Raw genomic sequence first — 71,842 nt, forward strand, 5'->3', positions numbered from 1 at the left:
ATTTCACCCAAATTTTGTTTTTATACGATTTTCGTTTCGCCCAGAGTAGTTTAGACCAATTTAAAATTAAGTTGGCAATTGTTTTGGATTAAATACACTTTTGGTTTATTATATTTGGACCCCGAAGAAGTCTCTGAGTGTTTTTCACTCATGTGAAAAAAAATTTATTATGACGTAAATTTGATTTTTTAATGATAAGTGTTTATAAATGCTGTGGATTAAATTTTAAATTTGTAAAATTTATTACTATTGTAAAAAAAAATTTTGGAAAACAAAAAGTATAGCCTCCTCGAGGTGTTTTCTGGATAACGCTAAATGATACTCAAATATTATAATTATTGCCAACTTAATTTTAAATTGGTCTAAACTATTCTGGTGAAACGGGTCCCGCTCTTTTTTAGTAGCTGCATTGAGGAGGCCCTCCGAAATAAAAAACACAAATATTTAAAATGTTACGATTTATATTTATTTTTATGAGAAATTGATAAAACTGATTTCTTTATACAATTTAAATACAAGTATTTAAATTTTGTTAAAGTACTTCTAAAATGTATTCTTATGAATACTTTAAAAAATTGTATTTCGAATACCATAAAAATACTTCAAAATGTATTTATATACTATTATTCAAATACTTAACAAGACTGACTATAGTGTACCGGGTTGAATATTATGATTGCAATATTAAGTATCAAAATAATAGTAGGATACATATTAGTACATTACATGAAAATCTATTGTTACTAAAATTCTTGGATAACAATGACAATGAAATAACCATTTATTTTAAAAATCACCCACCTTAACACAAAACTAAATTTGTTATAACTAGAATTTCTCCAAAGTCGTGTTTTCGTCCTCGGGTACATCGAATTTCACGGGCTGCTAGTAATTTATAAATTTGTAGGTACTTAAACTATTCGTAGGTAAAACTGTAAAAGTCAATATATAAATACAATTTATGGGAAGCAGTGGCGTAGCTAGCATTTTTTTTAAAGTTGTGGGGGGGATGTAATAAAATAAAATAAATCTACAACCGTTGAACCGTGGTAAAATAATAAAATAATTGAATGATAATGATTATTATTATCATCAATGCAGTCGATAACTTGAATAAGGCATAACAGAATACATTTTACCACGAACAAATGATTGTATTCCTATATTATAAACTTTATATTTTTGATAAAAATATGGCTGAGGGGGGTCTAACACCCAACCACCTCCTGACTACGCAATTGGTGACATATGTGGTGTACTGCTGTGTTTCTACGAAATACTAATAAATAAGAGTCTTATGAGGACTTGAATATATCTATTCAACTTTAAATTAAATATTCCACATTAAAATAAATAATTTTTTATTAGTTTTCAGAAATCAGACATAAGTATATTTTCAGTTTTTTTTTAATAACAGATTGGTTACCACCAGTGGCGTCATTTGAGCCGCGCAGAGTATACATTTGCGTATTTAAAATCCAATATTGTAGTAATTTGGCCCACTTTATAAATTGATTGGCCTGAATAATTGATAGTGGTTTGCGCTTAAAGTGACCTGCTCTATACGCCAAGCGTATTTAAAAAAAAAATTGAAATGACGCCACTGGTTACCACCTAATAATAATTTTAAATTTGATTAATAAAAATTACTTTTTATTAAAAAAAAAAAGGTGACATTGTACTAAAAACTATAACCATACAGAAGTGGTGTAGAGGGGGGCGTGGGAGGCTTTACCGCCACGGCTCTGTATTTTTTAGATGTACATTATACAATTATTAGTAGTACGAATTTTTATGAAAAATAGGGCCTGAGTTGAGAGTTTATCTGTTTGATAAGTAATATTATATTGCCGAAGAAGAAGCTTATTTTGACTTATACGTATTGGGTAACACGTAATATTAATACATGAAATTTAAAAATATTAAAAATAAATCACTTTAGTTACGCTGTTGTTATTTGGTAAAATCATTCATTAATCTCGATCTCGAAATTGCAATGAAATCTAGTTTCGAAAATTAGAAATTACTAAATTGATTAAAAAAATATCCCATGTGAAATAAAGTGTATTTACGAAGCATAACCTGTATTATACTTATAAATTAAATTGTATATCGTCATAAAACTCAAAAATTAATTTTCTATAGTAATTTATTTATTTATTCTTTTAGTATAGTTTACGCTTATAGAATCACGAGGTTAGAGAACCTTAATATTCATAATGATTTATATTGATCCATTTAATGTATGACACTCATTATTTTCGAAAAAACTAATGTTTTTGGAAAAACAAATATTAAAAATAATTTAATTTAATTATTTTAATTCAATATTATATACCTAATAGTAACAACATAGGTAATTTTATTATTATATAAATAAATTTAATAATACGTTAAATGACGAGTTTATAGGTTATTTAAATATTTTAATTATAGTTTAATATGCTAAGATGAGCAATAATATTAAAAGTGTATAAAGTATAACGAGAATTTGCTTAATAATAAAAAGAAAGACAATTATTTGATTTTTTTTTAAATTTATGTTTTTGTTTTCGATACAGTTCTTGGCTTATTTACAGCTTCTTTTTTTTCTTATATCAATAACGGTAAAATATTTAGTCATGGTGTTTTTCAAGTTTTTAATTGACTTTTTCGGATTAAATCATTTTATTTGTATTGCTTATTTTTCTTCAATTATAGTCTATAGATATATAAGAAAATTATCTACTTTCACTATTTTAATAGATACACGTAGATCGTTAATAGTGCATATAATATTCTGCTTTCTGCAATATGGTTTTGTATTCCAATTATATTTTTAGCGCCTAGGATATTACAGATATTTTACACGAGATTGTAATTCATAATACTATAATAGGGTTTAGTAGGCATACCTTATACTTTACCCTGCTGAAGTGCTGACAAGTTTAATATAAAAAGTACATCAATAACGTACAAATTTTCAAAAGGAAAGAGGTAGGTAAAGTATTTTAATTCAAAGCATACTTGATACTACTACCAGTACTACCCATGACAAATTATATCTAATTTGTCATGCTACTACCTATAGCGGTCATTATTTTAATGATAATATTACAAATATACAATAATTTCAACTTTGTCTATTGTTTTCGGATTACGAACATAACAAACGATCTGCGGTAAACGGTGGGTACGAGATTGCTATGGAGTGCCGACGTACGTACCGTGGCAAAAAGCGCGTGGACACTGAGCGGCGAGCGCCGGCAAGCTGTCAGCAGCTGATGAGTGCGGTGACACGAGCTAAGTGTTCAGGCAGAGACGTCCCGGTACTGATGTATACCGGAGGGCCGACCGTTTACCGCCAACAAGCCATGACGACGCGGACGCTTGACGGGCTACAGGCAGCGCCCGCCAATTTCATTGCTCGTCAAGCCGACGGCGGTGGTGGACCGTTCGCGCGTCATATGACGGTCGTCACTCCACGGTCGGTCGGTTTTTGTTGGTGGTGGTGGGGGGGGGGACTGGGATGTCGACGCTAAACGCGCGCGCGCACTCAGTACTCACACGAGTCGCGCACACACGCGCTCGTCCGATCAGATCAATATTTTCTGCAAACATCCCAGCTGTGGTCCTGCTGGCGGCGCGCCGTGTATTGCTGCTGTTGGCTGGTCGTCGTCGTCTTCGTCGCCGCGTCGCGGTCGTCATCGTCGTCGTTGCGTCGTTCTGGAGACGAAAATCGAAAACGACGGGGGAGAGACGCACGAGAGTAAAAACTGAAATTCCTTCCCTGCCTACCCTACCGCCATACAGACGGGACTGTACAATAATAAATACAAATAAAAAAAAAAAAAATACGCTACGATAAAATTTCCAAATATAACGTCATTCTGCCGTGGTCAGCGGTTTTTTCTCGCGGACCGACCGGAGAAAATTCGTACGATATTTTCTTTATATCGCCGTAAGTAGCGGAAGAAAGTCGAGAGAATTATATTACCGAAACCGACCCTCTTGTTGTCACCACCTCCTATACTCGACGACCACCTCCACCTATTCGTTCACATCGCCACAATCGCCGGGAAAAATTATAACAATACGAATAGAGACGAGGTACCTACGCGACCTCTCCCGTCCGCGCATCATCGTCGTATCATCATCGCACGCACCCCAACCCCCCCAGCCACTAGCATCACGTATTTGTATCACCCTCCGAGTGTGCGTGTGTCTGTCACATCGCGCGCGCAGAAACTAGAAAGACTCCGCCGCCGCAAGTACATAATGTGATATACATGTAACGCGCCGTAATTTACACAATAGTGGAGACAAGTGGTGTGTGTGCGCCGCCGTCGTTGTCGCCACAGCCGCCGCCGCGTTTTGTCGTTTTATAATAATTTTTCTCTTCTCTCGCGCTATCCGCCTCTGTTAAAATCGTAATCATTATTGTTGTTACAATATCGTCACCACCGTTATTATAAATATTATTACTATTATTATTATTATTATTATTATTATTATTACATTGTTAATTTTTTTTACTATTACTGCTATAATTACTGTTTGTACCTATTATTTTTATTATTACTATTATTATTATTTAAAATTCTCATTTTTACACATCGTAAACCATGATCTCCGTATTATTATTAACGCCCTGTGTTCGCATCGTCCTCACCGTTTTAGCAGTGTGTATAAGTATCGCGGTTCAACTGCCACTGTCCTTAAGTCAGACGCCTTCGGTTTCGTATCACCACGATTCTGGTAAGTCTTCTCTGCTACTCCTCACCTATCTGACAACATATACCTAGGTCTTATACCTAGTGCATAAATTTCCTTATTAACTACCTACTTATTAAGAAAAACAGCACAAGAACCCACTTGGAAATGTTGTGTTTGCAACTGTTGACCTTTCTAATTTCAATGTTTACCTATTCAGAACATAGAATTTTATTTCATCTCCCATTTTCGTTTATTGATCATTTGTTTGACATTTCACACTTTGACCTAATAGTCAGTCAGTCAATAGTGTTGATAGGTGACATTTCAATTCCGTTATCATAATTCAATTTTTCTTTAACAAATAAATTAATTTGTTTGCCTGTATACAAGAAGTTTTAACTTATTCCTACAATAAAACAGATTTAATAAAATAGAAAATCTATTCTAAAATTTCTTGCATTAATTATGAAATATAAATTGAAAATAACAACAACATTTTAACTCATACAATTATTTTAAATTGATTAGGTAATTTACAATGTAAAAATCAAAATTAAGTTTTAAATCTTACATCTAAAAAATGTAGACTTAATATCTACTTAATTTTAATTTATTATAGTTTATATCCAACCTCAAAATGCTCCATATGGATCTTATGTTGTCGAAGACCTTTCTCAGCATTCAAATAAAGTAAGTCTATTTTGTTATCAATTTAAAATTATAGTATTTATTAAAATATTTATTAAAATCTTTTTAGGAACAAGTATCCCATGATCGATCAAATCCTCCTCAGTAAGTAAATAAATATTTAAGGAGTTTCTTATTCTTCATAAAAATTGTTATGTTTGTTTAGAAAAAAATAATTGATACATATCTGTGTAATGAATTGATAATGAGTAATATATTTTTAAATTTTTTATCCCGCTATTAGGTTGACCTATATTTTTGGGAAATTTACATAATGTTTGGAGGTTTGAAATCATTTTATTAAATGTGATTCAATCAAGAGAGTATAAATGTTTATTTGCATAGTAATGTGTGTCAATCTATAAATATATAATTTAAAAATCAAAATAATTAAATTGTACTTTTATTTTTTACTTGTTTTTAATAACTGAATTACGGAAATTGATTATTTACTTAAAATATTTATGTATATAGATTATATCAATCAATTTATAATTATGCAATTATAATAAATTATATTTTAACTATAAGTTTAACTAAAATTTAAGGTAACATTGACAAAGAGGTTTATTTTGATTATCATGGAATTATTTCAACAAATATAGGTTTTTTAATTTCCTATAAAAGTAAAAAAAAATATTTTTCATATTAATTAATAAACTATAAAAGTTCTTTTATCGAGTATAATATTGTTTAACTGAATTCATAATTAGAATATATTTTTTTTAGTGTTGTAATATACTTTAGTATTTACGATAAATTATTTTATTATTTTTAGAAATTCAGCTAAAGATCCTGATATGATACTCATAAACATCAATACAGGTCCTCATCCACCTGGAATTGATGAACTTCAACCTGATACAGCTATTGGGTAAGTTATTGTATACTAAAATTATAGATAAATATAATTTTATAATGTACAACTAAATCGAGTAGAACTGTAGATTTAATTAACAGTGTTAATTAACCCATTGGCTAATGCTGGGTTGTACGAAAAATTGATTTTAAAAATGTTCAATGGTTCAATAAAATGTAATGGACCAATTATGGACTACTTAATTATGTTCAAGGAACGATAAGCTCACTATTGATTCGTGAAATGTTTAGTGATTGTTCATGCAACCCAGAATATGTATTTTTAACTTTGTTATTGATGTCTGTTGATTATTCTTACTGATAAATTTTTTAAATATATATTGTTCAAAATCAATTATTTAATTCCAAAAAACTAATTTAATGTAATTTAAAATCATAAATCAAAATTAATTTTAAAATAATAATTAAAGAAATTATTAGTTATTTTCTTCTTGTATATTTGGTTGAAAATGGTTTGATTTGATTTTGTTATAGCCCAGATGAAATGTATTACTTTGCTCCTAAAAATCCACAGAATAATAAAAGTTCAATTGTGGGTCAGCGTTTAGATGTTACAATTTTTGAGGATTTCCTTAACACTGCTCCGGTATAAAATTTTAATCTATAGAGTTGTTTTTAGCATATAATTCTTACCTAATTTGCTTACTAACTAAATTATTTAATATTTTTAGGAAAAACATAGAAATCGTTTAGACTTTTACAAAGTTCCTTATTTAAATAATCTCGTATTACCTCTGAGAGCAACATTTTCAGCAGCTATCTCAATATTTAATCCATACTCGGAAATTTTACAAGTTTGTTTAACATCTAACATCAAAATAATCAAATTTAATTGCTCTCCAGTATTTATAGAAATTATAATTTTAGGTTGTAAAAGTATTCGGTGGTGGACCCGGGTTTCATTTAAGTCTACCATCTGGCCAAATGGAAGATCAAAGAAATGTTTGGGATATTATGCCATACCAAACAAAACCTTTAATTCGATTTACATTTGCAGAACGGTCTAAGAAAAATCACTCCACAAAAATTGGGTACGTACAAATATTGTTTTAATTGTTAAAAAAAAATGTATTTATATAAAGGTTATTTTTTTTTATTGCAAACAGGTTGTTTTTGAGTAATCATGAATACATAAATGTACCTATAAATATTGTGATGGTATCAAAACCAGGTCTTTATAGTTCAGAACATATTATCGATTTCGGAGTTGCCAGTAGAAATGGTTTAGTTACATCAAAAGCACTAAACTTGTGTAATTCAGCAAAGTCTAGTATTATTGTTCAGGTATGTTATAGAGAATAAAAAATTATTTTTTAAGATGTTTATCATTCATTATATTTAAAAAAATATTTCTTTTAAGAATGTTACATCTGATTCTCACTTTGTGACTGTGGATTTTCCTCATGAAGTAGAAGTACCTCCACAGTCATGTACAGCAGGCCAAGTTGCTCATATTAGTTATCACTGTAAGGGCTGTGAATTATTTTTGACACCTTTATTGACTGTTTTCTTCCTAATCAACCGATTTATTAAATATATTTTTTTAGGGGATTATGTTGGTTATTCATATGGCGAAACACATTATGGACAGTTAACAGTAAAGAGTAACAAAGGCAACGAGTTGAATATACCGTATCATGGAAGAACATTGGAAGGTGATTTGGTGTATGAAGAACAATCGTTGCATTTTGTGATGTCGAAAGCAATTCGTTCAACAAGTATCATCAAAACTTTTTCATTGCTGAATAATTTTTCATCCACCCCGGTTGCTATTTCTCAAATAGGAATACCAAAAAATGCCACACAGTATTTTAAGGTAAATATTCTTATAAATTATAATTTTTATTTTGTATTAATTTCCATTTATTTATTAATTAATTTTTTAATATTTGTATAATATATACAATTATTCGTATGATTTTAATTAAATATTATTGGCCACTTATATGTTTTATGGTTTTTGTTTCATTTTTTAGATAAGAGATTTTAACCCTGTAGTTTTAAAACCTGGCCAGAATAAAACATTATTTCGCGTTGGATATGTAAACCCAAACAATTCCAAAATGGATATTATATCATACTTGGAATTTAAAACCAATGCTTCAGATTTTACAATTCCATTAATGGTGTATGACGGACAACTCTCACAGGTATATAAAACTTTGTGTTCAAAGTAATAATATGATATTACTTATTAAATGTGTTAATGCAATTAAAAATATTATTACTTTATAAATTAGGTTTTACCAGCTACTAACATCATCACATTACCACCAATAAGAATTAGTTCACCTCGTCATACTTATATTGTGGTTGCTAATGAAAATCCAGTTGCTATAATGGTTAAAGATTGGGGTACAACTTACACTCCACATGTATCATTAAATTTGGTTGAAATAGGAAAATTTAACTCTTCGATGCGTCGTAATAGTGCAGACAGTTGGTCTCGACCAATGATACGTGATGATCAAATACCAGCTGTAAGTGTTTCTTTGTTAATTTGATTTATCTTTTTATTTGCTTTGATAATGTTTTATTAAACAAAGATTAAAATTCAAAGTATTAATATGTTAAAATATGTATATTTGTAGCCTGTGGCTTTACCAGTTAAACATTATGCTATATTTCAATTGTTGGTATCTACACCAAATCCTGATCAAAATTTAACCGTTAAAATATGGATTCAAACTCAACATCAGCATTATAGTATACCATTGAAAGTATCTGTGTTTGATAAGAATTTACAAGTAATAGCTGAACCATTAGCATTTGAAAACTGTCATCCAGTAAGTGTGAAGTTATTAAATTATACATATAATAAATATTACTTAGGTAATATAATATTTACAATTGATCCTAATATAATATTTATAAATTTAAGGGTGCTGTATGTACTGCTGAAGTAAATGTTATGTCTTGGCTGGATAGAACATTAGCACTGACCTCAGTGACAAGTGAATTTGTTAGTGAAAATGTTCGATTTGTCCCCACAAGACCATCTCTTATTCAACCTCAAATGGTATCTTTAGTTGGACATATAGAATGGATTCCTGCCCACCATAAAAATTCTTCGGGTTGGATAGGTTTGTTCAGTAAAGCGGGTATGTGATATATTTTAGTATAAAATAAAAATGTTTTAATTCAATAAAATTGATATATATCTATATTTACACATGTAGAAAGAGCAATGTGGTTGTCAAGCTTTCATTTAACAAATTCTTCGGAAACGAGTTATATGGATTTTTCATGGTTTTATCGCCGAATGGGAAAATATTATGCTGAAGAAGACAATCGCACTCTAAGGCATCAGTTTACTTTAGAGACTGGTTTGTATTTTAAAGATAAATTATTATTTTTTAAATTAAGATGATTGAAGAAAGCTATTAGTTTATTTTCTTTCTGGGGTATTCAAATACTCCTAAATTTATATTATCCTTTTTGTTTTGATTTTAAAAATATCTTAATTTTATATTTTTAAATTGTTTTATAATAAAATAAAGTATGATAATTTTGTTCAGGTGGTGCTGAATCTTGTCAGTTTAGTGTGCATCTTCATTTAAAATGGCCAAAATTCATACAAGAACCTGGTGAAAATCGACAGCAAACTACATTCGAATTGCCAACCATGGAGGTGAAAGGAAAACCGTACTATCAAAAAATTTTGGTGAAAAATACATTTCATACACAAAATATAACATTGCATTTAGCTATGTATCCCCATCCATACTGGTGTAATATCACAGAATTCATAGATCTATTTGAACACGAGTATGAACATACACCAATTATTAAAACCGTCAACAATGAAATAATATTTTTGTGTTGTATTTAGGGTTAATTCTTTGTTAATATCAAGAGATGATTGGGAATTAGTGTTGAATAATTCTAGTCCTTATCGAAGGAAAGTGTTAAATGTCAAGAATTCTGTTTATGTTCCACATAAGAAAACTATGATATTCGTTCTGCCGCCACAAAAGGAACTTGAAGTGTTAGTAAGGTTTCAGCCAAAAAAACCTGGTGTCAGTACATCTATACTCTTCATCAGGTAATATTATAACACACATAAGAATTAATATTTTTTATTTTAAATAATTTATAAGTATTTTTTTGAATTTTGAATATTTTATTTTTCAGAAATGATGTATCTATTCTAGAAAGTATATTACTAAAAGGAATGGGAGCCTATCCTGTACTATCATTTGGTTCTAAGAGAAAACTACCTCCATTAATTTTTGATTTGGAATCTAGTCCTATGATTGATCTCATGTGTAGTAAAAGTGAGCGATTCAATACTTTTTATTTGTTTCCTTAAAAGTAAGAATTAAAATATAAAATATTTTTGTTTTAGATAAAACTTTATTGCCATCAGAGACCAGAATATTTTTAATAAAGAATCCTGGCAAACATACAGTTAGGATTACATCTATGACTATAAACAGTGTACTTTGCAGCGGCTATGGCTTTAGAATTTTAGACTGTAGAAAATTTTCTCTTTTACCTAATCAATCCAGAGAAGTATGTTTGCTTGCTTGCATTTTAATGTTTTTCAAAAGTAATAGAACAATTTTTTTTAGGTATCTGTAGAATTCACTGCTGATTTCACTCTAAGATCGGTTATTCGCCAGTTAGAAATAAATACTGAGGAAACAATTGGATCAGAAACTACTAGTCGTATTTTCATCTACCAGTTGTGGGGTATTGTACCTCCAGAATGGGAATTATGCCAAGAAAAATATACGTGGCAAGAGTTCCGTCGAGGTGATAGCTGGATTCGACCAGAATGGGAATCTTCAATAGGTCAAATTATGCTCCTGGCTGCTGGAATTCTCATGGTAGTTGCTTGGATTGTATCAATTGCTGCTGTACATACCATTGATAAGGATTTTTTATCAAAGAACCTTGGTCCTCCGTGTGTTGGAGCTCATGGAAAACGATCGTTTCAGTCTGTTCTAGCACAATCAGGAAATGCTAAAAAAAGTGAATTCAAGTATGTGATACGCAAACACCTCATTAGTACTACAGGTGATATGACTAGTGGTAATATTTCATTGAAAAATTAACAGGAATTCCAAGCACAAAGAAGGCAATGATGAAAAACGTAATGAGGTAATACCTGATCCTACATCTTTGGGTATATCACAAAGTGAGAACAGTTATGTCAAGCCTTCAGACTCTACACCCATTTGGAGTTTTATGTTGCGGAATACAGAACCAGAACCAGAACAAGTAAATTGTTTTTTTCCTTTTTATTTTGACTTTAATGATGATAAACTAAACTTTTTAGAAATTAGAAAAAGATCGAAGTAGATCTCATTTACTTGATAATCATCCTAAAGAAAAAACAAAGAGACGTTATTTAAGTCAAACGGTGATACCAGAAACTGATTCTAGTCAAAAGTACAATGTGTCTTCATGGCAAATCGCAAGAAATAGGTATGGTTTAATATAATTTATTTTTGTGTTTTATAAAACAATCATTCATACTTTTATTTTTTTTTTGATCTATGATTTAATTATTTACATTTTATTAACTTATACATTATATTGAAAATAATTAACTCAAAATATTATTTACAACTATCTTTATAAAACTAGATATTTAATGGGGAAAAATATGTTCCCTTTGAACTTTTAGAGATTGACATAAAAAATTTAACTAATATAATAAACAGTTATAATACCATGATATAATTATATAATTTGTATAGTTTTATTTATAATATTTTTGTAGATATTAGAAAACCATAAAAATTAAACTAACTTATTAGTGATAAACTAATTAAAATCATTACTTAATGCTAACTTCTTGTTAATTTTGTTATAGATCTCCTGGGCTTGTAATAGATTCTCAATTGAACAAAAATTCTAAAGCTGAAGAGGGAAAGTTTGAAATAGAAAACCGTAGACGTGCTGAAAAATTATTAAAAAAACAGTATGGTTTAAAACCAGTTGACAGTTGGAGAAAGCACAAGAAAGCACTTAATGCAGCCAAGTATTACGAAGAACTTCCAGTGACAGAGAAAATTAGTCCAAGTCCTGAACCAAAAGTCCTAGTAGAAACCAAACCAGATCCTAAAATCATAAAAACTGTGAAAAGCAATAAAAAAGTTTCTACTATCAGTCTTCCAGTAATAAAGCCGATTAATAGCCTGGAATCTCCAATAACAGTGTTGAATTCTCCATCACTCGAAGTGGTTAAGAAGCCTATTGCTTCTGTTGCACCATATCAAATTGTTCTTCCAAAACAGCCAATCGTAACAATCGTGCAGCCTGAACGTGTAATCGAAAAGTGTAATGTTCCTAAATCAAAACCAATACAAGCTATACAAAATAAAATTGAAAAAGAACCAGCAACAATACGGTCAGCAATATCAAAAAAATCAATTATTGACGATGATGGGCTATTGGCAGAATATAAGTGTATGAAGAAGAAAAATAAGACCGAGAGAAAAGCTTCGTTACCTCATTCTACACCACCAGTAGCATCTCCAGTTTCACCATCTATTGTTGTAAAACCAAAGGTTCAAAATGCTGAAAAATTAAATATGTCAGATATGATAAAACCAAAAGTTCAAACGGTTGAAAGATTTATTTCATCTGAAGTTACAAAATCAAAAGTCCAAACTATAGAAAGATTCAATGGGTCAGAAGTAGTAAAATCAAATGTTCAAAATATGGAAAGATTTAATTTGCCAGAAGTAATAAAACCAAAGGTACAATCTTCAGAAAAGTTAAGTTCACCAGAAGTAACAAAACCAAAAGTTAAAACTATAGAAACTTGTAATTCATCAGAAGTGATAAAATCAAAGGGTCAAAATGTTGAACATTCTAATTCATTTGAAGTGATAAAACCAAAAGTTCAATCTGTAGAGAGGTGCATTTCACCAGAAGTGACAAAGATAAAGGTACAAACTGTGGAAAGTTTCAATTCTCCAGAAGCAATAAAACCAAAAGTGCAAACAGTGGAAAAATTCACCTCTCCAGAATTAATCAAATCAAAAATTCAAACAGCGGAAAGTTGTAACTCTCCAGATGTGTTGAAACACAATGCCAACGAAATTGTTATTCCAGCCATCGCAGAAAAAGAAAATGAAGAATTTGTATCACTTTATAAGCCCCAGACAGATCAACAGCTAGACATCAAGAAGAAAATTACTGTATTGAAAAGAGGCTCTGATGAAAAACGTGTTGATCTTTCACCAACAATAACTAATAAACATGGTAATATTTTATTTAATACATTGGAACCTTGATTATCCAGGGTATTGGAGGGAAGGGGTCACACAGATAAATGAAAACCACGGTTAATCAAGACTTTTTATAATAATGAAATTTTGAAAATTTTTATTTAATTATTATTAGAAATATATACAATGTTATACATCCATAATATTGTATGTATTCAACAAGTTATCGGGGTTTAAAATATGATGTACAATATTGCTGATCTTCATATTGTTATCGTCATAAATGTCATTAATACGTTTGTCAATATTGTGCATTATGTAATATAAAATGTTCGATTATAACTACATTTATATGTACAGTCCATAATTATTTTTAAATTTTCAGTAGAGTGAGCATGGTTAATCGCGAACACAGATAATCGAGGTTCTATTGTATTTTAATTAAGGGCTTAATACAGTTATAAAATTGCTTTTGGTGTCAATATGTGTTAATTTCTTTTGTATTATTAGTTTGTATTTTAGGACCTGTGGGTTCAGGAAGAGATCGCAAAAATGAAGAAAAAGTAACTAAGCCTGATTCTGATTTAGTTTTATTTGAAACTTTAAAAAAAGAGTCAGGTTTGTTTAAAAGCATAAATTTCAATGACATATGTTAGAATATGTTTATTTTTTTTTAGAACCAAATCTTTCAATAATTGATACCATGGCAGCTACAAGTACATCAAGTTATGACAGTTCTACTGAAATAATACCATTTTCAAGCAATGACCCTGGATATAATTTATGGACATCATACATTTGGGGGCCAGTCTATGGGCAATCTACAAATAATTCTAGTCTACAGAAATAAACTCGTGAGTATTAAATAATATTATTATTGTGACAATGATATATTATAAGTGAAATATTGTCTAGTTTATACTTATTTTTGTTTTAGATACGTATACTAAAGGCCACTGCCGTGTAGTTATGCAAGTCCTTTTTGAAGCCCTTAAAATGTAGACTTTCTTTTGGACAATTGTAAGTTTCTTTTATTTATAGGCAATAATGGACTTGTTTTTGATAGACATATGTTTTTTGTGGACATTTTTGATCTTTCGAATCTAACTAATGAGCACGATTTTTTAGATTTCTTGATGTTTTGTTTCTACTTTGTTGTTGATTTTCTCCCTTCTTTTAATATCTGTCTTAATTCAGTAAAATAAAGACACAAAACATTTTGAAAATATAAAATAATAGTTTATTCTTTTTTATCCATTATTTAATGTACAGAAATCCGTATAAATTTTTATGCAGTAAAAAAAATAAAATTATAATCAACAATAAATATTAAATATAGATGAGTCAATATAATTCTCACTCTTATTAATATAAAAGTAAATGAAAATAAAATAAGTTTAACTTTTTATTAAGTCAATATTAATTTAACACATTATTTTCTGACAAACTAAAAAAATTAAAACAGTCTTTAAAATGTAATAAAATAAAATATGGATCAAGTGTAGTTACCATACAATTCCTTTTGGTTTGAATTTATGAAATTCAAATTAAAAATTATGGCTCAATTAGAATTTCTTATAAGGACTGAGAATTCATAGTTGCCAAATTTAATCATAGTGATCTTGTCTGTAAACAGACTGATAATATAAGTTATGTTATTTAGTGACTTCTTAACACTGTTGGTACAAGCTTGAAGTTCGTTAGATAATCCACATAACTTAATCAAAGAGTAACTGTAAATATAATTGAGCAATATTGTGGTACATCATAAACATGAGTAGTATTTGGTTAAATTATATTCTATTCGCTAAAGAACCTAGGTGCCAACTTGTTTTAGTTAAGCAGCAGTTAGACAATACTCATCTGTCCCTCACCAAATCAATCATCTATACAACTATTGTAACCTTCCAAACATGAATAGAGTAAATAAATCAAAAATTTTAAATATTTATAGTTAATAAATTATATTTAAGTTTTTTTTTGATAATTAATTCTAATTGTTACGGGATTAAACAAACTTTTTTTTAAATCCGTTTTTAATTCTAGTGTCTTTCTTTTTCATATCCTTTTTTGGCCCATAAATTATTTGTTGAACAATCATATTTTACGAATAATGAGAATAACAAAAGAGGACCCATCATTTCTATTGAGGGACTAAGCTAGTCCATTTTTGAGATAATCAATATATTAATGTTTTTAATAATTTATATTGCTACGTTCATTGTTCTTTAACTTATGATTAGTATCTAAATTTGTATTGGGCCCATACTTTTTCATAATAAAAAATAAATAAAACTTAGGTAATAATAATAATTGAAACCCCTTGATGAATGGTAAACTACACTTCTGATAAAATAATTAGTACAATTTATATAAATACTGTTTTAAAATTAAAACTAATCTTTTTCCACATATTCTTCTTTCATGTCCCTTCCTTTAGTTTCTATTGGTAATAATAAACTCGCTAAAGCGGCCAGTAAAGCTGCTGTAATGTAAATGATTATGGAAATATTAAATGATGATTTGAGCAATACCTAAAATATTTAAAAAAAAATGTAATCATTATATTATATTCAATGACATACTTGAACATCTAGGTAAATATATTATATTCTGGTTGTCAGACATACCTGAGCAACGTATGGTGTAACCATAGCACCTAGACGGGCCATAGCACTACAAGTTCCGACCCCTATGGATCTTAATGGCGTTGGATAAACCTATAACAAAAATTATGTAAAAATAAATAATTAAAAACTAAATAACTTAACAATATTATCATATAATAATTTCTGAAAATCACCTCTGGAGTATATACATAAATGGCCTGGAACACTCCTGCAATTATACCTCTTGCCAAAAACAATGTGAACGTCAACAATACACGACTAAGAAAAAAAGTGAATTGAAGTAAAAAAAATAATTGTTTTATGATTAAAATTTTTAATTAAGTCATTATTATTACTTTTTTGCATATTGAAATAGTAAAAATAAAGTAATAGCAAATAATGTAAATTGAAAAACCAATGTAATCTTTCGACCAAACCTATCAATCACAAAAATGGTGGCGAATATCCCTGTAACAATGTGTATTTTTTTATGTTAAATGAAAGTTAATATGTGAACTAGAATACTGGTATTACCAGGAAATTCTGCAAGTGTTGTCCACAGGAGATCTATGTAGTCTCGAGTTGTCAAATAATGAGATTCAGCAGTACAAGATTGCACAGTCTTAAAAATTCCACTATTTACATTTGATGAACATGTCCTATTATTGTTACTGCTCTCAAACAGTCCTGTAGACATCAACACAATGCCATAGTAACAAAATGCACACACCAACCTAAAATTAATTTATTTGAGTATTAAGATAATATGTATAAATTTGTATGTGGTTTGAATGAATCACCAAATAAACCAGAGTAAAACAGATGAGACTCTGAGTTGCGGCAATAGAAGATCAGTGAAACGACCACGTTTTTCTTCTAGAACCACATCATCAACGACCAATCTACCCAAGAGCATTGGTTTTCCATTATCATGTGCAACTTTTTTTAATGTGTCAATCGCCTTATCTGTTTGACCATTAGTCACTAGATACTTGGCTGATTCTGGTAACCACTATAAATTATAAATTGTAAGTACAAATATGTGTTTGAAAGTATTGACTATTACAATTAGTTTTATACATAAAATATAATATGTTATACATTTTAATCAATAAGCAATATTCGTCAATTATTTCAACTTTGCAAATATGAATAATAAAAATTACCATCAATGAAATATGGGATTTTCCTTGTAGTTAAGACAGATTATTTGAATGGTGTTTTTTAGTTATGTTTTGAAATGTTTGGTACATGTGAAATAATATTAAAAATATAAAAATTAAATTGCAGCTATTTAAAAATAATTAAACAGCTTATTACTGATTATTGTATTAAATATTCATATTTGTTAAACTTTAATTTGAATTAATGATTTATACACAAAGATCTAACTATTTTAAATTGAATAAGTATATTAGATTTTTGTGATATGAATAATATAATTTGTAGTATAAAACATGCAACAAGCGTTTATTGGGTGTTTTATTACCGGACACACACATGCGAAACCAAGCAATGGTGCTGTGGACAATACTAAAAGCCATTTCCAGCCTAATGTGGGCATCACTATTAGGGCTAAAAGAACTTCGAAGCATGCTCCGAGCGCCCAAAAACACTAAATAAAAATTGAAACAAAAATATTCATTATTAATAAGGTATTTATAATAATCATGAGGCGATCTGAGTTAAGTTTTTATTATGGTGTGTTGAGAATACATAATTTATAATATATAATAAAAGCATAAATAATGTGTAACAACCGTGAAAAATTTGGTGGCCTCGTATCGCCTCAATTTATAATGTATATGTGTAATAATATATTGTATTGACTACAAACACATCTATTTCAATATTACTAATGCTTAAACTTACATCAAGTAATACTACACATTTGGCTCGCTGTTTACAAGGTAAAAATTCTGCATATAACGTAACACTAGCAAATACACAATACATCACAAACAAAATATGTCAAAATAATATTACTAAATGAAACAGTAAATGTTATAAAATATTATTATTTTAACATACGACTGTGGAGAACAACCAATGGCAAATCCAACTAATCCTCGCAAGATCAATAACCATATATAGTTAGGTGACATTGAACTAAGAATGCCAAAGTAAAATAATAACACTGAACAGAGAGTCAAAGCCTGTAAAATATAAAAATGTATTATAAGTTTCATTAAAATATGGAACAAACAATAAACGTTGTTCATTGATTGTTGATTATAAATCAAAAGAGACTAAGTGACATTCATAGTATTTCTAATTTAGTTAAATTTAATTTACATACAATTTTAACCTTCCAATTGTAAAAATGTTAAACTCATTATGAACATTAAATATTTAAAAAATATTAGCCATTATTGAGTAGATCCAAGGGTTGATCTCAGGGTTTTGGGTTTGGAAAAAAAATAATTAAAAGTCAACTGATCCAAGAATCACAGTTTATTAAGGTCTATATTGTCATTTAATCTCTCTGACTAAAAACTGTAACTAGTAAGTAATCAACAAGCATACTGTTTTTCGGCCAAACTTATCACTGAAAGATCCCCAAAATGGTAAACTTAACATCATGCCCATAAAAACAACCTAAAAATAATTAAAAATTAATAATTAAGTATAAAAACAGAAAATGAAAGAATGTAGGAACATAATATAACTACAAGATTAATAATGCAAAAATTGAACACTAGGATGAACTCACAGTTGTTGCTAGTGCTTGTTGAAAAAGTGTTATTTGCCATTCGTATTGTAAAGTCGGTGATAAAATGCTCAATATGGTTGTTTCCATACTATCAGCCATCCAACAAAGTCCAGTGAACAGCGATAGTTTTACTTGGAATCTGCCAAATCCAAAAGCATCTACGGCTTGAGCAACAGTGTACGTTTCTAGCCAAGGGTAGACATAAAAAAATTTAAAAACTGTTTATGACCCATATATTTCAGTAAATCAACTTTGAATATAACTAGATGACATTTTTCAATTTTTGTCGGCGGATGAACTCTTAGGCTCATCACTTATGAGAACACCGCAACACAGTACTTACCATCGGGCACAACAGTCACGTTGCTCATTTCAAAGTCTTGCGCCTGTTTCTTGGCAGTGAAGACATTGCTGACCCTACGGTCAGATTCGTTCAGATTTTGGTAACCCGACGAGGAGGATTCCATTGTTTCGTTGGCGAGTCGAAAATTTAAACCGAAAACGAAGTGTCACATCACGCCGCTAATGAAAGTTGATGATTAATGGGAAATAAAAATTAAAAACCAGCACAAAGATTCAATGATAGATATTAATATATTATTTAAATGGTTTGAAATGTTTGAATTCAAAATTAATCGTTAGGATAAGGAATACTAGGCTTGTGCCATGTAAGCAGTCGCCAATCAGCGTCGGTCTAAAATATTAGTTATTATTTAATTTTCATGTTAATTTTAATATTTATTATTATTTATTACCGTGTCCATATTGCTATCATTTATTTGTTATCGACGCGGCGTGTTTATCGTATTTATCATGCGTTTATTCTACGTTTCTTCCACGGCTTTCTTATCCGAGAGTTAACGATATCGACGTTAATTCCTCCAAGAGTCCGGTGAGCCCGATAAGCAGGGCGACCGCAGCTGTTTGGGAAACTGATTGCAGAGATTTCTTTTCAAAGCCGAAAGATTGACTCCGCAGACCCTTACCGACCTCGTTTCCCAACGAATAATTTACTTCTTATATCTGTCTTTTCGCCCTCTCAGAAATCACACATCAAAAGTGAGTATCATTTTTGAAACCGATTTTCAGTTTTGTACCACACGTGACGCCTCTTTGTTCGACGGGGACATCGCAGCCAAAGGTCAACACAAGTAACCACTATCATTGACGACAGATTCTTACTTTGTTTCAGGATGTTGTTTGCTGGTATAAGAGAAACCCTGTCCAAGTTTGTGCAGTCTCCTTTCGGTGTGGTTAGAGCCGAAGAAGAACTAGTTGATCCAGCAAAGGTTTTGAGGGTAAGTTCAATGATACTATTACTATGCTACGATGACATTGAAAATATTAATGTACTATGCATTTTTAGGAAAAATGTGAACAAGAAAAAGAAGCCCAAGAAAGATTTGCCAAATTGCAAGAATGTAATACTCGAGTAAACTCTAGGAAAGCAACAGCTGAAACCTGCGTTGAAGAGTTTTGGGATTTTCTGGAAGTCGTCGATAAATGCATCGCAAAAGACCTGTTCGATCATCTCAAGTGAATAAAGTGTAAAATATGGTGTTGCAGTTTGACAGCCATTTAGCCTTAGGTATTTTATGTGTGGTATAATCCATTCTGTAAACAAAGATATGATATTGCTATTATTTCTTGTTTTTTTTTCGATTTTCCAATAAAATTTGAGTTGATTTAAAATTAGTTTTGCTTTACTGATATGCATTGAAGATGTATACATTGGTTGAACTATTTAAACATGTTCATTAGTCACTTGTGTTAGGAATTTATGATATATTATAATATCATAATAATATATATAATTATATATTTATAGTATACACGACGTGATACTAATATTATTATCAAACATGTGTTATGCTGTTATTGGTATTATTAGTAATTGATTCAATAAAATAAAAAATTTAAATTGATTTTTAGAAAGTTATAAAAACATATTATTTAACTATTATTTTGTTTTCCATTTATATGTTCTGTTATTTATATTAATTAAATAAAAATAAAATAACCATATTAAAGTTATAACAATTAATTCAGTAGTTAAAAATAGTTTTTAGATTATAAGTGTAGTTTAAAAATTACACATTTTTTGTTTTTTTATCTCGCAAACTTGGATCATTTTTTACAGATTTTTGAATAAATAATAATAATGACATTAATAATCAACATTTTATTTAACTTATTTTAATTTTTTTTTTACTTAAAATTTATTAAATTGATGATATCCAAATATTGTTTTTCAAAGCTACAAATGCATGTTGTCACTTGAATATAAGTATAAAATGTTATTGCTGTATTGACACTTTTTTATTTTTGGTATGGGACCACCTATGACAGTTTACAAATCACCGGATGGGAGATACTAGTCTATATTATTATTATTATTATTATGAGTGTCGTGTATTTGTATTTAATATTTATTGTGATTTATGGATGAATTAAATTAATTTAATTGCAGTTGAAAAGTAGGTCTAATCCACTTGGAAAGCGATGTATACAAATAGTTTATGTTAACCTATGGGTATTACTTTTTAAGCAAGTATGTATGATTTATAATAAATATTTTTAGACCACCTTTTTATTTTCAAAATTTAAATTCTTAAAATTAAATAATAAAAAATAATATTGGATAATTTTATCTGAATTTTTAATACATAATATTATTTATTGTGTTTTTAGATTTTATATTATTGCTGCATAGTTCTTAATTTATGGAAATAATGAAATTTTTTTTTATATTTACTTATTTAAATGGAAAGTTTTGTTTTAAAAATACTATTAATTATTCTTACTATCTATTATTATCATTAATTTTTTAGTTTTTTTATAAATAATTTTATCAAATGAATGGAGAAAAAATTGTTTAAATAAAGAACAAAATATTCATGATGAAAATGATTTAAAAAAATCTAAACCAAAATCATTAATAGATTTAAAAAAATTGGTTAAATTAAAAAAAAAATTATTATTCAAACCAGATTATACTTATTTCAAAATCTTGTTACTTTCTATAGTCAATACTTTTTCATCATCTTTATAATATTCTTTTTGAGGTACCTATTAAATTTTTAGTTTTATGGCAAAGAGAAAAAAAATACTCGTTCTATTGTTTTTGAACACTCATGTTGGATAGTTTAATAACTTAATATGTCACTTAAATTGATATTGTCCTTTATATTTTCCATTAATGTTGTTTTATCAAATTGATCAAATACTTATGTTCTTACATTAAAAGGTAAATATTGACGTATATTGTTTAAATCAACCTTGAACCTATAATTAAGTTAACATATTAGGTAAGTATACAATAGAAAATAAGTTAACATAAATATTATTATTATTTTAATGAAATAATTTATGGTGAATTATTTTTTTCAATATTAGGTCTGTTATAAAGGTCTGAAATTGGTTTAAACCTAAGCTGTAAGACTTTCATGCGTCGAGGGAATCGTTTTCTACAGCACTCGAATATCCGATCTATTCAATTTTTTTCTTCTTTAAAGTTAAATACAATGTATGACCTACATATTGTTTTCCTATCTAAATTTTGTAGTTTCTATTAATATGTGAATCTCAAGCAGAATTAAAATATTTTAAAATAATATACGCTTAAAATAAATACCAGGTATTTATTATGAATAAATAAACTCAGTGTTAAATTTGTTGATTGAAAACAATAATAAAAAAACTACGTCGTAAAACTTTTTATTCTTTTCAAAAGCGTGAGCCTAAAGATCGACGGATGATTATATTTAACAGACAACAATACCTATTACTTGGTTTAATTATGTCCAGGGCCGTTCAGAGGGTGGGGGCAACTGGACCATTTTGCCCCAGGTCCCGAGTTTGGAATATTTTTAGGTGGCCCCATCACAGTCATAATTATAAAAAAACCATGTCAGGATTTAAGATTAATCGGCGCTACCCATACAATTCATTCGAACCTATATTGTTTCCAAAACCTTATTTTTTATGAAATAGCAATATATAATATTACAGTTTTATTACGTCTCGGTAGACAGTCTGTTGTAATTATATGCAAGTACATAGATAAAAACATGAAATTTTCAGTTATTCTAAATGGTAGGTGCCTAATAATTATAATGAAATATTATTGACTATTATTGTCGTAGTATCTGAGTTGTAAATGCAAAGAAATAAGAATAGGTAATATAATAATTATAAATCAAATCATGAATTATATTTTCGTATGAATTCATTACAGCGCGGCACACCTGACGGGTTATTTATATAAAATAATCAGTGCTTGGAAAATTCCTTTAAAAAAGGAACTAGTTCACGTTCACGTTTCTCTTGTTAAAAAGGAACTAAATCCTTTACCGTGTCTGCCTTGAAGAAAGAAACTAGTTCCTTTTCTCGTTCCTTTTTAATGTGATGTAAAATAAAATAAAATATTATGAACTTTTATTTAAAAATAAATGAACGAAGAAAGGAACAAAAAAAATCGTTCATGTTCCTCTAAAAAGAAAACGAAATTCCAATAAGTTCCTTAACACGAAAAAGGAACTTCGTTGCCGATAAGTTCCTAAAAATGGAACGAAATCAAAGGAACGGATTCCAAGCATTGAAAATAATTTTATAATAATATATTAGTTTTTAAAGTAGTATAAGACTCAGTAGGGTGCCATGCATATAAGGGGCTTTGCTTACACCACTGATGACTCTACTCCACGCCACAGCGTTTAACTAGTATCTTAGTACCTATACCAGATACTTGCGTATAGGACATAGAATAATACTATAATAATTAACTAATACTTCAAATAATTTTATCAATCCATAAATTAATTAATTAAAATTAGGGCCCGGGAGTTCATATGCATTTGCATGCTTTTATTTAATGAACTAAAACTTAATAAAACTGATAATTATATTTGTATTTCTAAGTTCTTATTTTTAGATTAAAATCTATTTTAAGTAGATTTGGCATTATATAGTTAAGAAGTTATTTCAAATGTATAAATAATAGTGTGTGTCGTTGCACATGCCAACTGAAATTACAAATTCGCAGTTTTAGCGTTATAACGTCAACTAAATGTAATATCAGAGTGGTTATCAAGTGGATATACTTATAATTAATATTGTAGTATATTAATAAGAAAATTATTTATTATCGGATTTTGGGTGTGATAAGTAGTGGCCCTGAAAAGGGCCGTTTTAGAGATGAATAATAAACGAAGAAAAGAAAGAATTATGCACGTTCTCCGCGGATGCGTCGAGCCAATTGGATATCCTTTGGCATGATTGTGACGCGTTTGGCGTGAATTGCGCACAAGTTGGTGTCTTCGAAGAGACCGACCAAATAGGCCTCGCTTGCTTCCTGCAACGCCATGACGGCGGAGCTCTGGAAACGCAAATCGGTCTTGAAGTCCTGGGCGATTTCACGCACCAGACGTTGGAACGGCAATTTGCGGATCAACAGTTCGGTACTCTTTTGGTAACGACGGATTTCACGGAGAGCGACGGTTCCCGGACGGTAACGATGGGGTTTCTTCACTCCTCCGGTGGCGGGTGCGCTCTTACGGGCGGCTTTGGTGGCCAACTGCTTCCTGGGCGCCTTTCCTCCGGTAGATTTACGTGCCGTTTGCTTGGTACGAGCCATTGTTGAATTTGGATGTGTACGATTAGACGGACTGAAAAATACTGATGGTTATCCGAAACGAAACACACTAGTATTTATATAGAAAACGGATTTGTTTCTGCCGCTCTCATTGGTCGACGCATAGTCGATAATCGGTGAGTGGGAGAAATCAAATGGAACATTTCGATTGGCCGTGTGTGCAGCCATGAAACGGATAAATATACTGAATATAGTTGACGACTAATCAGTAAACGTTCAGCGTTCGAAGCAGCAGCTCTTCAAGTAACCAGCTAGGAACTACATAAAATCCATCATGACCGGACGCGGTAAAGGAGGTAAAGGTCTTGGAAAAGGAGGAGCCAAACGTCATCGTAAAGTACTCCGCGATAACATCCAGGGAATCACCAAGCCCGCCATCCGTCGGTTGGCTCGTCGTGGTGGAGTGAAACGTATCTCCGGTTTGATTTACGAAGAGACCCGCGGCGTGTTGAAAGTGTTCCTGGAAAACGTAATCCGTGATGCAGTCACCTACACCGAGCACGCCAAGAGGAAGACCGTTACAGCCATGGACGTCGTCTATGCCCTGAAACGTCAAGGACGCACCTTGTACGGTTTCGGCGGTTAATGTGCACGCTGTATATACCCTACGATGTAATAACATTTATTAAAAAGGCCCTTTTCAGGGCCACCAATTTGTTATAAATTATATGATACAACTAATATAGTTTAACAAGGATAAATCAGTCCGATTTGCTATTTGCTATCTTATTCGTAACCACCATAAAAATCATATTTATGTTCTGTCAATGATTAGAGAAGATTGTAGAAAAAGTAGTATATATGGTTAAATATATTTTGAAGTCTCAATAACAACAAATATAACATTTTGCATCTTCAAAGTACTGAAAACCATATTTATTATTTTTTTTTACGTTAGGTTTTACTGAATTATATTTTGTTCTCAAACACTGTTAGTCAGTGTATGTACAGTAGTAATGACATTTAATGAAACATTAATGTAAAGTACCTAGTTTTTCAATATTTATAATTGCACGATCGGTTACTTATTTCTGTAGATTGATTAATTGGTACGCAAAAAATTAATGAGTAGGTTTGGTTGGTTACCTCTAACAGCGCCGGACGGTGAAGATATTGATCTATCGAATTTTAGGATTTCTTACGTTTAATAACGGCTACAGCAATTTGTACCGTATAATAATTCAATTCAATTATCATGACAAAACAGAATATATAAAAATATTCATCACATATACAATCACAATAGTCATACATTGTAAACGGGCAGTGAACGCCTACTGTAAAATACTAAATAAATCGTACAATAAATTAAATGTGCCAAATGTTGAAAATTACATGGTCAAATAAAGAAATTTAAACTAATAAGTATACTTAGGATTGTTTTATTTTATAATGCGATATGCTTATAACTATGGTGGCTACACACGATCAGTTTTTACTGACAGTTGAAACTGTTCAGTAAAAACTGTCAGTTAAAACTGACGTCCTTTGTGTACACACACGTTCATTTTTAACTGAAAATAAACATAATTTTTTCATTTGCTTGTGTTGTGTAGTTGTGATTACAAGATGTCATCTGATGATGATGTTTTAGCCGTGTTTTCACTATTATCAGTACCAGATCCAGATTTTTGTGAAGCTTTTACTTTGCCAAGTTCTTTTTTGAATGTGCAACGAATAGTATTAATTTTATTTTTAACCGTATCTATAGTTGCAAAGGGGTCCACTTCTTTAAATTTTTCTAGAAGAATCTTATAAGCTGCTAATTTTAAATCCCGATCATGGTACTCTTTACTTTTATTCCGCCATAAACAAGGCTCATTTTTATATATTTCTATAAATTCAGTTAACCACTATGTTTGCGACATTTTTCACGGATGTATCACAAATAACTAATCACTATTTAAATAATCTGATAGTAATAACTGATAGGTAACTGATGCGATTGACCTACAAACGCACATTTTTAAACTGAACAGTACGGTCGTTCAGATTGAAAAATATGTGACCACATATTCAATCAGTTTTCAATCTACATACGCTCAGTTACAATTGTCAGTTAAAACTTATCGTGTGTGTAGCGCCACCATAACAATTGTAGTAGGTGTGTTATTATATTGAGACAGTTCAATACGTTTTTAATTGGTGGCCCTGATAAGGGCCTTTTTTAGTGGAGAAAGATTTGGGTAGAAGTTTTAGACTTTCTTTTCAGTCTTTTTGGGCAAAAGTACGGCTTGGATGTTGGGCAACACACCGCCTTGTGCGATTGTAACACCGGACAACAGTTTGTTCAATTCTTCGTCATTTCTGATGGCCAATTGTAAATGTCTGGGAATGATACGGGACTTCTTGTTGTCACGGGCAGCGTTACCGGCCAATTCCAAAACTTCGGCTGCCAAGTATTCCATGACGGCGGCCAGGTATACGGGTGCACCGGCTCCGACACGTTCGGCGTAGTTACCTTTTCTCAACAGACGGTGGATACGACCGACCGGGAACTGGAGTCCGGCACGGGACGACCTGGTCTTGGATTTGCCTCCCTTCGATTTTCCTGCTTTGCCTCTTCCGCTCATGATTCTGATTTAGTTGACGACTGCTTTAAAGTATATTCAAACACTGAATGATCAAAATAATGTTAGTAGGGACCTTATATAGTCGATAACTGGAAAACAATTTTTCTATTGGACAAGTTGAAGCCTTATGATGACGTTACATGACATCGTTAAAGTTGAAATCACTACTGAAATATGTCGTTTTTAATCGTCATTATAGTGATATTTATTCATGGAGAAGCTATTATTTTCACTAAGCAGATAACCGCTGTTAATTTCTTTTTGTTCCGTTGTACTTAATACCATTGGACCAATGGCCGTACGATTTGTCCCCTTGTGTTAGTAATATATACCGTCGCTTCTTGTATTCCGACATCATTCGAGTTCGAAGTATTCACCGTCAACGACCACAGTACACAGAAATTACTAGCAATGGCTCCAGGAGGTAAATCCGCAGGAAAGGCAATGAAAAAATCGTCCGGCAAGGCACAAAAGAACATCGCCAAATCCGACAAGAAACGCAAGCCAAAGAGGAAAGAATCGTACGCCATCTACATCTACAAAGTGTTGAAGCAAGTGCACCCCGACACCGGTGTTTCCTCTAAGGCCATGAGCATAATGAACAGCTTCGTCAACGATCTGTTCGAACGCATTGCCGCCGAGTCCAGTCGTCTGGCCCACTACAACAAGCGATCGACCATCACCAGTCGGGAGATTCAAACCGCCGTCCGACTCCTGTTGCCCGGTGAATTAGCCAAGCACGCAGTCAGTGAAGGAACCAAGGCTGTTACAAAATACACCAGTTCCAAATAATATTTTAATCACTTGTAAATCTGACAATTAAAACGGCCCTTTTCAGGGCCACCACTTGTTCAAATATGATTTTACCAACAACACCTTCCCCATTCGACGTTCTTCATATACGGTTGGTTGATATCTCAAGGATTTTTCAATGTATATATTCTTATATTACCCTATCCCGTTTATGGAATATTATTTTATACCTGATACAAACAACCAGTCAAAATGGTCGTTTTCAAAAATCAAAGTCAACTTGATATGTTGAAAAATTCAGAAAAAACGTATAGATTTTTTTCTTGTACAATATTTGTTAAATTTCTTAAATGACAATAATTAAGTGGATACACTCGTATTTTCGATTACAGTTATATTAATGTGAATATATATGGATTTAATTTCAAAAAAATTATTATAAAACCAATCTTTTATTATTATTAATTTTTGTTTACAAAAAATAAATATAATAAGTATAATAAACAAATAAATAAAAGATTTTTAACAACTTTAAAAGCATAGTTTGTGTTAGGGAGTTAAAATTTGAGTTTTGATAAATTTAGATAGATTTACAATTTAACTGCAACAGATAAATTGCTTTTTACACCAAATTGGTTAAAGAAGATAGGAACATAATATGAATACTATAGTTATGAACGACTTAATTAATATTATAATATTATATTTTTAAAAGATAATTTCAGACATTATTATAATATACATTTGTAATACTAAATAAATTCAATGTTTCGTAAACAAAATTATTACTTTTAATCTTAGGTATATTAAAGATAAATTTAATTACATATGTTAAAGTACTTTTTAAAGAGATAACATATGAGAATTATATTATGCTTGTCTCCTAAAAACAATACCATAATAATTAATAACTAATTAAACTAAAGATAAATATAACATTCTTTTCATATTAACATTAAATATATTGCGCATATCACGAAAAATATTAATTACATTTACGTACAATATTTGTTAATTATAAATATGGAATTCCATTTTAAATTGCTGTCGAATATTATTAATTTTATTATAATAATTTGGTCTTATCGAAAATTCTAATAATTCTTTATGCCAATAATATAGTTATGTACTTTTGATATCGATTTAATTATTGTCAGGCCATTACTGAAAAACGTAAAAAAGCATACATTATTGTTGTCACCTTATTTACAACAAAATGAATCGAAAAATTAATATTAATTAAAAAATTTGTTAATTATTTCTACATATTTTTAAAAATCAAAAAGTATTACGAATAAAATTAATTTCTTACTTGTTTCGACAATTCATTAAATCTATTCAAATCTATCACAACTCAATTTTAACTCCCTAATGCTTATAGGGAAGTTGAAAATCTTTTATTTATTTTCTGTTTGTTAATTTTCTAAATAATAATATTAATTATTAAAAAATAAACTCCGCCAAATAGGGCACCAAATTATGGCGTCTGGTTCCCCTGTCTTGTACACTTTTTATTTCTCCATTAAGTGATTGACAGTATTATGCATGTATCCGGCTCTGGGAACCAAATCCTGAAATTATGCGACTAATTCTCGCATACGATAACAATCACAGATTTTATCAAAGGTGACTAATTTTCATCGCATGCGACATAGAATTGGTACCTATTCTTGAACTAAATCGATAAATTATTTTCACGTGTCGATGCGATAAAGTAAATCCAATGAACCATTTTGGTAACAACACAAAATCTATATTTTAACCTCAAACAATGTCGAAAATTATAAAAATAATTATTTTATTTCTTTATCACTGAAAATGTTGTCAACGATAAATTTATTTAATTAAATCAATAGTTTCTACTTCTTATTTGCATATTTTTAGCCATTTAAATTTTTATGTAGTGCATTGTTGTTCGTTATCGTTTTTACTTTAACAAATGGTGATAATAATTCAATTATTAAATACTGATTAAGATCCTTAGTTAATTTAACATTTTTTACGAATAATTGATCGGATAATGTGAAAGGATCCACATGATTTTCTTTTGTTAATAGTCTTCCATATAACCAGTTTTGTAAAACATTTTTTTTAAAAATGTATTAAAATATTAATACTTAGTATTCGCAAGAAAAAGTATTTAAAATACTTATAAAATAATGTATTTTACGAATACTCATAAAGTATTAATGTATACTTGTATACAAATACAAGTATTTTGTTATATTTTTTTCAAATCTACATACCTAAACCGTATCTACCTGATACTGTAAATTTAAAAAAAATTTAAATTAATTTTTATCTCTGAAGATTTTTAGAGATAACAACATGTTGGTCAAAATAATTGAAATATTATGTGTTTTTATAGTCAATTTTTTTTTCGAAATTTTTATCTGATCTTTTTTTAATATTTAAAATGTTACTATTTATGACTCGAAAACGCTAATAATATACATAAATGGATATTGGACGAATTAGCACCGGTGATTATAAGTGCAAATAACGATATTGATGATACAACAATAGTATCATCAATTTCTGATATTAATAATACAAATAATTCAGTTTAGCCCAAATTAATTGGGGTTATTTTGATAATAAAGTTTCACAAGTTCAATCTCGTCAAATCCATCTACAACTGCAATTTTGATAATGCGCCAATATTTAGAAATGACAGTGTTGGATAGCAAAAAAAATTACATTACATTTCTGGAAGCAACATAAAAATACCTTTCCGGAGTTATATAAAATGGAATTAATGTATTTATGCACCTATACCGACTACATCAGTTCCTTTGGAACGAGTATTTTCAAAAACGGGTCAAATAACTAACGACCGCCGAAGCAGATTAACTCCTAAAAATCTAGAAGATAATATAATTTTTTTGATTACCCAGTAATTTTAATTTATTTTAGTAATTGATTTTTTTACGTATTGTACGACCCGCGGGTAGTACGTTGAGTTGTTTTTGAGATACAGCGATAAGTGAGTGAGTGATATAAGATTAATATGTATAGGAGTTAGAAGTATCTTAAAATTCTAAAAAATATCACATTAATACTTAACGATAATAAGATACAAGGAAATTTAATAAAACCTTACTATCGATAGTGAAAAATGTATCGTTTAACTTGTTTCGACAACGAGTTATTAAATGATAGATTTGTCTTTGTCCTTAATAATAAAATATTTCAACGTTGTAATGTTTACCTATAAGATTTGAAACGATCAATTAATGAATGGCGTTGGTCTTCATAAATATTAGATAGTGGCCCTGAAAAGGGCCGTTTTAATTGTCAGATTTACAAGTGACTGAATATTATTTGGAACTGGTGTATTTTGTAACAGCCTTGGTTCCTTCACTGACTGCGTGCTTGGCTAATTCACCGGGCAACAGGAGTCGGACGGCGGTTTGGATTTCCCGACTGGTAATGGTCGAGCGCTTGTTGTAGTGGGCCAGACGACTGGACTCGGCGGCAATGCGTTCGAACAGATCGTTGACGAAGCTGTTCATTATGCTCATGGCCTTAGAGGAAACACCGGTGTCGGGGTGCACTTGCTTCAACACTTTGTAGATGTAGATGGCGTACGATTCTTTCCTCTTTGGCTTGCGTTTCTTGTCGGACTTGGCGATGTTTTTTTGTGCCTTGCCGGACGATTTTTTCATTGCCTTTCCTGCGGATTTACCTCCTGGAGCCATGGCTGATAATTTTCTGTAAACTGTGGTCGCTGTCGGTGAAAGACTTCAAACTCGAATGATGTCGGAATACACTAAGCGACGGTATATATTAATAACCCAAGGAGACACGTCGAACAGCCATTGGCCAAATTCTAATAGATAAAACAGAACAAACAGGATCTACAGCGGTTACGTCTCTAATAAAAATAGTAGCTTTTCCGAGAGAAAACATTATTAGAATGATTATGAAAAACCACATCGTTTGGTAGTATTTGCATATCAAACGGAGTCAAGTAATATCGTCATAACGTTTCAAACTGTCCAATCGCAGCACTGTTTTCTAAATTTTGGCTATATAATGGCCCTACCGATGGGTTTTATCATCATTCAGTGTTCGAATCGTTAACAAAGCAGTCAAACACATACACAATCATGAGCGGAAGAGGCAAAGCAGGCAAATCGAAGGGAGGTAAATCCAAGACCAGGTCGTCCCGTGCCGGACTCCAGTTCCCGGTCGGTCGTATCCATCGTCTGTTGAGGAAAGGAAATTACGCCGAGCGCGTCGGAGCCGGTGCACCGGTATACCTGGCCGCTGTTATGGAATATTTGGCAGCCGAAGTGTTGGAATTGGCCGGTAACGCTGCCCGTGACAACAAGAAATCTCGTATCATCCCCAGACATTTGCAATTGGCAATCAGGAACGACGAAGAATTGAACAAACTGTTGTCCGGTGTTACAATCGCACAAGGCGGTGTGTTACCTAACATCCAAGCCGTACTTTTGCCCAAAAAGACTGAAAAGAAAGTCTAATTTGCTACAATCAATAAATGATCATTACTAAAAAGGCCCTTTTTAGGGCCACTAATTCACTGTACTAACTACTACTGCACTACAATGGTAGCTAGCCTCATAAAAGGTTTTCATGAATTGTTTATTATAATACATATTAAGAGTACGGTGCATTGTCGATCTACCATATTTCAACCGTCACGGATTGTAAAAATAGTATTCAAAATTTAGTATGGAATATGTTTAATTTTTAATATCGTTCTATCATCACAACATAGTATGTATGAATATTTCACAATAAACAATTGTTCTGTTCGTTTACTGGACAAGTACCTAAATGACTCTTGTAGTTGTGTTCAATTATATTATGTGAATAGATAGTATATATTCTGTTTTATATTAAGGTAAGCTATTAACGAGCAGTACCGAATCGGGCCGGTTTTGAGTGTTTGGTTGTAATTTTTTTCAGCAATAATATAATAAATTAGTACATTCATTAGTAGACAATTACCAGAGATTACAGCTACTGAAACTATACGGTTTTATAATTCGACACAATATTTGTATAAATACTCACATATAATTTATGTCATTATTGAATAAAATTCGATTCTGTACATTATTATTATCGTGTGGTGATAAGGTGTACGTAGACTTAACATGATTGTTATTGTAAATTTTTATTCATTAGACCATCTACTATATTAAGATAATGAACTATATTATAAATATATACATAAAAATATTCAGATATTCCAGTATTAAACTTTTATTTTCGATGACATTCAATAAAATAATAATACATTATAAGAGTATGATTAATTTGCCAGTTAGTCAAACATCATCCGTTCACTATGAAACAAAATGCTTTTGGTAATTGATTGTTACAAATTTTGTTTTAGTGCAATTTGCAGAACTGATATACTATTTGTGTAGTTATTCTTACTTTTTATTTATATTAATTAGAAAAAAAGAAATTGAGGAAAACGATACCTAGGTGTTCATGAAAAACAACTCGTTTGCGGCCTTACAAATTAATCGCGTAACAATTAATCTCACAATCAGAAGTTGTGATTCATAATAATAATCCACAAAAATAAGTAACCGATCGTTATTAAACTAATATCTTTTTGGAAGTAAACAGTTTACCGTAATTAATTTTTTGTTCAAGGAGTTAATAATAGGAAAAAACATCTCCAAAACAAATTTTCTATATTGGCCTTCAATACGTAACAACAATCACCATATTACCACACTACACCATTCTATAAATTAAAAAAGTACCAATTGGCAAATTTTTGGTGGCCCTGAAAAGGGCCTTTTTAATAAATGTTATTACATCGTAGGGTATATAGCGTGCACATTAACCGCCGAAACCGTACAAGGTGCGTCCTTGACGTTTCAGGGCATAGACGACGTCCATAGCTGTAACGGTTTTCCTCTTGGCGTGCTCGGTGTAGGTGACTGCATCACGGATTACGTTTTCCAGGAACACTTTCAACACGCCGCGGGTCTCTTCGTAAATCAAACCGGAGATACGTTTCACTCCACCACGACGAGCCAACCGACGGATGGCGGGCTTGGTGATTCCCTGGATGTTATCGCGGAGTACTTTACGATGACGTTTGGCTCCTCCTTTTCCAAGACCTTTACCTCCTTTACCGCGTCCGGTCATGTTGGATTTTATGTAGTTTCTAGCTGATTACTTGAAGAGCTGCTGCTTCGAACGCTGAACGTTTACTGATTAGTCGACAACTATATTCAGTATATTTATCCGTTTCATGGCTGCACACACGGCCAATCGAAATGTTCCATTTGATTTCTCCCACTCCCCGATTATCGACAACGCGTCGACCAATGATAACGGCAGATACGAATCCGTTTTGTGTATAAATACTAGTGTGTTTCGTACCGGCGATGCATCAGTGTTTTTCAGTCCGTCTAATCGTACATAACCAAATCCAACATGGCTCGTACCAAGCAAACGGCACGTAAATCTACCGGAGGAAAGGCTCCCAGGAAGCAGTTGGCCACCAAAGCCGCCCGTAAGAGCGCACCCGCCACCGGAGGAGTGAAGAAACCCCATCGTTACCGTCCGGGAACCGTCGCTCTCCGTGAAATCCGTCGTTACCAAAAGAGTACCGAACTGTTGATCCGCAAATTGCCGTTCCAACGTCTGGTGCGTGAAATCGCCCAGGACTTCAAGACCGATTTGCGTTTCCAGAGCTCCGCCGTCATGGCGTTGCAGGAAGCAAGCGAGGCCTATTTGGTCGGTCTCTTCGAAGACACCAACTTGTGCGCAATTCACGCCAAACGTGTGACGATCATGCCAAAAGACATTCAATTGGCTCGACGCATCCGCGGAGAACGTGCTTAATTATGATTTGCGTGTATCACTTTAAAACGGCCCTTTTAAGGGCCACCACATTTATCAAATATATATTTCTAGTGTTTTTTTACTCTTGTCGTTGTTTATGTAACATTTCCTTGCTATACAATAATTATTGCATACATTTTTCTGGTTTTAACTCACTTTTGGTCATTTGAATAATATTATTATCAATTTCTTCTAGATACATTGGTTAAATAATGTAGTAATCTATACATTAATGCTTTAGAAGCATATATTTTTTTCGTTTAACCCTGATAAAAATAATTATTAGATTTACATATTTTTTTTATACATTTTCATCAAACTTTGCGATAATAAAAAAAAAAAATTACGGAATACAATATTACACTTACATACAACCACATGAAAACTGATTTGAATAAAAACGTTTTAAATGTTTCCAGTGTCGTTGATATTTTATTACAAAATATATGAGTGTAGGATTTTTTAATAATTTTTGTGTAAACGCAAACTTTCAAACACATTATAATCGAATTATATCATACAATGACACTTATAAATGTAAAAATAATACATTTACATTACACTAAAACATGTAATTGAAATGGACATTAAGCTATTGTTAATACACATAGTTTTTATTAACACCAATATTTTTCTATTTTAAGTTCAAAGTATAGATCACTGGATATGTTGTGTTTAATTAAATTTCTCACTATTATTATTTGAATGTATTAAAATGCTAATATATAAAAATACATTTCGATTGGTTGATACCTATTTTGTTAAATTTAAAACACGTCGATAACATTTCATATCGTCAAAATATTAGGAACACGTAATATTGTAGTTCGTTCATTTTTTTTTCCAATAGATTTTTATTCCGTTTACAATGTTTGGTATAATATAAGTCATATTCGGCAAAAATGTCCCGCTTAAATAAAAGACGCTCTGTAACATCGCATTGTATTAAAAAAATATTTGGATATTTACCCATTTCATTATGATATCGGAAGTATTAGAGTACATTTGAATAATTATCTTTAAAATTCACATAATACTTACGTTTGTTATTAAACATTATCAACGGTGATTTTGCAAAATAATACATGGCTCCGCTTCAACCAGCAAATCATCAAAACAGTTCAGAAGACAAGGCGCACCAAACCCCTAATCTTAGATAATAATACTATAGGTACCAAATAATTACCTATTACCTACTCGTGTCCAATCCCACAACAAGGAAATATGAACATTTACAAAATGTGTTTTAAATAATTAAATTAGGCCTGTCATGAATTAGATTGCCAACAAATAATATGTACCTAAAAAAACTCTACAATTAATATACAATTTTTTTCATATTATTTACGTCACAGTATTATTACCTCGATTGGGCTTAACTACATTACACCAAACTATAATTAATTAGTCTACAACAGAAATAAATATTATAAACAACCATCACAAAAATTAGTTATATTTCGTTAGTTTCGACCAGTATCGTTTAATAGTGTATTATTGATTATTATAATTATTTTTCCAAAATATTTAAGTAAAATGCGATTTGTGGATAGAGTAAAATAACCAAAACAAAAGAAAAATAGTTGATTAAAGACTGGGCTCTGGACTTAACTAACAAGTGGCGACCTAAGAGCGCAGCCCAACTGCCTAGACACTCGACTAAGACCGGTAATTTTGGAGATAAGACTAATTATTCTGCTTGTACAGCATATTATCGATACCTGTATAATATATATACACTGAGTCTAGGCTAGACTGATGCACGGTAGAGATTTTATGTAGTAGACGATAAAAATGTGTCGTTGTAAGAAATCCTTCAATTCTTACATTATTACATACAGAGTCTTAGGATTCTTGGTAGTTACGGCCGCTTCATGTCTTATTAGATAATAATAGATAATAAACTACTGTATTTATATAAAAACAGTATGTATGGCATCATCATAGTTCGGCTACAACACGTTAAATGCTAAATAATAGAAAAATATAATAGTGTATAGGTAGTTAAGCAGCGGCGTTGGTTCACTACACATACTTACTACCATTGTGATTAGTGTCAGCTTAGAGAGGATCGATTATGTAAAAATAAGTTACAGTTTGCTTATTTAAAATGGAATTTCGACCCAAATCATTCAACAGTGAATTATTATCATTATTATTTCAAAATATTTAAGGTAAATACAATTAAGATTACATTTATAGGTAAAGTCTGCCACGTAAACATTTCAATGGTAGATACGGTAATGACGCCGCGCTTAACAGTAACCTAAAATCATCAATTTTGAAAAGCCACAGTTAATCGGCAAATCGGTCGATTGGCAATCGGAAAACACTCAAGTCTTTAGAAACATGTATAGAATGTGTTTAAGTGGATTTTGTAACTTAACAATTGTTTTCGGTCATACGGTAGACCATTAAACGTGGTCTACAAAAACCCGGTTGGAAGTGTGAGAATAACGACCCGTGGTGGATTTTTGATACCGGATAGCGTCAAAATAGCTATATGAGATTGCTTGAAATTTAGTTGGCTTTCTGTTAAATTTAAAACCAGAATCGTACGACTATTTATTTCCGAGAAATACACTAGTATTTATACACAAAACGGATTCGTATCTGCCGTTATCATTGGTCGACGCGTTGTCGATAATCGGGGAGTGGGAGAAATCAAATGGAACATTTCGATTGGCCGTGTGTGCAGCCATGAAACGGATAAATATACTGAATATAGTTGTCGACTAATCAGTAAACGTTCAGCGTTCGAAGCAGCAGCTCTTCAAGTAATCAGCTAGAAACTACATAAAATCCAACATGACCGGACGCGGTAAAGGAGGTAAAGGTCTTGGAAAAGGAGGAGCCAAACGTCATCGTAAAGTACTCCGCGATAACATCCAGGAATCACCAAGCCCGCCATCCGTCGGTTGGCTCGTCGTGGTGGAGTGAAACGTATCTCCGGTTTGATTTACGAAGAGACCCGCGGCGTGTTGAAAGTGTTCCTGGAAAACGTAATCCGTGATGCAGTCACCTACACCGAGCACGCCAAGAGGAAAACCGTTACAGCTATGGACGTCGTCTATGCCCTGAAACGTCAAGGACGCACCTTGTACGGTTTCGGCGGTTAATGTGCACGCTATATACCCTACGATGTAATAACATTTATTAAAAAGGCCCTTTTCAGGGCCACCAAAAATTTGCCAATTGGTACTTTTTTAATTTATAGAATGGTGTAGTGTGGTAATATGGTGATTGTTGTTACGTATTGAAGGCCAATATAGAAAATTTGTTTTGGAGATGTTTTTTCCTATTATTAACTCCTTGAACAAAAAATTAATTACGGTAAACTGTTTACTTCCAAAAAGATATTAGTTTAATAACGATCGGTTACTTATTTTTGTGGATTATTATTATGAATCACAACTTCTGATTGTGAGATTAATTGTTACGCGATTAATTTGTAAGGCCGCAAACGAGTTGTTTTTCATGAACACCTAGGTATCGTTTTCCTCAATTTCTTTTTTTCTAATTAATATAAATAAAAAGTAAGAATAACTACACAAATAGTATATCAGTTCTGCAAATTGCACTAAAACAAAATTTGTAACAATCAATTACCAAAAGCATTTTGTTTCATAGTGAACGGATGATGTTTGACTAACTGGCAAATTAATCATACTCTTATAATGTATTATTATTTTATTGAATGTCATCGAAAATAAAAGTTTAATACTGGAATATCTGAATATTTTTATGTATATATTTATAATATAGTTCATTATCTTAATATAGTAGATGGTCTAATGAATAAAAATTTACAATAACAATCATGTTAAGTCTACGTACACCTTATCACCACACGATAATAATAATGTACAGAATCGAATTTTATTCAATAATGACATAAATTATATGTGAGTATTTATACAAATATTGTGTCGAATTATAAAACCGTATAGTTTCAGTAGCTGTAATCTCTGGTAATTGTCTACTAATGAATGTACTAATTTATTATATTATTGCTGAAAAAAATTACAACCAAACACTCAAAACCGGCCCGATTCGGTACTGCTCGTTAATAGCTTACCTTAATATAAAACAGAATATATACTATCTATTCACATAATATAATTGAACACAACTACAAGAGTCATTTAGGTACTTGTCCAGTAAACGAACAGAACAATTGTTTATTGTGAAATATTCATACATACTATGTTGTGATGATAGAACGATATTAAAAATTAAACATATTCCATACTAAATTTTGAATACTATTTTTACAATCCGTGACGGTTGAAATATGGTAGATCGACAATGCACCGTACTCTTAATATGTATTATAATAAACAATTCATGAAAACCTTTTATGAGGCTAGCTACCATTGTAGTGCAGTAGTAGTTAGTACAGTGAATTAGTGGCCCTAAAAAGGGCCTTTTTAGTAATGATCATTTATTGATTGTAGCAAATTAGACTTTCTTTTCAGTCTTTTTGGGCAAAAGTACGGCTTGGATGTTAGGTAACACACCGCCTTGTGCGATTGTAACACCGGACAACAGTTTGTTCAATTCTTCGTCGTTCCTGATTGCCAATTGCAAATGTCTGGGGATGATACGAGATTTCTTGTTGTCACGGGCAGCGTTACCGGCCAATTCCAACACTTCGGCTGCCAAATATTCCATAACAGCGGCCAGGTATACCGGTGCACCGGCTCCGACGCGCTCGGCGTAATTTCCTTTTCCTCAACAAACGATGGATACGACCGACCGGGAACTGGAGTCCGGCACGGGACGACCGGGTCTTGGATTTACCTCCCTTCGATTTGCCTGCTTTGCCTCTTCCGCTCATGATTGTGTATGTGTTTGACTGCTTTGTTAACGATTCGAACACTGAATGATGATAAAACCCATCGGTAGGGCCATTATATAGCCAAAATTTAGAAAACAGTGCTGCGATTGGACAGTTTGAAACGTTATGACGATATTACTTGACTCCGTTTGATATGCAAATACTACCAAACGATGTGGTTTTTCATAATCATTCTAATAATGTTTTCTCTCGGAAAAGCTACTATTTTTATTAGACACGTAACCGCTGTAGATCCTGTTTGTTCTGTTTTATCTATTAGAATTTGGCCAATGGCTGTTCGACGTGTCTCCTTGGGTTATTAATATATACCGTCGCTTAGTGTATTCCGACATCATTCGAGTTTGAAGTCTTTCACCGACAGCGACCACAGTTTACAGAAAATTATCAGCCATGGCTCCAGGAGGTAAATCCGCAGGAAAGGCAATGAAAAAATCGTCCGGCAAGGCACAAAAAAACATCGCCAAGTCCGACAAGAAACGCAAGCCAAAGAGGAAAGAATCGTACGCCATCTACATCTACAAAGTGTTGAAGCAAGTGCACCCCGACACCGGTGTTTCCTCTAAGGCCATGAGCATAATGAACAGCTTCGTCAACGATCTGTTCGAACGCATTGCCGCCGAGTCCAGTCGTCTGGCCCACTACAACAAGCGCTCGACCATTACCAGTCGGGAAATCCAAACCGCCGTCCGACTCCTGTTGCCCGGTGAATTAGCCAAGCACGCAGTCAGTGAAGGAACCAAGGCTGTTACAAAATACACCAGTTCCAAATAATATTCAGTCACTTGTAAATCTGACAATTAAAACGGCCCTTTTCAGGGCCACTATCTAATATTTATGAAGACCAACGCCATTCATTAATTGATCGTTTCAAATCTTATAGGTAAACATTACAACGTTGAAATATTTTATTATTAAGGACAAAGACAAATCTATCATTTAATAACTCGTTGTCGAAACAAGTTAAACGATACATTTTTCACTATCGATAGTAAGGTTTTATTAAATTTCCTTGTATCTTATTATCGTTAAGTATTAATGTGATATTTTTTAGAATTTTAAGATACTTCTAACTCCTATACATATTAATCTTATATCACTCACTCACTTATCGCTGTATCTCAAAAACAACTCAACGTACTACCCGCGGGTCGTACAATACGTAAAAAAATCAATTACTAAAATAAATTAAAATTACTGGGTAATCAAAAAAATTATATTATCTTCTAGATTTTTAGGAGTTAATCTGCTTCGGCGGTCGTTAGTTATTTGACCCGTTTTTGAAAATACTCGTTCCAAAGGAACTGATGTAGTCGGTATAGGTGCATAAATACATTAATTCCATTTTATATAACTCCGGAAAGGTATTTTTATGTTGCTTCCAGAAATGTAATGTAATTTTTTTTGCTATCCAACACTGTCATTTCTAAATATTGGCGCATTATCAAAATTGCAGTTGTAGATGGATTTGACGAGATTGAACTTGTGAAACTTTATTATCAAAATAACCCCAATTAATTTGGGCTAAACTGAATTATTTGTATTATTAATATCAGAAATTGATGATACTATTGTTGTATCATCAATATCGTTATTTGCACTTATAATCACCGGTGCTAATTCGTCCAATATCCATTTATGTATATTATTAGCGTTTTCGAGTCATAAATAGTAACATTTTAAATATTAAAAAAAGATCAGATAAAAATTTCGAAAAAAAAATTGACTATAAAAACACATAATATTTCAATTATTTTGACCAACATGTTGTTATCTCTAAAAATCTTCAGAGATAAAAATTAATTTAAATTTTTTTTAAATTTACAGTATCAGGTAGATACGGTTTAGGTATGTAGATTTGAAAAAAATATAACAAAATACTTGTATTTGTATACAAGTATACATTAATACTTTATGAGTATTCGTAAAATACATTATTTTATAAGTATTTTAAATACTTTTTCTTGCGAATACTAAGTATTAATATTTTAATACATTTTTAAAAAAAATGTTTTACAAAACTGGTTATATGGAAGACTATTAACAAAAGAAAATCATGTGGATCCTTTCACATTATCCGATCAATTATTCGTAAAAAATGTTAAATTAACTAAGGATCTTAATCAGTATTTAATAATTGAATTATTATCACCATTTGTTAAAGTAAAAACGATAACGAACAACAATGCACTACATAAAAATTTAAATGGCTAAAAATATGCAAATAAGAAGTAGAAACTATTGATTTAATTAAATAAATTTATCGTTGACAACATTTTCAGTGATAAAGAAATAAAATAATTATTTTTATAATTTTCGACATTGTTTGAGGTTAAAATATAGATTTTGTGTTGTTACCAAAATGGTTCATTGGATTTACTTTATCGCATCGACACGTGAAAATAATTTATCGATTTAGTTCAAGAATAGGTACCAATTCTATGTCGCATGCGATGAAAATTAGTCACCTTTGATAAAATCTGTGATTGTTATCGTATGCGAGAATTAGTCGCATAATTTCAGGATTTGGTTCCCAGAGCCGGATACATGCATAATACTGTCAATCACTTAATGGAGAAATAAAAAGTGTACAAGACAGGGGAACCAGACGCCATAATTTGGTGCCCTATTTGGCGGAGTTTATTTTTTAATAATTAATATTATTATTTAGAAAATTAACAAACAGAAAATAAATAAAAGATTTTCAACTTCCCTATAAGCATTAGGGAGTTAAAATTGAGTTGTGATAGATTTGAATAGATTTAATGAATTGTCGAAACAAGTAAGAAATTAATTTTATTCGTAATACTTTTTGATTTTTAAAAATATGTAGAAATAATTAACAAATTTTTTAATTAATATTAATTTTTCGATTCATTTTGTTGTAAATAAGGTGACAACAATAATGTATGCTTTTTTACGTTTTTCAGTAATGGCCTGACAATAATTAAATCGATATCAAAAGTACATAACTATATTATTGGCATAAAGAATTATTAGAATTTTCGATAAGACCAAATTATTATAATAAAATTAATAATATTCGACAGCAATTTAAAATGGAATTCCATATTTATAATTAACAAATATTGTACGTAAATGTAATTAATATTTTTCGTGATATGCGCAATATATTTAATGTTAATATGAAAAGAATGTTATATTTATCTTTAGTTTAATTAGTTATTAATTATTATGGTATTGTTTTTAGGAGACAAGCATAATATAATTCTCATATGTTATCTCTTTAAAAAGTACTTTAACATATGTAATTAAATTTATCTTTAATATACCTAAGATTAAAAGTAATAATTTTGTTTACGAAACATTGAATTTATTTAGTATTACAAATGTATATTATAATAATGTCTGAAATTATCTTTTAAAAATATAATATTATAATATTAATTAAGTCGTTCATAACTATAGTATTCATATTATGTTCCTATCTTCTTTAACCAATTTGGTGTAAAAAGCAATTTATCTGTTGCAGTTAAATTGTAAATCTATCTAAATTTATCAAAACTCAAATTTTAACTCCCTAACACAAACTATGCTTTTAAAGTTGTTAAAAATCTTTTATTTATTTGTTTATTATACTTATTATATTTATTTTTTGTAAACAAAAATTAATAATAATAAAAGATTGGTTTTATAATAATTTTTTTGAAATTAAATCCATATATATTCACATTAATATAACTGTAATCGAAAATACGAGTGTATCCACTTAATTATTGTCATTTAAGAAATTTAACAAATATTGTACAAGAAAAAAATCTATACGTTTTTTCTGAATTTTTCAACATATCAAGTTGACTTTGATTTTTGAAAACGACCATTTTGACTGGTTGTTTGTATCAGGTATAAAATAATATTCCATAAACGGGATAGGGTAATATAAGAATATATACATTGAAAAATCCTTGAGATATCAACCAACCGTTATGAAGAACGTCGAATGGGGAAGGTGTTGTTGGTAAAATCATATTTGAACAAGTGGTGGCCCTGAAAAGGGCCGTTTTAATTGTCAGATTTACAAGTGATTAAAATATTATTTGGAACTGGTGTATTTTGTAACAGCCTTGGTTCCTTCACTGACTGCGTGCTTGGCTAATTCACCGGGCAACAGGAGTCGGACGGCGGTTTGAATCTCCCGACTGGTGATGGTCGATCGCTTGTTGTAGTGGGCCAGACGACTGGACTCGGCGGCAATGCGTTCGAACAGATCGTTGACGAAGCTGTTCATTATGCTCATGGCCTTAGAGGAAACACCGGTGTCGGGGTGCACTTGCTTCAACACTTTGTAGATGTAGATGGCGTACGATTCTTTCCTCTTTGGCTTGCGTTTCTTGTCGGATTTGGCGATGTTCTTTTGTGCCTTGCCGGACGATTTTTTCATTGCCTTTCCTGCGGATTTACCTCCTGGAGCCATTGCTAGTAATTTCTGTGTACTGTGGTCGTTGACGGTGAATACTTCGAACTCGAATGATGTCGGAATACAAGAAGCGACGGTATATATTACTAACACAAGGGGACAAATCGTACGGCCATTGGTCCAATGGTATTAAGTACAACGGAACAAAAAGAAATTAACAGCGGTTATCTGCTTAGTGAAAATAATAGCTTCTCCATGAATAAATATCACTATAATGACGATTAAAAACGACATATTTCAGTAGTGATTTCAACTTTAACGATGTCATGTAACGTCATCATAAGGCTTCAACTTGTCCAATAGAAAAATTGTTTTCCAGTTATCGACTATATAAGGTCCCTACTAACATTATTTTGATCATTCAGTGTTCGAATCGTTAACAAAGCAGTCAAGCACACACACAATCATGAGCGGAAGAGGCAAAGCAGGCAAATCGAAGGGAGGTAAATCCAAGACCCGGTCGTCCCGTGCCGGTCTCCAGTTCCCCGTCGGTCGTATCCATCGTTTGTTGAGAAAAGGAAATTACGCCGAGCGCGTCGGAGCCGGAGCACCGGTATACCTGGCCGCCGTTATGGAATATTTGGCAGCCGAAGTGTTGGAATTGGCCGGTAACGCTGCCCGTGACAACAAGAAATCTCGTATCATCCCCAGACATTTGCAATTGGCAATCAGAAATGACGAAGAATTGAACAAACTGTTGTCCGGTGTTACAATCGCACAAGGCGGTGTGTTGCCCAACATCCAAGCCGTACTTTTGCCCAAAAAGACTGAAAAGAAAGTCTAAAACTTCTACCCAAATCTTTCTCCACTAAAAAAGGCCCTTATCAGGGCCACCAATTAAAAACGTATTGAACTGTCTCAATATAATAACACACCTACTACAATTGTTATGGTGGCGCTACACACACGATAAGTTTTAACTGACAATTGTAACTGAGCGTATGTAGATTGAAAACTGATTGAATATGTGGTCACATATTTTTCAATCTGAACGACCGTACTGTTCAGTTTAAAAATGTGCGTTTGTAGGTCAATCGCATCAGTTACCTATCAGTTATTACTATCAGATTATTAAAATTATTTAAATAGTGATTAGTTATTTGTGATACATCCGTGAAAAATGTCGCAAACATAGTGGTTAACTGAATTTATAGAAATATATAAAAATGAGCCTTGTTTATGGCGGAATAAAAGTAAAGAGTACCATGATCGGGATTTAAAATTAGCAGCTTATAAGATTCTTCTAGAAAAATTTAAAGAAGTGGACCCCTTTGCAACTATAGATACGGTTAAAAATAAAATTAATACTATTCGTTGCACATTCAAAAAAGAACTTGGCAAAGTAAAAGCTTCACAAAAATCTGGATCTGGTACTGATAATAGTGAAAACACGGCTAAAACATCATCATCAGATGACATCTTGTAATCACAACTACACAACACAAGCAAATGAAAAAATTATGTTTATTTTCAGTTAAAAATGAACGTGTGTGTACACAAAGGACGTCAGTTTTAACTGACAGTTTTTACTGAACAGTTTCAACTGTCAGTTAAAACTGATCGTGTGTAGCCACCATAGTTATAAGCATATCGCATTATAAAATAAAACAATCCTAAGTATACTTATTAGTTTAAATTTCTTTATTTGACCATGTAATTTTCAACATTTGGCACATTTATTTTATTGTACGATTTATTTAGTATTTTACAGTAGGCGTTCACTGCCCGTTTACAATGTATGACTATTGTGATTGTATATGTGATGAATATTTTTATATATTCTGTTTTGTCATGATAATTGAATTGAATTATTACACGGTACAAATTGCTGTAGCCGTTATTAAACGTAAGAAATCCTAAAATTCGATAGATCAATATCTTCACCGTCCGGCGCTGTTAGAGGTAACCAACCAAACCTACTCATTAATTTTTTGCGTACCAATTAATCAATCTACAGAAATAAGTAACCGATCGTGCAATTATAAATATTGAAAAACTAGGTACTTTACATTAATGTTTCATTAAATGTCATTACTACTGTACATACACTGACTAACAGTGTTTGAGAACAAAATATAATTCAGTAAAACCTAACGTAAAAAAAAATAATAAATATGGTTTTCAGTACTTTGAAGATGCAAAATGTTATATTTGTTGTTATTGAGACTTCAAAATATATTTAACCATATATACTACCTTTTCTACAATCCTCTCTAATCATTGTGACAGAACATAAATATGATGATTTTTATGGTGGTTACGAATAAGATGACATAACAAATAGCAAATCGGACTGATTTATCCTTGTTTAACTATATTAGTTGTATCATATAATTTATAACAATATTGGTGGCCCTGAAAAGGGCCTTTTTTAATAAATGTTATTACATCGTAGGGTATATAGCGTGCACATTAACCGCCGAAACCGTACAAGGTGCGTCCTTGACGTTTCAGGGCATAGACGACGTCCATAGCTGTAACGGTCTTCCTCTTGGCGTGCTCGGTGTAGGTGACTGCATCACGGATTACGTTTTCCAGGAACACTTTCAACACGCCGCGGGTCTCTTCGTAAATCAAACCGGAGATACGTTTCACTCCACCACGACGAGCCAACCGACGGATGGCGGGCTTGGTGATTCCCTGGATGTTATCGCGGAGTACTTTACGATGACGTTTGGCTCCTCCTTTTCCAAGACCTTTACCTCCTTTACCGCGTCCGGTCATGATGGATTTTATGTAGTTTCTAGCTGGTTACTTGAAGAGCTGCTGCTTCGAACGCTGAACGTTTACTGATTTGTCGACAACTATATTCAGTATATTTATCCGTTTCATGGCTGCACACACGGCCAATCGAAATGTTCCATTTGATTTCTCCCACTCACCGATTATCGACAACGCGTCGACCAATGAGAGCGGCAGAAACAAATCCGTTTTCTATATAAATACTAGTGTGTTTCGTTTCGGATAACCATCAGTATTTTACATTTCGTCTAATCGTACACATCCAAATTCAACAATGGCCCGTACCAAGCAAACAGCCCGCAAGTCTACCGGAGGAAAGGCTCCCAGGAAGCAGTTGGCCACCAAAGCCGCCCGTAAGAGCGCACCCGCCACCGGAGGAGTGAAGAAACCCCATCGTTACCGTCCGGGAACCGTCGCTCTCCGTGAAATCCGTCGTTACCAAAAGAGTACCGAACTGTTGATCCGCAAATTGCCGTTCCAACGTCTGGTGCGTGAAATCGCCCAGGACTTCAAGACCGATTTGCGTTTCCAGAGCTCCGCCGTCATGGCGTTGCAGGAAGCCAGCGAGGCCTATTTGGTCGGTCTGTTCGAAGACACCAACTTGTGCGCCATCCACGCCAAACGCGTCACGATCATGCCAAAGGATATCCAATTGGCTCGACGCATCCGCGGAGAACGTGCATAATTCTTTCTTTTCTTCGTTTATTATTCATCTCTAAAACGGCCCTTTTCAGGGCCACTACTTATCACACCCAAAATCTGATAATAAATAATTTTCTTATTAATTATAAGTATATACTTTTTGGGCGATCGTTATAGGGGTTTACCGCCCATAATAATTCATATTTTTAAACTAATGGATTTTTAATAAATTACTTTTGCAATATAACACGTCATGTTGCTGCACCATTGATCACATCTCAATTTATACACGTCAATATTTAGTATTATAATTATTATAGTATTACGTACTTACATGGAAATAATATATCTAGTATAATTTTATTTATTTAATGATTTTACACGACGTTCGCCTTGAAAAATTGAGCAGTGTGAGTGGGTTCGCCCGGTCTTAAACTCTTATTCCGTTAAAAATTTAAACATATTTTTAACAGTAATTATTGTACGTAGAATTAAGAAACTTGTATATTAAAATAAAACTCTCAAATAAGCTAAAACTTATTCAATGACCACTGAATAATAATTTTGAATCATTATTTCTCAAAATATTTTGAACACATTTTTAAATTGTTGACATAATTGCCTATAAATAATAGATAAATACCTACATAACTTATTTCCCTGATAAATATTTAGTACATAAAACAAAAACCATATTGTGTAACTTAAAAAATTAATACTTTCACGTGTACACGGTACACAATAGAATAGTTATTACGGTTTAAGAACAAAAAAGTTAAACCTATCTTAACCACTATTTTTTTAGTTATTGTATGCCGTATAAATCTAATTAATTATAATAATATATTCTCCACAGGTAATATATCAGTCCAGAAAACGTTTTTTTTTTTTATTTACATCAGTTTTGAGAAATTTCATATTGAGTTACTCTATCACAGTACCTACACTTTTAGACAGACTACACAGTAGTTAGTACCTACATACACGCCTCCCGCCCTCGCTAAAAAGTAAACATAAGAACGCTATGTAAAAATAATAAGAGTCCATATTTAATAGCATAATCGGGGTCGCTCCTAGGTTTTTCGGAGTCAGAAGCAAATTAATGTGGGGACCTTTTGATAGTACGATATGATAAAAAAAAAATTCTTGCAAATGTATTTTTTCAAACCTTAACCGCAACCAATTCTATTAACATTTACCTATTGGTAAATTTTTTGTGCGTTAGGTACATTTAAAATAACTTCTTAACTATATAATGCCAAATCTACTTAAAATAGATTTTAATCTAAAAATAAGAACTTAGAAATACAAATATAATTATTAGTTTTATTAAGTTTTAGTTCATTAAATAAAAACAGTATTAGTAATTCATTCTCTCAATAAATATTCATAGAACTATCATATTTATATTTTTTATATAATAAATTAAAAATAACAAATAAATTATAATTTTTGAATAAGGGAAATATAAAATATTATACATCAATACAATAAAATAATTTTAAAAGTATTTATAATACTGATATACTAATTACTAATACAATATATAACTATAAAGACGTAATGAGTACTGAGTAGTGAGTAGCTTAAGTATCTATTTTTATTGAATACCAGAATGTTTTTATACCTATAATACTATGAGTGATGACATACTTATATGGTCACATCTATATACGGCTGACATTGAATCGAGTCCCGCGAATACTTTTGGGTTATCGGAGATGAGTCCGACCAATATTGTTAAGTCGTTCGAGTTGAATACCTTCAGCCTATCATTGATATATATTGATTACTTACATTGTTTTTAATAATAATAATAACTATGTGTAATATAATAAAGTTAATAATTTAATAGTGGCTGTTAAACATTTAAATTACACAGATTTTAAAAAGTCAAATCTCCAAATTTGCTTATTTATATACTTGTTTGTGTGCTCCCGTAAAAATTTTTCTTTTTCTAATGTTTCTTTACTTTGTTTTTTATTGTTATATATGTATCAGATTGTATTCCCAGAAGAGTGCCCGCAAGAATAAAAATATTTAGATGTCTTGAATAAAAAAAAGCATTTAAATTTGAGTAAATTTTACGGTGTAGGTAGTTATGACATTTTATCAATACGGATTCAATTCAAACACATAAAAGTAGCATGGACTCAATTCAAACACACACCAATGTGTACAAATGGCCAAATGTAAAATCCTACACGAATAACCTTTTAAAATTTTTACCTGTAAATCAAAGATATTGTAATCTCTCGCATAAAAATTTTTCCCCTTTAAAAAATAGGGTAATATTACTTAAATTCACGATTTTGAAGTCGAAAAGCTCAAAATTATCATAACTTGAAAATAATAAATACATATTTAACAAACAAACGCTTGAATAGAGTGTGTTTATACGCTGTATGATGATTCTTAAAGGTTATAGGTTATATCCATATCATATACTATTCTATACGTTCATATAGGAACTTGCAGTACAAAATGTTTTAAATAGATCAGCGATATGGTACGAATATGTCGAATAACGATAATACATGATAATCTCGTCTGTATCGGAAATTTCCGAACAAATTGGCGTTTATTGTCGATATCGTAGTCCGCTCGTAACTGTATAACTGCAGTGTTATTATTTGAGTTTAGTCTTGTGAATTTTTTTGCGTCTTTCACTGTTTTATGCAATAAAGTTAGTCACAGACAAACAAAAACAATTTTTAAATATCAATTCATACTCAATCAAAAAAACAAATATATACAATGAGAAATTTCACATTTTGAGTTTATCTCCAAGGTATGCCAAACAAATATACGTAAATGAATATGACTAAGTATGTTTTATTGCATTTTTTCAAAAAAAATTTCATTTTAAGCTGATGATTTTGATTATTGTTTTATTATATTTTTCAAACAATTTTTATTTTATGTGTTAATATATTGCAAGTCTAATATTTTTTTACAGCAATACGAGCGGTATTAATTTTTTGTAGGAGTTAATACTATACTTTGAAGGAATTTACCATTCCAAGTGTTGGTTTTCTATTTTAATTTCAATTAGCGATTTGTGGAGTTGGATCCAAAGACCACTGCTACCGTCTCATAAATGTTGAGTATAATTCTCCACTTTGATAACCACTCTGATATTACATTTAGTTGACGTTGTAACGCTTGAACTGGGAATTTGTAATTTCGGTTGGCATGTGCAACGACACACACTATTATTTATACACAAAATGGATGCATATCTCTATAGTGGATGCATAGTTCTCATTGGCCGACGTGTAGTCGATAATCTGTGAGTGGAAAAAATACGAACGTGCATTTCTATTGGCTGTGCGTGCTCTGTAAAACGTATAAATGCATTGACATTTGTCGCTTGGGTGTTAGTCAACGTTCAGCGTTCGAAGCAGCAGCTCTTCAAAGTAACCAGCTAGAAACTACATAAAATCAACATGACCGGACGAGGCAAAGGAGGAAAAGGTCTTGGAAAAGGAGGCGCCAAACGTCATCGCAAAGTGTTGCGTGACAACATCCAAGGAATTACCAAGCCCGCCATTCGTCGGTTAGCTCGCCGTGGCGGAGTCAAGCGTATCTCCGGTTTGATTTACGAAGAGACCCGCGGCGTGTTGAAAGTGTTCCTGGAAAACGTAATCCGTGATGCAGTCACCTACACCGAGCACGCCAAGAGGAAAACCGTTACAGCCATGGACGTCGTCTATGCCCTGAAACGTCAAGGACGCACCTTGTACGGTTTCGGAGGTTAATTTGTACATGTATAATTATCAACGATTATTATTATTTTAAAAAGGCCCTTTTTAGGGCCACCATATTTAAATTAGTATACTTGATTATTGTAAAATGGTGAAACTCACTCCTATTATAGATAATTCACCCGAGGTGCGGTAGTCGAAAAATTTATATTAAAATGACATCGCATCAAAATCCCAGCTTTAATTATAACCGAAATCTAAAGTGGCTTACACACTAAGCAACTAATTGGGAGCCTCGCTAGTCGCTATCTTCAGAAACACGGATTAAATCTGTTATCAACAACGTAGTATATTGTTAGTACGCCACCTGCAGGTAAATTTAAGTAAGTACGTTTGTATTTTTGCGCCAAAATTATAAAAATATAACATGTATTTTGCGCCACATCTAAAAATTAATTTTAGTAATTTGCGCCTAGTTAGAAAACGAAATGGAATATGTAATCCGCCCCACAATTTTAACTTCAATTGTCTGCATTTACTAACTGATATTGTATTGGCTATACGATAATACTGACACGTGACTAAATCTCAAGGTTTATATGTTATACAGGTTGCCTCATAGTCTCCTAAATATTTCGATTACCTCGCACTATTCCTTGTCTACTAGTGTCACCCGAAGTATAAAATTTACGGCGGCGTATAAAAATGCATGTGAACGTATGTATTTTTATTTTTTATTATACTTAACTGATTTACTGCTTATTATTAAATATCGATGTATTATTATTGAATAATGTATTTTATTACTTAATAATACGTTATATGTGTAGTTATTCATTATTTTTCGTTATTCTTTTGGACAGGTTTTAATGACACTCATATAATAATATATTTAACTATTTTTTTTAAATTTTACAAATCGTAACTAGACATCCAGTTATAGTTACATGAAATTATAAGCAGTTACTCCTGTACTGAAATTTTTTTGTTGATCCAAAATTGTAATTTAACTATTTGAACTGAACTAAAAAGTTTGACTATTTTAGTTACTACTTAAAATTACTTAATTAAATAGAAATGTATATTATATAATGTGTGTAATTATTTTTTGTTGATATTTAGAGTAGGTACATTATAGATGAATCCTGAGCCGTATCTGAGGAGGGGTCCACGGGGTTCGGACTCCCCCCTCCCCGACATTTTTAAAAGTAGAAATATTTTAATGGTGAATATAGTTTATTGACTAAAACTTTTCAGCATTTATAATTTAAAAAAATGTTGGCAACCGACAAAAAAGACAGATTTATTTCTGTATTAAAAAAATTTACTACAATATATATTATTATTTATTTTAAAATTAAATACAATTAATAAAATTTAAAAAAATTATACCTAAAAATATTTTGAAAATTAAATTATGTGTAGAAAATACCAAAATACGTCTTTTAATTTTTATTAAAAAAATATTACATATTTTAAATCTTCCTAATATTATTAGTAGACTATTATACTAATTAAACTATATCGCCTGATCATTTTTTACTAATAAATGGACTTATTTTATACATAAAAAAACCTACGAAAACATTCAATACAAATTATATAAAGTTATAGTGGTGGCTCAACTCAACGGACACTAGATGAATATTTGACAGCTATTGCTCACACAATAAAACTATTTTAATTATTTTTTTAACTTTTTTAAATTGTATTAATTGCATTACATTTGTAATGAATTTTTTGTAACATTGAAAACGTTATTCAATGTACAAAAATAAATCCATGTTTTTTTAATGTTTTTGATTATTACGCTTTTGATCAAGGTTTTCAAAAATGTTTTTTTTTCTATATTGTTTCCAAATATTCAATTTTAATTTTTTTTTCTAACAAATTTTTTATTACAAACTAGTCCAAACATTATTTAAAAATATTCATAATTTGATTTTTTAAGAATGAATTTATTTTTTAGTGTTAAAACAAGAGTGACTTAAAACATACAAACACATGTATAACTTTTTTATGATATTATAATGTTTATATGTTGTTAAAGAAGATGCTCTATAATTTTTTTATGTTTATATATTATTAAAGCAATTGCTACAAATTTTTTTTCTATGTTAAACTACTTAACTTTATTAGAGAAAGTAAAAATAAATATGTTACAATAACGAGAATGTAAGTATTTTATTTATTTTTATTTAATATTTAGTTACCTATTAACTTCTGTAGGTTATCATATGTACTAAGGTGTTTTTAAAAACCTTATTTGAGTTCTAAGTAAAACGTATGGTAGGTTAAATGCTCAAAAACATTAAAAAAAACCTTACTGTTCCATGTCACCCGAAACTCAATGTGATGACATGGATCATCCATTTTTTATATTTTTTTTAACCAAGTTATGGTTAAATTTCTTTTTTTTTTCATGCAAATATATTCATTTATATTGTGAGCCTATACTAGATTTTTTTCAAATTAAAAAAAATTATATTGAAGCTGTAGGAGCCTGGGAATGTTAAAAATCGTGTTTATTTTACCCATGTTATATGGCAATAACGAAACAGTTTATACTTCGACTGACGTCACGGTGTGGCTTCTTCCACTCCCAAAATTTCAAAAATGAGGCAACCTGTATAATTTATAATCCTTGACTAAATCTAGTCTTATCTAATAAAAAAAAAAAATATCGAATAATATTAACAGCATAGTATCATGATATTTACAATTTATCCGATATTAATCGCGTGTGTGTTCATCATATTTCTTGTTTAAAAATTATATAAAAGTTTAAATAATGGATAAAAATATTGGTTAAATTTAACAATGTAATTGGTATAATTTGTATATTAAAAATACCAGAGGCAAAGATTTGTTATCGATTGCAAATTTTACACATCGAAAGTTTATGAGTATAAAATTTTTTTTTAATACGATGGCGTTGTACTGTTAGAACTTGTACTGAAAACGTGTATACATCATTAGAAAATATTGTTGAAATTGTAAATAAACATAACGGACTTGATTAAAATAATATCGATAAACATTTCTATAAATATATATTAAATTTACGAATCATTACTACCGATGATGTTAGACGAAAATAGTTCGACGAAATATTTATAACGCCCGTACAAAGTGTTGTCACAGTTACCAAAAACATTGGAAGAATTTCAAAAGGCTATAAATAATTTGGATCTAAAAACTGATCTCAATGAACAATTTTTATTAATCAATGATCCAAACTGTCATATAATAATATTCTTATGTGACACAAATTTAAAAGTTTTATGTCAATCTGACAATATATCCTAAATGGATGGAACTTTTGAATAGTATCCCACATTATTTACGCAATTGTTTTCTCTGCATGGTTTACGGAATAATTATTACTAGGGCACAGGACTTGTAGCATTTACATATTCGTTTTGTATACAAACACAAAAATAGCAGAGTAAGAAACAAATACGTTTAATGCTGAAACAAAGCTAGTTTTGAAATTGTATTTGCGTATTTAGATTTTTTTTTTTTTTTTGGTTTTAGTGCATATTTTAAATAATTAATAATTTTATCAATATTTTGTCGGTGACATTTTTATTTCACTTAAATATTATATATAATACAACTAAAATAATTTTGAATTTAAAATTTTGATTATGGTTGACTGTTTCTAGATTTTTTCCTAAAAATTTGTCTCGAGTAGTGGCCAATTTGATTAATTTTCCAATAACGGTTAAAAGGTCACGGATACGTCAGTCTCCCCGATATCAGACATATTCATATTTTAATAACCTATGTGCTTTTTAACGGTTGTCTATATGTGTTATTAAGTTGTATTTAACATACAAAGAAAATATATATTATATTATATTATTATTTTATATTCGTTAAAATAATATTGATACAAAAAAAATTTTTATTTTAATTCAAAAATATTAGTTTTGAACTAAATATTTTTAATGATTATTTTTTAGAGCTACAAGTCCTCTACCATAATCATTACATATACCGGATTTATTTGCATTACTTCCAATAACAGTTATTAATTATGTTACTACCAGTAACAATTTATTGATTATATGTATTTTACAATTTACCATAAATTAAAAGTTATTTTTAAATCCGAATTTTGTATTTAAACCAATAAAACAACTAATAAAATATAACAACTATCTACTAAAGACATATCCTCAACAATGGTGTCATAAAAAACTTGAATTTACTTCGATGTCTGAAAACCATTTTTCACATTTCGGCTGATACACTAAATAATCGGTAGATGGCAGGACGAATTTCAAAAATAAGTTTTTGTTAAAATAAATTTGATGATGTACCCAATTCTATGCTTAACGTGTGATACCTCCATTTTGTTTAAAATTAATTAATTTTTATGAATGATTAAAGTCAACATTTTGAAGAAATCGAGTATTCAAACTTATAATAGCTTAATAATAATAGCTAATAATAGCTTATAACTTCTATCGTTTTGACACTCATAGTGGAAAGTTGTTCGTTATCGTTTTTATCATGTCTAGCTTGTGCGATAAGTGTAGTTTATTTGTGTCTCCTAACAGGAATAAAATTGTATGTATAAATTGTAACGGAAAATTTCATACGAAATGTGCTGGAAATTTTACGACACTAGATGAAAAACTTTCCTGGATATGTGAGTCATACATTCTTATTAATAAAAATGAAAAGAACTAGTCGTAAAAAACAAAACTTATCTAGTAACGAAGATATTAATATATTATTGATTAGAGATAATATATCCAAATTACTTACTAAATTAGGTGATTTAGAATACTCAGTGTCGTTTAGTTCTAATAAAATAGACGATTTCAGCAAAAACTTGGACATAATATCTGAATCTGTTAAGAGGACGCTATACCCGCATATGTTGTCTCTGTCTTATACACGCGTAACATAGTTAAAAACTGTTATGCGCGGTACAACTTTACTCCCTCAATATTTATATCAAAATTACCAAAATTATAAATCTCATTGGGAAGAACTTTACTTGTGACATAGCGTTTAAATTTTTTTGATATTAGTAACCAATGACTTTTAATAATTAAATGAAAAAAACTTAAAGTTCTCAAACTTTAATTGCATTCATGTTATCAAAAAAATTAAAACGCTGCGGCACAGGTAAAGTTCTTCCCAATAGGATTTATAATTTTGATTGTTTTGATTAAAATATCGAGGGTGTAAAGTTGTCCCGCGCAAAACAGGTTTTAGCTGTGTTACGCGTGTATAAGACAGGGACAACACATACGGGTATAGCGTCCTCTTAATAATCTTAATAAAAAGTTTTCGCAAATGGAAATAAAGTTGATTAACCTTGAGAAACAGGTTGATGTTTTAAAATGTGAAAATAATCAAATCGAACAAAAGTTATCGGGCAACAATATTACGATAACTGGGATTTCTATTACTAAAGAAGAAAATCAAGGTATTATTATACAAAAAATATAATCTATTTTAAATGTCGATTGTCCGGCGGATGAAATTATTAATGCTTTTCGAATAAATCCAAAGCGTGATAATGGGAAACTGGTCGTTCGTTTTAAAAATAAAATAATCAAAGATGAGATTCTGTTAAAAATCGTTCGAAGAATAATAATCCTTATGTAAAGCTAATGAAATACATAGTTCGTTCCCAGACAAAGTTGTCTTCGTAAATCATGAGTTTACATCAACAAATAGAAAGTTATTTTGGGTTTCCAAACTGATAACTAAAGAGTACTCGTTCAAATATGTATGGTCTACGTCAGAAGGAGTATTTGTGAAGAAATCAGATGTAGATAAGTTTATAAAAGTCGTTTCATTGCTGCAATTACAACGTGTGGATATCAATAGGAAATTTGACGATTGTTTCTTATCTTAATCTCTTATAATTGATAGTCTAGACCGACGTTTTTATTTTATATACCTACCTTAATATGATTCTTGATAATGACCTTATTGATATACAAAACAAGTTATTCAATAATTATAATGTTAATAGTAGGATTTTAAATAATCTAAGTCAATTTTCAATTAATAATAATAGTAAATAGTAAATAGTAAATAGTAATAGTAAAGTAATACTATATCTATATTTTCTTTAAACATTAGAAGTATTAATGCACACTTAGATGAACTTTTGTTATATTTAAATGCTTATAACTGTGTTTTTGATGTTATAATTTTATATGAAACATGGTTATTACATGATTTCAACTTCAATTTAAATTGTTATACTAATATTAACTCAACAGGCTTGCTTAATAAAAGTGATGGTGTTTCTATGTTTATTAGAGATGATATACATGTCTTGAATACAAATAAACACATAATTAATAATTGTAATGCTCTAGAAGTATCACTAACTATTAGAGGTAAACATCCAACAGTATGTGGTATTTATAGATCGCCCAACGATAATATAGATAACTTTTTAATTCATTTCAATTTACCTATATTTATCTAAATTTAATAATAAACAATGTGTAATTATGTGTGAGGATTTCAGTATTAACATCTTAGACAATAATATAAAAACTATTGAGTACCTTAATATTTTGGCCAGTCACTGCTTTATATCATGTATAAATGGATATACTAGGGTATTAAATAATTCAGCCACCTGTATTGATCATATTTTTGTGAAAAATATTGAAATATATAAAATTGATCCTATAATACTTAAATGTGATATTACAGATCACTTTGCTACTATTATCAATATAGACATGGGTAAAATAAATAATGCCCATGTTAAAAATAATCTAAAGCAATATAACAAAATAGATTTTATACTATTAAATACCAGGTTAAAAAACGAAAAATGATCTTGTTTGTTAAATAATAATGATGTCGATAGTTTGATTAACATGTTCAATAATAAATTTAACTCCATTATTAATTCATCTAGTACTATAAAATACACTTATTTTAATAGTAATAAGTTTCGTAAACTTAAAGAATGGATGATTCGTGGACTTGTGGTATCAATTAGACATAAAGAAAAGTTATCTTATAAACTTAAAAAATCACCTTTTAATTCTATTTTGAAAAGACATTTTTCAATTTATAGAAACTTAATAAATATGCTAATTAAAAAAGCTAAGGAAGTTTTTTATTCTGATAAGATTCAGAATGTTTCAAACGACTCTAAAAATATGTGGAAAATTATAAATAATATCACTGGTCAATATAAAATAAGACTGTTCATATTAATAGTATTTTAGGTAAAAATGGTTCAATTAAAAATGAAAATTTGGAAATCGGTAATGAATTAAACAATTTTTGCAAATATTAGAAAAAATATAGAATATAACTTTAATAAAAATTGTTTTTTAAAAAAAATCATGGAGTTGGCTCAGTAAAAAAGGTTTTGTTCAAGCTTCAATTTTTTTGACCCCAATTACGCAAGCAGAAATAATAAAATATGTCTCAGCAATAAAACCTAATAATTCATTCTCTGACTATGGGATAACAAATGCAGTTTTGAAAAATACTATTAACAATATTATTTTTCCTATTCAATATATTTTCAATCAAATAATCTCGACAGGTGTTTATCCAATCTCATTTAAAAAATGCATTGTAATACCGCTGTATAAAACTAATGATACCAAATATTGTGGGAATTACAGACCTATTTTATTGTCATTAACTCTATCTAAAATTTTTGAAAAATGTCTGCAGTCCAGATTATTAGATTTTTTAAATAGGCATTTTTTATCTAGTAATCAATTTGGTTTTCTATCAGGAAAATCAACCATGAATCCTTTGCTGATTATTAATAAATTTGTTCACGAGAAACTAGATAGTAATAATAAAGTGATTGGCATCTTCCTTGATATTCAAAAAGCTTTTAATTCAGTTAACCATGATATCTTAATAAAAAAACTAGATTATGCTGGTATTAGGGGTTCTACGTTGAAGCTTTTCAAATTTTACTTAAGTAATAGAACACAGACTGTTAGATTAAATGATGTCCTTAGTGACTTTGTAAATATTACACATGATGTACCACAAGGAACCGTTTTAGGGCCTATTTTATTTCTTATTTATATAAATAGTCTACTTAATACAAATGATTACTCAAACTTTCTTATTATGCTAATGATACCGTCATATTACTGCAAAGTGATAATTATAACGATTTATATAAAAAATCAAATTTACTATTATATTATATTAAAGTATGGTTAGATAATTATATGTTGCTGCTTAATGTATCTAAATCTAAATATATGATTTTTTAAATCAAAGAGTACTCTTTAATTCATAACTTTTAACTTCAAAAGTGCTAAGGAATTTATATTTTTCTTATATAAAATAGACTTTAGTAATATTTGAAAAAATGTTTATAGTTGTTTAAATTTTTTATTTTTTATTACTTATTTGTAATTCTGTCACTAATATTTTTTTTTTTTTAACTTGCTATGACATAATAACATGTATACCTAACTTATAAACTAAGCTCTATTCTCCCAATACAAGCTATGCTTATAGAGAGTATTGTATATTGCTTATTTGTCCGAATTTGTATATGTATTATGTACCTATATTTGCAAAAATAAATATTAAATATTATAATTAATAACACTTTTATCATAGTATTTATATTATATTAATTTAAAACCTTAACTTATTGAAACATGAAGCTATTAATGAAATTATAATTTTTGCGATGTGCGTTTGAAGAGTTTAATAAACAGTTTTTATATACAATATACCTTCAAACCTATTTACACGATTAAAAGTTAACGGATTCTTTTGTAAGTTAATAAGTTAATATCAATTAATATATTTATATTTATTACATTATAATAGGTTTAAGATGCGAGGTTTTGGACAACGTTTATTCAACCTAATAAATCTCTAAATTACTTACAGTAATATAAATAAATTATAAAACAACTCTTTATAATTTTAACAATTAGGTATTATAATATTATATTATATTAATATTATTATGCATATTTATTTTTATTAATATATTTTATGTATATAACTAAAATACTTATAATATATGTTATTAATTTATTCTTTACTATACAAAATTAAAATATAGAATAAATTTAAACATTTTACATTAAATAATTGGTCAATTCGTATATTTAAAAGACGTCGTGTCTGTAACGTATAATAAAGTTATTTTTATAATTCTATAGATTTTAAAGCTTTGTATATTATTGCGTAAATTGTAGAAAGATTGGAAACAAGTTGATTATCAGTTTTATTATATTATACGATGTAAATAGTCTATTATCGGATTTAGGTATCGTCGTTCGTTATAAAAGAACGATCGCAGTGTGATTTTATCAGACATTCGTTTCGTTATACTATACATATTTACATAATATTCTTGTCTATAAATATATAATTACGTTATACTAAATAATATTTTAATCATTTGAATAGTAAAAATGGAGTTCATTATAAGCACAAAATGGCCATAAGTATATTCTGGTATATGTCTGCTAAAAATGTTGAACGGAGGCTTTGTTCAATTAAAATATGCTTAATATGCTTAATTCAAGATGGAAATATTATTAAAAAGCATGGTATGTTGTAAACAATTATTTATATTTAAAAAATATTAATTTAAATTTTTTTAAAATTTTTAAAATTTAAAAAATATTGTATAAAACAAATTAACTGTTTTTGCAATAGATATTCAATTTTATTTTATAAATAAGCATAATCACGAACAATGTTCAACTATTACAAGACAAAATGTAGCATTACATGACTAATTCAGATTTCACTATATCTGATGTATCTACCAATATCTGCCTTACGATAAAGTATTTACCATGCTCGTAAGAAATCTCTTCCTTAAAATCTTATATCTGTGTCTGATATTCATAAAACATTAAATTATATTAATTTCACTACATCTAAAAACGAAGATCCTTTAATAATTAATGACGAAATATCTAAGATAATGTAAGGCCTATTGGCCATGATAATTTAAAATTTCATGAAATTTGTTTTCTTGAAATTTTCATGAAATATTTCATTGTAATTAAAAATAAAATATAAATTATTATATCTTAAAGTTTATTATCACATCAACTTGCAAGTAAAAATTTTTAAAAGTTGGTTTATTGTGTGAAATAAATAAAAAAATATGTGTAATAAATAATAATAATAATAACCAATAAGGATTCTATTAATAATACAAGTGATAAATTCTAGGGCTCGGAAGTTGTTATATTTACTTTTTTTTGGACTATTTGATTTATTTCTTAATGAGCTAAAAATCTTTTCCCAGACACCACGAAAAATGTATAGTGCATGCGTATTTTTACATATTATTTAATACTATCAATATTTTCTGTATATGATCAATATATTATTTTTAATCAACTATAACTGAACATGTTTAAAAGAAGAAAAAATATTTCAAAAAGAGTGGAATTTTCAATTTTGAAATATTTCAAATTTAGAACCCTAATTATAATAGGTGTGTTCCTCTAGGAAATATCTAAAACAAATAAGCATTGCGAAACACAATATAATATAAGTAATTGTTATGATTAAAATTTGAAATATGTTTTATTTTGCATACTCTGTAATTACAACATTCGTGGAAAAGTCGCGTCGTAATGTTATATGGGGGAAAATACACTTGGGACTAGAAAGCAAAAAACACAATATTTTGTTAAACTCGTTCCGCTATGAATCCAAAAACATATCTACTGCAAACGAATGGACAAATGTGTAGACATTTCCATAATAAATTATTTTTGTAAGTCGAATCGCAAACTAAACATAAGCTTACAATGTATATTATAAATATTAAATAATAGTATACGTTTGACAAAGGTTGAAATATATATAATAAAGTAATATAGCGTTACAGTTTTACAAACCCACGCACATAGGCGCATAGCGATATATATTCGAGGTGACACCGACGTGGTCGAAAATGCGATAAATACATTGTGAAATAATATAGTATTGTTATTCATTTTAATCTCATAAGAATAAATATCTATATGATTATATCAATATCAGAATATTTACAGGTATAATATGATACACGCGTAATAAGTAAAAATATAGGAAGTGTCGTTAAGTTGCTAAAATTATACATAATAACCGTCAGATTTGGCGTTTTACTTTCGACCGATTGTAAAATAATAATTAGGATAATTAGATCTTCCAGGACCGAACTCCAATGCAAAGAGCATTTATTTTAGAACTCTTTTAAAACAAAACGTATCAAGTACTCGTATACCAGTAATTCGAATAATTCGATCTAAAAACATGTTTGAATTTGTCATGAAATTTACTAGAAAATTATATTTGTACATTGTTCATTCATTTTTTTAGTCCAATACTATTAATATGTTGAAATTCCTAATATTCAAATGTTCAAGGGATCTTAAATCTCTTATAGTGTCAAAAAAAATTTGGCAAGTGAATACTGCTCTGCTGTAGTACGTGTCGAGTGAATTTCTTTGAAGGATATATTCAATTTGAATTCAATAATAAATAAATAATATTAATAATGTATATTATACGAAAAACCATTCTGAACTGAGACCGTCTAAAGCTCCGCGGAAACTTAATAAAAAAAAAAAATGTTTAAGCAAAAGGTTTTATGTTCATTAGTAATCATTACTGATTGGTATAATTTCTACTTGTATCTTGACCTTCACTGTATTTATCTCAATTAAATGTTATATTGTGTCCAAGCTTTGCACTATAAGTCTATTACGTGCTACACCTTCATGGCTTTGCTGACTGTTTTCGCTGTCTTTGCAACCAGTAGGTGCTATACTTCTTCAAAGGCAGTTGTCGAGGTACTACCTTTGCGCCTTCGCTGAAGATTCGTCGACCATTGCTATTGTACCTTTGCAGCCAGTTAGTGTATGTTACATTTTTAAGGCCAGTTATTGATTTGCTTTCGTGGACTATCATGACAACTTCGTGGCATGTTACTTTTTCACCACAGTTTTTGAATCGCCTTCGTAGCAAATCGTTGCTTCGTAGCCGAGGCTAGTAACTATACAATAAGGTTAATTATTTTATTAAATACAAATAAATCATGTTAAACCAGATTATCTCTATAGCATATTAGTATAGATATTGAAGCTACATAATATTATTACCATTGATATGCATTATAGTAAAATGTCGTGATTTATTACTTAGATCTTAAATTGGTGCACAATATTCCCACTGTTGCAGTTTGCATTGATAGATGTTATAATTATTTTGTATTTTGTGTTATGGTTCAAATGTTCGATACAATTAATGTTTGATACAATTAAAAAAGAAAATAATCGTACATAATACTATTGTATTTAATAATAACATCCGCTTAAAAAGAGTTTATTCATTCAAATTGTTTAGAATTTAGAATTGCATTATTTTCATTATTTAATAATTGATTGGCAAATATTGTAATACCTATTAAAATGTTAAATATTAAATTAAATATAGATGAGTGTATTTTATTTAAAATTGTTAGGTACTAATCGATTATGTATCTACTATTATGTTTAAATAATAGCTGCAGGAATTATGAATTTATTTATTATTTTGTTTAGAGTTGTAAAGTTATTTCATAGTTTTAAATGTTGATATAATATATTATATTGTGGGGTGATATTATTTTATTTTAAGATATTACAATAATGTATAATATATTATACATTTATATACTTATCAATACTGAATAATATCTTTAAATTTAAATCAATAACAAAACATTGCAATCAGAAAATAATGTTAAGAAATTCTTGGTTAATCGGATAACATATGTAAGTTTTTTTAAGTATTAATACAAAAGAAACAAAAATAACACACTACAAAAATAAACACAAAAAAATCACGTCGTTGTAAAATCTGAGTGTTCATCGCTCCGCTTAGAATTTAATAAGCGGAAAAGTAATTTTAAAATAAAGATTAAATTATTATGACGAGTTCAAATATTGTTTTTCAAAAATAATATCGAATTACTATGATATAATATGTTACAATTGACATAATATGGGGTATATTTTAGTAGAAAACACTGTTGGGATCGAATTTTCTTGTCGTGTGAGATATGAACAGGTTAAAAATAAATGAGTTTGAGTAGGTATATAATATATACAGTTTGCAAGTTTTTTTTAAGTATAAAGGCTAAATTTTGTTATTCTCAATTGATTTTCATTTAATGACTCGTGAACTTTTAACGCATATTATGAATGTACAATTTGAATATTACATTATACAACTTATATTTCATTAGCACATTAACAATTTTAGACATTCAGTGTGAGACAATAAAATTAGTGTTTATACAAAAATTTAGTTTTTGGGAGACGTAAGTATGAACACCATTTGAACATCTAAACCGTCTAAACATTTTTGTTCTCTAAAACAAGATAACTAAATAATATTAGAGAAATTGAATAATATCCAATAAATCTGGCGATGAGATGATACTCTTTTGGCTTCATTTCAAAACTCACTGCCTCCGTCAACCACCGTCGCGACATTTAATAATATTAGTGTTTGCAAGTTAGTCCGTTCCAAGTGCCAAACATTATAAAACCAATACATCGGAAGGGATAGTTCAGAATATAAATTCTAAATAATTCATAAAATATCATAATTCCTACAAGGTTACGAGTCTACGATCAAGGTTGGACTAGACCACCTTGGTTATAAACACAGTCAACTATTGTAGACTACAGGAAATAGTGTTATGTGGTACTCGGGGAATTCAATACCGACCGTTTTTAAGAAGTTTAAAATAGTACATTTTCACAGTGTGTACATATGAGTTGTGTAAATGTGTTTGTAGTAAATAATCATTACTGTGGAGACTGTGAAAATATTACTGCTACGCACGCTTTTGCGTACGTACACACATTGCAAATGTATCGACAATTTTAAGTTACACGTTTCACTAATAATAAGTAAACACCCAATATAAAGCGCTTAATTTTGTCCAACGTATATTATTTGAAATTTCAGTCATTATTAGTACACTTTTATAATTTTTATTCCAATTAATGTTTAAAAATTCTTCAAAACGTATATTTTCAATTCTAATTTCAAAATGAAGTAGAAAATAGCTGTCAACGTTTGAAAAAAAACTAGACGACTAATGAATTAACTTTATACCTATTGTATTGTAATGTGTTTTCACATTTCTTATTACATTAATAGTTTTATTGGTGCAATGTGCGAAGTACATAGGAGATGCAATCAGAATGATCAACCTGCAATCCTAAAGATTATAATATTAACCCAGTATGCTTTTAAAAATGTACTTTATTTTTTTTTTAAATATTTGTAAAAAAATATCGTATTGTGCTATTATAATAATCGATATTTTTTCGCGGTATAGAAAATCATACATTGTACGTTTTTAAAATAATGGTTAACTCTCTCAAGTCCGAATTTATAATTTTTGATTCAAATTTTTTTTTTTTGCTCTAACCTTACTATAATTGCTATATTAAAGGAAATTTATTTAAATATACAAATATTTTTTAAATACATCTTTCTTAAAAATGTATGACGTATAAATGAATCATTGGGCATCCAAAAATAGTAAATAATAATTTTGCAATATTGCTTTTTACAAATAGGCAATTTCTATTGATGACTCTTAAAATAATTATCATTGGGCGTCTATATAACAAAACACATAACAACGATATCATTCATTCATGTCTAATGTCTAATGAAGCCTACTATGAATTTATTTTTACTACGGTATTTAAAAAAATAACTTGTTACATTTTAAGTTAACTTAATTGATATAATATGGTATAAATATATATTACTATAATAATTAAATACCTACTAATAATAAAATAAATGCAATATTTTCAGATAAAAATATAAAATTTTATAAATCTACAATAATTATACTAATAGGCTAAAAGTATAATAAATTACTTTAATAGCTATATATTAAATAAACATACGACTTGGTAATATAATTGGTTGATAAATTCCGCTCAGAATCGTTTTTCGTAAACAATGATATTATATCATCGAATTCGAATTAAATACACCTATAAAAGTGATCCACTCGACACTTAATATACATCAGAGTGGTATCCACTTAACTACCTTTTTTAATAATTACAACCATACCATGTCATATTATATTATATTATCGTATCATTTTGACATTTTTTATTATGTTTCAAAGTAGAATAGTTTTTTCGAGGATTTCAATTTATAAAAATTGAATATCGAACCAATAAAGTAATAAATCGTTTATTTATGTAAATGTGACTTATCAAAATATTTAAAAAATTGACTTCATTTTATAAAAATATATTCTTTGGCTATAAACAGGCCATTTACTTTGAAAGGAGTCAAATGCATAGTATATATACCTATTTCATTGAATATGGATATTAAAACACTTAGTGTATTTATAAATAGTTGATTTCTAAAAAGTATTACATTTTGGATTAAACTTCTTTCATAAACAATCAAGTCATACTAAATGGATGCTTGTTTAGATTATATAAATACCGTTAATAATAGTCAATATTTTTACTATACTACTATAGCGTTTGTTTTGATTTTATTCCGCAGCGAATGAAAATTAAAAATGTCTTCACAATATTACTATTATATTATTATGTTATGCTCAACAATTATTAATAATATATTTTACAGCATTTGATTTACCCGAGTTGCATTACGTCCAAGGTTGTAATGAGGTCGCAAGCTGCGAGTTTCACGAGCGATTTGTACAATAATTATAACAGAATCCCGTTCATTTATATTCTATGTGTAAAATTAAACAAACTTAACACTGGTTTTTACTTTATAAGCACGGTGACATTGTGGCATTAATTATAACGACTATTTTATAATGTTGCATTTAAAAACTTATAAAATTTTTTTAAATAATTAGAAAAGTTTTTTTTTTATTAACTAAACTAAACTATTTTAGATTTGTTTCATAAATCGATTTATTTAAAAAATATAATGTAATAATATGTGAAAACGGGATTAAAACGGGACCATTTTCTAAAAACGGGATAAAAAGCGTGCCGTTTGAAGTTTGTCGGGAAAACAGGACACGATGATCAAAAAAAGGACAATCCCGTTTTAAACGGGACGTCTGGTCACTCTACAGTATACCTATCTATGTACTATTATTAAATATATAATTTAGCATTTGATTGCAGCGGAATATTTTGTATTGTAGAAAAAATCAGATAATTTTATGATATCATAAAATGATGTATTAAGTTTATAAAGTCTAATAACTATGACACTACTCTTTATAATTCCATGTAGATGCATCAATATTTTCAAAATACGCATGTGCTTAATAACTTTGTGGTTCCATTTGAAAAAAATACATGTATATCGCTATAAGAAATTTTATAAATTGTATATAATTTTAGGTTTTTAAAAATATACAAAAATTATAAATATTGATATTTAAATAAATGCATAATTATAATTAAAGGAAATAAGAGGGAAGATAGGTAACCACTAACCGCTCATCTGCTCTAGATGTCGAGTATACCTCCTGTTCTCGCGTAATAATTGAGTAGGTCATTGTAATAGATTTCTGTCCACTTTGAAATCACTGAACTCAGTCCACTCTACGAGGAGCTTTTCCTGCAAAGCATATTTTGATAAATAAATCATGCTTTTCATTTTCGATCGGTAGTGCGTTCGTAGTAGTTCAGTAAACTAATACATTCACATAACCTAATTATTATTTACGGCTAAGGCCGTGGACGGTGGAAACTAAATTGCGTATTGCCTAAACATTGCCCCTTATTAAATTTACGTGAGCAGGGCCAATTTGAATTCAATGATCATTTTTTTCATATAAAAATCAATTCTGGGTGAAGAAGGTCTAATATATTATTAAACGATAAAAACGGCTATCGAACGATTGAGAACATTATATATATTTTTGGCCGAACGATTGAGAATACTTAAAATTAAAAAAGTACTTACCACTGACTCAAAAAAAAAAATCACGAAAATAATACGATTGAGAACGAATTTATGTGCAACGTTGCCATATCATTTATTTGGCTAGATTCAGTAATATAAACATTAAATGAATATTCTTGGAAACAGTCATAAATTAATAATTATAATAATCATATACAAATATATGGGTACATACCTGTCATCCAATAAATAAAAAGATTTGGAACAGTATTCATGATTATACCTAATAATTATGAACTTATAAAAATATGTATCTACCTAATGTGATAATATATGATTCATAAAATATGTAAAATATGGAATATAGACACACGTATAAAAAATGTAATAAATAAGTAACGATAAATGAGTTATGATACATCGTATCGTATCGTATCTAGTATCTAATTATTAAATTTGGCAATATGGAAAAAAAATCGAGCGTATTTTACGCAAAAATAATAGGTACAAAATAATATTGTTGACATTTTTTTTAACCTAAATACCTTAACCAAAAAAAAAAAAAAATCAATAATATTTGTTATATAAATTATTATAACAAATATTTATTTATTTTCCTGCAAACTTGTTCTTGAGTTAGATGTTGGCAGTGTACTACAGCTTTAGAGCTTTGTGTTATAATTTTTTTTGATAACGACCTGCTACAATATAGATGTGGTGTACAGTATCTACATAGTACAAGTACATATTATTATGAACAAGTTCTCGATCTATTCTCGATATATATTATAATGTATTAAAATACAACCATAGAAGTAGGTAGTAATTTATGCTATTATGTTACTAATAAATAACATTTTTTAATGAAAATAAATAAAGATTTTATTCTTTCATTATTTAAAAGAAAGGACACAACTCTTAACTTGTCTGCGTTTGTCTATATGGAGTACTATATAATTTGTGTATATTCATAAGGTCTATATTGCCGGCCTACAACTAGTGCTAATAAAAGGGAGAGACACCAGACACCCCAAGTTTTTTAAATTATTTTAGTTAGCAAAATAGGCCAGAAATCTGAAATAAATCAGATTTTTGTATATAATAAATACCTACTGTATGTTATTTTTGATTTTTTTGTAAATATATGGCTCGCAATACAAGTTTATTGCTTTTTATACAACTATTAATACTGTACTTTAACACTTATATTCTACTATAACTAGTCAAGTTTCAAAGTATCTAGGATTTTAAGATGAACACTAAAATGTAAAGGAAAAAATAAATGAAATCCCAACAAGCCTTCAATCTGTGCATGCCATTTTAGCAATTACGTTTAACGTAATTATACAAGATATGAAAGCTGAGCTGCTTGAACGGGAAGTATATATTATAATCATAACTAATATAAAACAAAGGTTTCTTATTTATGTACTAAGCAAACACGATATTTTAGAAGAAAATTAAAAAATGTTTATTAGTGCTTTGGTACGCTCTGATTTGAAATATTCTTATGTATTATGGGGTATGCATACAACTATTCATAGTTACTATTTAGAGCGTCCTCAGCGTAAATACTTGTCTTTTACTAGATAGTAGATACATACTAAAAATTAGTTACTTTCTAAATGATTACTCCTCTTCACGCTTGTATTCTTTAGCTGATTACTTTTAGGTAAAATAGGTTTCTCAAATCTTCTTAGTATATTAATTTCATAGTTACATATTTTTCCTTTCGAAGTAACAACCTATTAGCACTATATTCCATAAAGAGATACGAACGACGCTGCCAACGAGTCTCTTGCAAGGTGATACGGATTGCCAATAAAGAAATAATTGTTCTTTATTGTAAATTAAAAATATTATCTTTTGAACATTAATAAATCAATATCTTATAACTTCAAATTATGATAATTCGTGAAGGTAACTGACAAAAGTCCAAATATATTAAAAGGAAAAAATATGCATTTGCATAGAAATCTGCGCTTTACTTATAAGTTATACATAATGTCATATCATTTTAATGTTACCATTGAGCTACCAGCTTGTACTTTTTAATAAATAATACTTACTATGTTAAATTGTAATGACAGGTCTTGCAAACTGCAACAATATTTAAGTAAATATACTACGAAAAAGACAAATGATCTGCTATCACTCATTAAAATACATTTTATGGTAAATATATTAATGATGGACGAGAGGAAGATATATTTATTTTTAAGGGTTCTGTCATTCAGTGAGGCAATATATAAATGTGTGTCACTGGTAAATTAACAATACAATTTGAATATTCTCTATAATAAATACAGGCCGATTCTTTAATCAAACAACACTTATTATTTTGAAATCTATTAATGTATTTGAAAATATTTTTTTCACATAGATTTAAGTTGAAATAAAGCAAAATTTAAAAAAAAACTTTATATTATTAATTATTTTAATTCTTTTGAAAGATAACATACATTTCAATTTCATATTCGGAAGCAGAATATATTTTAGAATATTTCGATGTATAAAAATTGAAATTCAGACTAGCAGTTTATGAATTTTAAGTATTTATAGTTTAATTTGTCAGAGTGGTGAGGTACGGAGATCATTGAAAAATGTTGGTCTACTACTCTGTTCACCAAGGGATAGGCGTACGTAGCAAGTCAACAAAATCAACAATTTACATGCAATGACCGACATTGAACTAGAATTAGGTATTCCTTGAAATCGGAATGTCGAAAAATAGATATTATTGACCACATCTGTAATTTTTTGTTTATAAAAATCAATGTCAAATTTTAGATTTGTATACAATCATTTTATCAACTTTTATTTCATATGAAATACTAAAAACAGTTAGAAATGTATTCAAAATTAACAGAAAATTGATTTTTTTATTTATTTATTGGGACAATTGACAACATATTTATAACTTATTACTACAAACGATTCAATGAGAAAGCTTGTTGAATAAGCCTCGTTCAATATTATTTTTATTATAATATAAAACGAATTTTAAAAAGTTATTTTAATTATATACCATGCAAATTTTAAAAAAATCACTCATGAATAAAATAGCATCATGCCTATCTATATACCCAGAAGAATGACATTGAATATATTATATATTATAATTATTATAAATAATATACTATAAACTATGAAATATTTTAAACACTCAAATATACGTGAGGAATAACTATGAATTAATTGGAATAAAATGTTTCCTAGATGTTATTGGCACACGTATGTCAAAAAACAATCGAATTACTTGTTTCATCAAATGGCAAATACCTATGTCTATGACTCGTATTTGCGTTAATCATAAATCATATTAATAGTATTTACTAGTTTCCATCACCACACAAGCTTGAATTAGTAATAATATATCTATCATGACTATAAAGAATACCGATTGCAATTAAAAACATTGCCAACAGATAGTTACCTAAATGTATTGAATTTCAGTAGAGTTGCGGTTTTCAATGACCTTACTCCATAACGACTAGCTTAGGAGTATTACATTATTGACGAATATCATATTGAAAGTTTGGCGATGAAATAAAATTGTTGTATTATATTATGTTTACGTACAAGGTTATTATTTTAAAATCACTAATTTTATTAAAAACCATTTATGTTTTTAGAAACATTATTCTTACATAATAATTATTATGAATGCGGAGTCATTACAAAGCAATATTTAAAAAATTATATTTTACTAAGTACCTATTATTGTTTTAAATTTTTATCGTTATCGTATTAATTATGTTTTGAATGATAACATACATTTTTATTGTCAAATTACGAAACAGGATAAATTCTCAATAGGTAATTATAACTTTATAAAAATTGAATTTTGTACGAGTACTTATATAGCTTCCAAAGTTATAAAACTACAAGTGTTTAAAGGTTTAAAGGAAGAGAATTGTGTGACACAAGGATACCCAAAAAATGTTAATCCAGTATTCTGCTAATG

At 29.8% G+C, this 71,842-nt stretch overlaps 12 protein-coding genes and 3 pseudogenes across 14 annotated transcripts; 8 read left to right on the forward strand and 7 right to left on the reverse strand.

Annotated features, from left to right (window-relative positions):
• Window positions 1–3,542: 3,542 nt before the first annotated feature.
• Window positions 3,543–14,673, forward strand: LOC113554741 (transmembrane protein 131). Of its 2 annotated transcripts, XM_026958707.1 has the most exons (26): window positions 3,543–4,737; window positions 5,315–5,385; window positions 5,453–5,487; window positions 6,161–6,256; window positions 6,736–6,847; window positions 6,933–7,055; window positions 7,129–7,292; window positions 7,368–7,545; window positions 7,622–7,727; window positions 7,809–8,077; window positions 8,238–8,411; window positions 8,502–8,741; window positions 8,853–9,047; window positions 9,143–9,362; window positions 9,441–9,587; window positions 9,780–10,029; window positions 10,094–10,306; window positions 10,396–10,538; window positions 10,610–10,776; window positions 10,836–11,248; window positions 11,325–11,487; window positions 11,546–11,694; window positions 12,086–13,482; window positions 13,959–14,066; window positions 14,126–14,302; window positions 14,386–14,673. In XM_026958707.1, the coding sequence occupies exons 1-25, from the start codon at window positions 4,605–4,607 to the stop codon at window positions 14,296–14,298; spliced, it is 5,439 nt and encodes a 1,812-aa protein (XP_026814508.1). In that variant the 5' UTR covers window positions 3,543–4,604; the 3' UTR covers window positions 14,299–14,302; window positions 14,386–14,673. The 2 variants fall into 2 exon arrangements, with proteins under 2 accessions (XP_026814508.1, XP_026814509.1); XM_026958708.1 differs by lacking the exons at window positions 3,543–4,737; window positions 5,315–5,385; window positions 5,453–5,487; window positions 6,736–6,847; window positions 6,933–7,055 and having other exon boundaries at window positions 6,188–6,256; window positions 14,386–14,672.
• Window positions 14,674–14,849: 176 nt separating this feature from the next.
• Window positions 14,850–19,532, reverse strand: LOC113554743 (synaptic vesicle 2-related protein). Of its 2 annotated transcripts, none has more exons than XM_026958710.1 (12): window positions 19,114–19,532; window positions 18,771–18,955; window positions 18,584–18,655; window positions 18,089–18,213; window positions 17,930–17,993; window positions 17,547–17,672; window positions 16,858–17,069; window positions 16,592–16,791; window positions 16,414–16,525; window positions 16,252–16,336; window positions 16,079–16,168; window positions 14,850–15,181 (listed from the first exon to the last, which is right to left on the reverse strand). In XM_026958710.1, the coding sequence occupies exons 1-12, from the start codon at window positions 19,235–19,237 to the stop codon at window positions 15,167–15,169; spliced, it is 1,410 nt and encodes a 469-aa protein (XP_026814511.1). In that variant the 5' UTR covers window positions 19,238–19,532; the 3' UTR covers window positions 14,850–15,166. The 2 variants fall into 2 exon arrangements, with proteins under 2 accessions (XP_026814511.1, XP_026814510.1); XM_026958709.1 differs by having other exon boundaries at window positions 14,850–15,982; window positions 19,114–19,531.
• Window positions 19,533–19,667: 135 nt separating this feature from the next.
• LOC113554744 (cytochrome b-c1 complex subunit 6, mitochondrial-like) lies at window positions 19,668–20,465 on the forward strand. Its single transcript, XM_026958711.1, has 3 exons — window positions 19,668–19,829; window positions 19,963–20,068; window positions 20,137–20,465. Exons 2-3 carry the CDS (start codon window positions 19,964–19,966, stop codon window positions 20,308–20,310), a joined length of 279 nt encoding a protein of 92 aa, XP_026814512.1. The 5' UTR covers window positions 19,668–19,829; window position 19,963; the 3' UTR covers window positions 20,311–20,465.
• A 3,529-nt stretch (window positions 20,466–23,994) lies between these two features.
• Window positions 23,995–33,942, reverse strand: LOC113554150 (histone H3-like). The gene is made up of 2 exons (XM_026957865.1): window positions 33,601–33,942; window positions 23,995–24,436 (listed from the first exon to the last, which is right to left on the reverse strand). Exons 1-2 carry the CDS (start codon window positions 33,891–33,893, stop codon window positions 23,995–23,997), a joined length of 735 nt encoding a protein of 244 aa, XP_026813666.1. The 5' UTR covers window positions 33,894–33,942.
• Window positions 24,655–37,769, forward strand: LOC113554148 (annotated as a pseudogene).
• LOC114253651 (histone H2A-like) lies at window positions 26,519–27,024 on the reverse strand. The gene has a single exon (XM_028188600.1). The coding sequence runs from the start codon at window positions 26,994–26,996 to the stop codon at window positions 26,619–26,621; it is 378 nt and encodes a 125-aa protein (XP_028044401.1). The 5' UTR covers window positions 26,997–27,024; the 3' UTR covers window positions 26,519–26,618.
• LOC113554139 (histone H2B) lies at window positions 27,374–27,888 on the forward strand. Its single transcript, XM_026957855.1, has one exon. It carries the CDS (start codon window positions 27,408–27,410, stop codon window positions 27,786–27,788), a length of 381 nt encoding a protein of 126 aa, XP_026813656.1. The 5' UTR covers window positions 27,374–27,407; the 3' UTR covers window positions 27,789–27,888.
• Window positions 30,954–31,487, reverse strand: LOC113554141 (histone H2B). Its single transcript, XM_026957857.1, has one exon. It carries the CDS (start codon window positions 31,448–31,450, stop codon window positions 31,070–31,072), a length of 381 nt encoding a protein of 126 aa, XP_026813658.1. The 5' UTR covers window positions 31,451–31,487; the 3' UTR covers window positions 30,954–31,069.
• Window positions 31,836–32,294, forward strand: LOC113554145 (histone H2A-like). The gene has a single exon (XM_026957862.1). The coding sequence runs from the start codon at window positions 31,862–31,864 to the stop codon at window positions 32,237–32,239; it is 378 nt and encodes a 125-aa protein (XP_026813663.1). The 5' UTR covers window positions 31,836–31,861; the 3' UTR covers window positions 32,240–32,294.
• Window positions 37,770–39,001: 1,232 nt separating the features above from the next.
• On the reverse strand, window positions 39,002–39,450 carry LOC113554147 (annotated as a pseudogene).
• Window positions 39,451–39,809: 359 nt separating this feature from the next.
• LOC113554142 (histone H2B) lies at window positions 39,810–40,343 on the forward strand. Its single transcript, XM_026957858.1, has one exon. The coding sequence runs from the start codon at window positions 39,847–39,849 to the stop codon at window positions 40,225–40,227; it is 381 nt and encodes a 126-aa protein (XP_026813659.1). The 5' UTR covers window positions 39,810–39,846; the 3' UTR covers window positions 40,228–40,343.
• A 3,132-nt stretch (window positions 40,344–43,475) lies between these two features.
• Window positions 43,476–43,922, reverse strand: LOC113554140 (histone H2B). The gene has a single exon (XM_026957856.1). The coding sequence runs from the start codon at window positions 43,886–43,888 to the stop codon at window positions 43,508–43,510; it is 381 nt and encodes a 126-aa protein (XP_026813657.1). The 5' UTR covers window positions 43,889–43,922; the 3' UTR covers window positions 43,476–43,507.
• A 348-nt stretch (window positions 43,923–44,270) lies between these two features.
• LOC113554144 (histone H2A-like) lies at window positions 44,271–44,725 on the forward strand. The gene has a single exon (XM_026957860.1). It carries the CDS (start codon window positions 44,298–44,300, stop codon window positions 44,673–44,675), a length of 378 nt encoding a protein of 125 aa, XP_026813661.1. The 5' UTR covers window positions 44,271–44,297; the 3' UTR covers window positions 44,676–44,725.
• Window positions 44,726–46,238: 1,513 nt separating this feature from the next.
• LOC113554146 (histone H4) lies at window positions 46,239–46,663 on the reverse strand. Its single transcript, XM_026957863.1, has one exon. The coding sequence runs from the start codon at window positions 46,613–46,615 to the stop codon at window positions 46,304–46,306; it is 312 nt and encodes a 103-aa protein (XP_026813664.1). The 5' UTR covers window positions 46,616–46,663; the 3' UTR covers window positions 46,239–46,303.
• Window positions 46,664–46,886: 223 nt separating this feature from the next.
• On the forward strand, window positions 46,887–51,036 carry LOC113554149 (annotated as a pseudogene).
• The last annotated feature ends 20,806 nt before the right edge of the window (window positions 51,037–71,842 follow it).

Source organism: Rhopalosiphum maidis, chromosome 2, assembly GCF_003676215.2.
Source record: "Rhopalosiphum maidis isolate BTI-1 chromosome 2, ASM367621v3, whole genome shotgun sequence".
Taxonomy (NCBI): domain Eukaryota; kingdom Metazoa; phylum Arthropoda; class Insecta; order Hemiptera; family Aphididae; genus Rhopalosiphum; species Rhopalosiphum maidis.

What these genes read in the sequence shown, in the direction of transcription:
- LOC113554140 (XM_026957856.1), bottom strand. Translation starts at nt 43,888, where the DNA reads ATGGCTCCAGGAGGTAAATCCGCAGGAAAGGCAATGAAAAAATCGTCC.
- LOC113554150 (XM_026957865.1), bottom strand. Translation starts at nt 33,893, where the DNA reads ATGACCGGACGCGGTAAAGGAGGTAAAGGTCTTGGAAAAGGAGGAGCC. An exon ending in AAACGTCAAGGACGCACCTT is followed by an intron (nt 24,437 to 33,600) that starts GTACGGTTTCGG and finishes AGTATTTTTCAG; the next exon opens with TCCGTCTAATCGTACACATC.
- LOC114253651 (XM_028188600.1), bottom strand. Translation starts at nt 26,996, where the DNA reads ATGAGCGGAAGAGGCAAAGCAGGAAAATCGAAGGGAGGCAAATCCAAG.
- LOC113554144 (XM_026957860.1), top strand. Translation starts at nt 44,298, where the DNA reads ATGAGCGGAAGAGGCAAAGCAGGCAAATCGAAGGGAGGTAAATCCAAG.
- LOC113554141 (XM_026957857.1), bottom strand. Translation starts at nt 31,450, where the DNA reads ATGGCTCCAGGAGGTAAATCCGCAGGAAAGGCAATGAAAAAATCGTCC.
- LOC113554743 (XM_026958709.1), bottom strand. Translation starts at nt 19,237, where the DNA reads ATGGAATCCTCCTCGTCGGGTTACCAAAATCTGAACGAATCTGACCGT. An exon ending in CGTGACTGTTGTGCCCGATG is followed by an intron (nt 18,956 to 19,113) that starts GTAAGTACTGTG and finishes ACCCTTGGCTAG; the next exon opens with AAACGTACACTGTTGCTCAA. An exon ending in ATTGGTTGTTCTCCACAGTC is followed by an intron (nt 17,994 to 18,088) that starts GTATGTTAAAAT and finishes TGTATTTGCTAG; the next exon opens with TGTTACGTTATATGCAGAAT.
- LOC113554146 (XM_026957863.1), bottom strand. Translation starts at nt 46,615, where the DNA reads ATGACCGGACGCGGTAAAGGAGGTAAAGGTCTTGGAAAAGGAGGAGCC.
- LOC113554741 (XM_026958707.1), top strand. Translation starts at nt 4,605, where the DNA reads ATGATCTCCGTATTATTATTAACGCCCTGTGTTCGCATCGTCCTCACC. An exon ending in AGTCTAGTATTATTGTTCAG is followed by an intron (nt 7,546 to 7,621) that starts GTATGTTATAGA and finishes ATTTCTTTTAAG; the next exon opens with AATGTTACATCTGATTCTCA. An exon ending in ATGCCACACAGTATTTTAAG is followed by an intron (nt 8,078 to 8,237) that starts GTAAATATTCTT and finishes TTCATTTTTTAG; the next exon opens with ATAAGAGATTTTAACCCTGT.
- LOC113554142 (XM_026957858.1), top strand. Translation starts at nt 39,847, where the DNA reads ATGGCTCCAGGAGGTAAATCCGCAGGAAAGGCAATGAAAAAATCGTCC.
- LOC113554145 (XM_026957862.1), top strand. Translation starts at nt 31,862, where the DNA reads ATGAGCGGAAGAGGCAAAGCAGGCAAATCGAAGGGAGGTAAATCCAAG.
- LOC113554744 (XM_026958711.1), top strand. Translation starts at nt 19,964, where the DNA reads ATGTTGTTTGCTGGTATAAGAGAAACCCTGTCCAAGTTTGTGCAGTCT. An exon ending in ATCCAGCAAAGGTTTTGAGG is followed by an intron (nt 20,069 to 20,136) that starts GTAAGTTCAATG and finishes ATGCATTTTTAG; the next exon opens with GAAAAATGTGAACAAGAAAA.
- LOC113554139 (XM_026957855.1), top strand. Translation starts at nt 27,408, where the DNA reads ATGGCTCCAGGAGGTAAATCCGCAGGAAAGGCAATGAAAAAATCGTCC.